This window comes from Lynx rufus, unplaced genomic scaffold (genome assembly GCF_022079265.1).
Source record: "Lynx rufus isolate CCGP_SWC_20201006 ecotype Redwood Valley unplaced genomic scaffold, mLynRuf1.p SCAF_8, whole genome shotgun sequence".
In the NCBI taxonomy this organism is placed as follows: Eukaryota; Metazoa; Chordata; class Mammalia; order Carnivora; family Felidae; genus Lynx; species Lynx rufus.
Window position 1 is genome coordinate 124,899,014 of NW_025814896.1, and position 70,412 is coordinate 124,969,425.

Genomic DNA, 70,412 nt, shown 5'->3' on the forward strand with positions numbered 1-70,412 from the left:
GTTAAAGACAAATAGGGAGAATACATATCAGAAAAGGTTAGTATCTTTTATAATGCATTCTTACATATCAGTAAGAAAAAGACAAACAGCCCAATTTTTAAAAACTGTTTATCTATTTTGAGAGAGTGTGTGTGTGTGAGCAAGGGAGGGACAGAGAGAGGGAGAGAGAATCCCAAGCAGGCTCCACACTGTCAGTGCAGAGCCTGGCATGGGGCTCGATCCCACAACCCCGAGATCATGACCCGAGCCAAAATAAAGGGTGGGGATGCTTAACTGTCTGAGCCACCTAGGTGCCCCCAAGAGCCAAATTTTTAACATACACAGAGGAAATAAACAGGAGCATTAGGAAGAAACATTCTGAAACCAACAAACTGGTGGAAACATGTTTAACCTCGCTAAGAATCAAATAAATGCACTTCTAAAACAAGAAATCTCACTGGTGGCTCAGTTGGTTGAGCGAACGACTTCGGCTCAGGTCACGATCTCACGGTCCGTGAGTTTGAGCCCCGCGTCAGGCTCTGTGCTGACAGCTCAGAGCCTGGAGCTTGTTTCAGATTCTGTGTCTCCCTCTCTCTGACCCTCCCCCGTTCATGCTCTGTCTCTCTCTGTCTCAAAAATAAATAAATGTTAAAAAAAATTAAGAAAAAAAAAGAAAGAAAATGAATCCAGGGCTGGCGTGACTTTGGGAGGAGCAATCATCCCCCTGAGGAACGTCTGGTGGCAATTACCAAAGGCACTGAGAGGTTTGTGTCCCTGTGGGTGCACCCGAGTTCTCCAGACTTCGGAAGTCCCTTTACTTTACCATCCAGACACCCCAGGAGGAGCCTCACGACAGAACAGGCTCAAGGCTGCCGCTGAGTGCCATCACGCCACAGGGACCTTCCCCACCTGGCTGGACGCCCACCCATCTCTCCCTGAGCTCAGAAGTTGCCAGCAGACAACTCCCAAATGTCGATCACTCTTTGACTCGAAAAGATGAAGCTCTTGGTCTAACTGCTCTTCTCCCAATATCCTGAGACCCTCCCTTATTCAAGAAAGTACACAGAGACTCACCAAAATGTTTTCTGACACACTAACTCTTATCTCCCAAGCTGCCTCCTGGTGTATCTGGCTGAAACCGCTAACTAGCATTCAAGAGATCCCAGCCCCCCATCTCCCACGTGGACCCCCAGCACCTTCCCATTACATAGCCATAGCTTAAGGACTGGGCAAGTCAGCGACACTACATCGGCACACGGCAACTTCCTAAGTAAGGATTTCAAACGATGGCTTGGGAGGTAATTTAACATGGAAGGATATTCACAGCGTGGTAAATGAAAAAGCAAGTTACAAAACAGGACCTCCAGCATGGTTTTGTGTTGTCTAAAAGGTGTACGTAGATAGAGAACAAAACGCCAAGAGGGCAATGGTTGTTATGCCTGGTATAGAATGAATGAATTTGATTTTATTTTCTATTTGTGCTAGCCATGTTTTCTGTACCTTTTCTGCAAAGACGAATGATATCTGTGTAACCGTTCTAGGAAGTCACCTGCTTGCCTCCTCTGTTTCAGAATCAAGCTTCTGGAGCAGGGTGCCACACCCACCATCCTACCTTCTCAGCCCATCCCATCTGCCCACCCTGACTCTGGCCTCACTTCCTAGAAAGGCACTGTGCATCAACACCCCAGTCCCCATCCTGAAATACTCTTCCTTTGTTCATCCTGGGCGTCCACTCACTTCTCTGGGATAAATGTCAACTCTTCGGCATGGCACAAGGCCCCCCAAACCTCTTCTCGCCACCCCTCTGCATGCTCTCCTCCCCAGCCCTGAGCACACTGTGCTGTCTGGAGGCACCCTGGCTTTGCACCCCTGGCTAGGACACACTTTATGTCTTCTCTTCCTCCTCCTCTTCAAGCATCCCTACCATCCCTCCCATATTGAGCAGTTTTTATTTCAGGCCTTATGTAAGTACTTTACAACCATACCAACAAGGAACCCATTGCAGAAAACCTCACTTAGACTGGTCTAAGCGTCATGCAAAGAAAAGTCTTAATAAATCTCAAGAAAGAGTCTGGGGCTTGTATGAGAGTTCATAAGCCATCAGGTCCCCAGCCTCCCCCATCCTTAATGTGTAGGCCCCAAATTCAAGCTTGTGCCTCATAGTCACAAGATGGCTGCTGCCTCTCCAGCATTACATACCCTTTCCAGGCAGAAGACAGGGAAGAAACAAAGAGTTTTCTCCTAGAGAGGTAAACCGTCCACAGGGACTTCTGTATACATGGCCAGAATTGTCACACGCGTCCTTCTAACTGCAGGGGAGGCTGGAGCCATGAGTGTTTTACCTTTCCAGGCTCCATGGCAGTAAAATTTAGAGAGGAAGGGGTTGTGAATGGCTTTGGGTAGCTAATCTACAGTGCTTCCCATACACTTCCTCTCATTCCTGTCATATTTAATCTTAAGTCATTCCCAGCAGTACTTTGAATTAAAGGTTTCCATTACTCGCATTTCACCAATGAGAAAACCCAAGGCTTCAGAGATAACGTTTTCATGACCCAGGTCTGTCATGGCCTCCTCTTGGAAGAATTCCTTGTCTGCTCCAACGCCAGGCTGAGTTAGTTATGTGCCCTTCCCTGTGTATCTTGGGCCTGCATCATGTTGAGCTTTCCAAGTGTTCCTGAGTGATGTGTGAGTCCCACCAAGGAAGCCTGTGTCTCTTGCATCCTGGCAGGGTCACAGGCCCAGAGCTGTGCCTGGGAGTGCTTGCTGAATAACCAGGGCAGTGGTAGCCTTGCTCCACTTGGGACGCCTAGACCCCTAGAGTGCTATAGCATTGCTTTAGAGGACAGAGCCAAGTCAGATCCCCAGAGGACAGAGTCAAGTCAGACCCCCAGAGGACCTGCCCCACCGGGAACAAGGTCCGTGCATGGTGCGGCCAGAGCTCAGATCTGACTCCCTGTGAGCTGTGAACTGCACTGCCCCTGGGGCCCTGGGGTTGGGGAACGGCGGGGAGGGGAGACTGACGCCTGGAGCATTCCCCCAGGGCAGTGCAAAGGGAAATTATAAGATCCTCTGCAATGTGGTTTGCATTACTGCAGCTTCAGCCATGGAGGGGGCTCCTTGAGTCGGGCAGGAAGCAGAAAATATCAGATTTAGATCCCACATTCCGTGCATTGTATACAATTATCCACTGGAGCTACATAGGGGTGAGCAGGACCCACAGAGACAGAAAATGGGATTGCTCTCAGGGACGGGGTCGCTCTATCGTGGGGGACCAGTCATATTCTTGGCAGGCACCACGAGCGCCACGTCCCTGGTGGTGTGCATTTAGGAACCCTGGGCCAGGGCTGAGTTTCACTCGCTGCAAGGCATTGGTGACTGGCAAGCTGCCAGCTGCAGTGACAACGGGGGGGGGGGGCACAACCCCCACCTGTGCTTGGGAAGTAAGTGCTACCCGAGATCCTCCTGGGCTGTCTTCTCCACAGGCTTAATGCAGGCTCAGCCCCAGGCGGCTCCAGCAGCTTCCTATCCATGACCCCAACATCAGGGGCTGCACCCTGCCCCCCCGCAGGGCTGAGCATCCTGTCCACTGAGCAGCTTGAGCCTCCACAGGGCCCAGAATGGAGGCCCAGCTCAGGAGAGAGAGAGAGAGAGAGAGAGAGAGAGAGAGAAGAGAAGAGAAGAAAGGGAAGGAGGGAGAGAGAGAGAGAGAAAGAAAGGAAAAGAGAGAGGGAAGGAGGGAGGAAGAAAAAGGAAGGAAGGAAGGAAGGAAGGAAGGAAGGAAGGAAGGAAGGAAGGAAGGGGGAGAAAAGGAGGAAGGAAGGAGGGAAGAAGAAAGAAGGAAGGGGAAGGAAGGAAAAAGAGAGAAAGAAAAAGGGAGAGGGAGAAAGGGAGGGAGGGAGGGAGGAAGGAAGGAAGGAAGGAAAAGAGAGCAAGAGAGAAAGAAAAAGAGAGAGGGAGAAAGGGAGGGAAGAAGGAAGGAGGGAAGAAGAAGGAAGGAAGGGGAAGGAAGGAAAAGAGCGAGAGAGAAAGAAAAAGAGAGGGAGAAAGTGAGGGAGGAAGGAAGGAGGGAAGAAAAAGGAAGGAAGGAAGGAAGGAAGAGGGAGAAAAGGAGGAAGGAAGGAGGGAAGAAGAAAGAAGTAAGGGGAAGGAAGGAAAAAGAGAGAAAGAAAGAAAAAGGGAGAGGGAGAAAGGGAGGAAGGAAGGAAGGAAAAGAGAGCAAGAGAGAAAGAAAAAGAGAGAGGGAGAGGGAGAAAGGGAGGGAGGAAGGAAGGAGGGAGGAAGAAGGAAGGAAGGGTAAATGAATGAATGCATGAAAAGGCCATGAGAGAAAGCAGAGAGTAGGTTTGTGATGGATTCTGACTGCTGGCAGAAACCAAGCAGTATCCTGTTTTTTTCGTTTCTCACCATTAGAGCAGCACAAAACACATTGACTAATGTCACTATCTGCCCACCCTGACCTAAGAGCTTTACAGCTGTCTACAGAACTTGTTGATAGGAGTACTGGATGGTGGGGGTGGGGAAGGGAAGCTGGTTCTTTGGGAAAATGCAGTCAAACAGAAGCCTCCTCTCCTCTTCCCAGAGGGTGGGAAGCATTGTGGGAGGGGGGTGTCATTAGGAAGGGAGGGTACCTGGAGAGGGGGGTCTGCACACAGAAGGGAGGGAGAGTTTTAACAGCTCTACGAGGGGAAAACTTTAGGGTGACAATGACTGGCTCCTTGACCAAACTTTAGGCTCCTCGGATCGTTCTTTTCCAATCAGCCTTGCCCTTGACCCCACTCTCCCCCTTCAGTTTGGGGGATGGATGGCCAGTCTTAGCAAGAATCCTGTTAAGTCAGTTGACACACAATGCCCCCACCTGGGATATCTGATCACCTCCATATCTGATCAAGTTCTCCACCTCCACCTTTGATTGTCTTAGGCCTTGGCCTGCCTTCTGCAAGAATCCCCGTTTAGCAAGAAACCCCCTACCCTTGCTGTCTCCTCCAGTAATTTTCCATCCCTGACCCTCACGCAGACCCTTGGCACCCCCGCTTCATCCTTGCTGTGCTGAGCTGGGCTGGGCCTCATCCCCCTGTGTGATAGTCCAGAGCCTATTTGCAGGGGTCTCACCAAGTCTTCCATGGAGTGGGACTAGGTCAGAACAACACCTCTTTAGCAGGGGACAGGAAAGAGCTTTGAGAAGCTCTTGTTGAGAAGGCCCTGGAAGGCCTCGGAGTGGCTGCTGCTTCTTCAGATAACGCCCCACAAATGGGTCTAACTGATCTTGTTCACTGGGTTGTAAAGTTACCTCATTTGACCCTCTGAGCCATGGTCCCGGGGCCATGACCACTGGTTGCGTTGTTTCCCAACACTCTCCCCAAGGCAGAGGAGCCAGGTTATTTACCTTCTGAACCGGGACACTGGGCACTCCTAAGGGTGAAACGGGTGCCTTGGGGTTACCGACAGGCCTCCTCTGTTTTTCCTTGCGTGCCTTCTGGCCACTGGGTTGGCTCAGGATACTGGTTCGGGCACGGGGTGCGGGGGGTGTGGGGGGCACGGCGGGGGGGGGGGGACAGGGGGCGTAGCCCAGGTGGACCCAGGCCTCCCGCGGTCAGTGCTCAGTCAGCACCCAAAGTTCCAGAAAGGCTGGAAATTCTCGGCGGCCGCAGGCCGAGTTTGGTGGCCACCAGGGGGCGGGCCGGGGCCGGGGCCGGAGCCGGGGCGGGCCGAGCGCGCGGGGCGGGGACGCGGCGACGCCGGCGCCAGCTGGTCCCGTGACCGTGCGCCCCGCCTGGAACCGCCGCGGTCATGCAGTCCCCGGCGGTGCTCGTCACCTCCAGGTGAGCCAGACCCCCGTGCGCGGCGCCGCGTCTCGGGCAGCGTGGACTCCGGGTGCGCGCGAACGAGCCCGATGCGCCCAGTTGGAGGAGCAGGCGGAGGCGGCCGACCCCGTGGGCCCGCGGCCCGGCCTTCCCTGCGGCCCTGCAGGTTCTCTGGGGTGGACCGCCCCACCGTCCTGCAGGAGCGGTGGGCGCATTGAGTATCCCCGTTTTACAGATGGGGAAAACTGAGGCCCTTGAAAGGGTGACGAACTGGCCCAAGACCCAGTGGAAGGCCGGGATTGGCTAGTCCCGCAGGCGGGCAGAGAGGGGGTCTCCTCTGCCCTTCTCTGCCGACGTGCGTTCATTTTCTTTTTCGCCTGAAAATCTAGTTTATACCTCCTTTCAGTGCTCACTCTGTGCCGGGCCCGGTGCGCGGCCCTGGGGATGCGGGTGAATTAGAAAAGGCCGGCCCTGCAGGGGAGACGGAATGAACACGGACCTGCGGCGGGTGGCGGGTGGGGGGGGGGGGGGGCGGTGCGAAGCGGGACCAAGCCGGGACGGGGAGCGATGGTGTGGGGAGTAGGTGCAGGTTGCCATAGGAACACGGCGCAAGGGCTGAACCCAGACTGCTCCGGAGTGCGCGTCCCGTCCCGCAGGGAGAGTAGGAGTGAACCAGGTGGAGGGGAGAGACGAGGTGGCAGCTGCTCACGAGGTAGCTCGGGAGAAGAGCAAGTGACGGCAAAGGCCCCAGAGGCAGAAGGTGCAGTGTGGGCCCACCCTGACCCAGACCGGGAGGACCCAGGGCAAGGTGGATCCTGGAAAGCCTGGGGTGCACACGCTTTTACTCTTCCGCAGAGTGACTGACTCACTGATACACCGCTCTTGTTCCCCCTACACAAAATCTTGCTCGAAGACGACAGTTTATTGCCTAAATGAATGTATTGCCTAGCCCAGCTGTTATTTTTCCCCGCTGTAACCTGAACTTCCCTGTGGCTTGAGGTCTAGAAAATGTAATTCTGTAAGCAAACCCTGATGCCAGAACCTGCTTGGTGTCCTCTGCATGATGCAGTGAAGTGACAGGTTGTGTCTTCGTTGGCAGCAGAGGTTTACCTGGTCCTACATAAGTCACCTGTCCCTGAGCCTGCTTTATTTTCTGCAAAAAGGAGGTTTGAGATTGGCAGGTATGAGTAGGGCCAGCAACGGACGCCCGCTCAGCCACACGCAGATGGAGTGTGACTTTGGTGCTGGGTGCTTGGGAAGGGGGTAGGTAGGTGGCTTCCCTCCCTGCCCCAGCCCGGACGGGGCTTGCTCATGGTCTCACGTGCTGGTGATGACGGCCAGTCGGGTAGTACTCACTCCGTCCTGGTGGCAGGTGCTGGCAAACCCGAGGGACTGTCCACAGGGTAATTCCAAAGGCTTGAGACCAGCCATCAGGCAGGCTCTTCACGGTTGGGCCCCAACTCAGCTCTCCAGCGCAGCCCGCCACCGCTAGGGTTAGCACCTGCATTCACCCACCAGCTACTTATTGCATAGCTACTCTTTGCCAAGTACTGGTTCAGATTCTAGGGTACAGCAGTCAGTCACCCAAATGAAGCCCATCTCATGGAGCTTTAGTGGGGACAGCTGGACAGGAGGTAAATGGATGATGTGTCAGGGATGATAAATGGTATGAAGGAAAATAAAACGGTAGGGGGAAAAGAGGAGCAGTGAGTGCTGGTTTATTGGTGTGCCATTTTGTCCAGGAGTGTTGTTCTGATAGAGTGGCAGTTGGGCAGATCCTGACAAGCTCTGTGAGGGAGAGAGCCATGATGCTATCTTGAGCAAGACTGTACCAAGCAGAGAGGACAGCAGAGCCAACGTCCTGGGGCAGAGGGTGCTTGGGCACTAGCGAGCAGGCCAGCATGGCTGGAGTGGAGTGGGCCTGGGGGAGTGTTGGGTGAGGCGGTAAGGCACTGTGGGCTTGAGAGCAAGGGGACAGTGTGCTCAGGGGAGAGAGAGCCGGAGGAGGGGGAGGGAGAAGGAGAAGGCAGGGGGAGGGGGAAGACTTACATGAGCCTGTCTTGAGTAGGTGATGGCCTCAGGTAGGAGCCGGCCAGTTTGTCCCCAGTGGGACGCAGGCCAGTTGTGAGGGGGAGGCTTGGGGATTTCTGCGATTGCTGCCCTTCTCAGTGAACCAAGAAGCAGGGGTGTCAGGCGAGAACAGGTACTGGGGGTTTACTGGGGGTTTGTTGAGAGAGGCGGCTTAGACGCCATATCTTGCTGCTCAGCGGGTCTCAGGAGCAGCTGAGAAGCATCAGCATCACCTGGGAGCTGGCTGGAAACGCAGACTCTCGGGTCCCACCCCAGACCTGATGTGCATACTGGCAGCTTCCCCAGGCGACTTAGATGCACTTGTGGTTTGAAAAGCTTGGTCTAAAGCATAGGTGGGCAGACTGTACCCGTGAGCCAAATCATGCCCACCTCTTGCCTTTGTAATAAAGTTTATGTATTGTCTGGCTGCTGCTGTCACGCCACATGACAGAGTTGAGTAGTTGTGACAGAGACCATATGTCCTGCAAAGCCTAAAATGTTTACTACCTGGCCCTTTATGGCAAAAGTTTGCCTGCCGTCTAGGGTGGGTGGGAGAGGGAGTGAGTCAGGCTCAGGGCATCAGAGTTACCCGGAGGAGTTGTCAACACGAAGATTATTGGTATCCCCCTCCCACCGGGGTTTCTGATTCAGTGGCCTAATTTTCCAGGTGACACCAATGTGGCAGGAACCACACTTTGAGAAGCCTAAGTCTAGACCAAGGGAGGGGTGCCAGGCCTAGGCTGTGGCTTGCAGGTTGTGGCGGTGAATTTCAGGTGGGACCAGGCGGCACCTCTGTGTGTTTATCCCAGTCCCGTGCAGCTGCTGGGCACCAGGACAAAGGAGGCAGAGAACTGGAGACTTCGGGATGGGGCAGGGGAACGGAGGCCAGAAACCGTGCTTCACCAGGACCTCCCAGCTGAGGAGGTGTGACAGGAACAGGAGCATCAGTGGAAGGCAGTGGGACCGTGGACTACAAGTCCCGATGTGGTCAAAGAACTGGGAGGTGTGCGGTACTAAGAGGGAGAGAGTGAGCCCCGCTGGCGATAGAAGGTGCCTCTCAGCAGAGAGGCCAGGGTTCCTTCACGCCTTCTTTCCTCCGCCAAGAGGCCCCCCTCCTCTGCACTCCCACCTATGCTCTGTAGCATAATGATCCCAATTCCTGCCGCCCTCCACTGGGCTCTGGGGCAACTGCCTGGGAGGACACCCCTCTGACCTGCTGAGACCTGGGCAGCCGACTCCCTTTATCGTGCCTGGTTCCCTCCCGGGGAAATGGTTGTGTCCCTTTGTAGAGCTGCCAGAGCGGGAGTGACTTAGGTAAGGTCCTTAGAGCCTGCAGAGCCTGCAGCAGTGCGGGCTGCCCCCAGGCTCATGTTTAGTCCGCTCTGCGCTCCCGCGCTAGTAACTGGAGCACCGTGGACACCGTGTTCAAAGCCGGGAACAGCACGGCCTCTACTCAGCATCAGGCCAAGCGCACTCGTGTGATTACTGGCAAAGGGAAAAAGGTTGATATGTTAGGTGTGTTTTCCATCTCACAGGGTTACGTTTGGGCTCGCCTGGGCCTTCCTAATTGATTTGCGCTCATTACTGTGTGCCTTGTGTCACATGAAAATGTGTGTGTGCAGGGGTGTGTGGTCAGTGCATGTATGCTCTTCATATGCACTTGTCCTCTCTGGTGGGTGACAGACGGCATTACCATGGTGACAGTGTCGTGTGCTAGCATGGAGGTGGAAGGAGTCCTGGGGGAGAGTGTCTTTGACTCTCTTTCGGACATTAGGCAGAGAGGGAGAGGGCCTTGCCCTGGTACAGTGTTAGCCCAGAAGCGCCCTCCTCAGAGCATCCCTTTGCTCGTGTTCTGGAAGTCCTGCCCAGCACATAATAGGTCTCAACGTTGATGAGGAGGGGTCCTGTCGTAGGTGTTTGCATGATGTGTATTTGCCTGCATGGGTCTGCATCAGACCCTTACGGAGGATGAGGACATCCTTACCGTTTTTTCTCACTTCAGAGAAAATGTCTCGTGACTTGTTGGCCCCCCATACAATTCAGTATGTTTGTGTAGCGTTTACAGATTCTGCAAGATGTTTGGCCAAGCACCCTCTCACAACCTTGTACAGCGGTCTTCTCAGTGCCTTGTGCCCTGCACTCAGCGCCCTCTCCAACCTCCCCCTGCTAGACAGGTTCTGTAGTAGCCAGGTTGCCCCCCACCTCCCCCCAGGTAGCTGAAGTGATGTGTCTCTGCCCAAGTTCCTGGCAGTAGTCATTCTTGCACTGTGTGCAGATAGCCAGGCACTTTCCTTGGTGGGAATACTGCCCCCGCGTGCATCCCCTCCATCCTTCAGGGGCACATGAACTGAGTGTGTTAACACACTTCCCACTGGTGATTTTCCACGAGCTGCATCTCCTCTGCTCCCACTCGTTTTCCTGCTGGGGACAGCCCCTTGTCCGGGAGCAGCCCAAGGGCAGGGCCCAGGCCTGGGGCTCACCAGCCAGGCCCCGTGAGACGCGGTGTGTGGTGGGGCAGTGACCGCTGAGGACAGCCAGCAGAGGAACCTCGTACCCCAGGCCTGCAGGGCCACCGCGAGGTCCTGTCTGCATTTCACTCGAGAAGCCTGCTGACTTGAACCTGAGCTTCCTTTGCCTTCTTTCCCTTTGGCAGGCGAGTTCAGAATGTCCACACAGGCCTCGACCTGACCGTGCCCCAGCACCAGGAGGTGCGGGGCAAGATGATGTCAGGCCACGTGGAGTACCAGATCCTGGTGGTAACCCGGCTGGCTGCGTTCAAGTCGGCTAAGCACAGGCCCGAGGATGTCGTCCAGTTCTTGGTGAGCTGAGGGCTCTGCCAGGGTGCTCCTGAGGGGGCCCGGGGGCCAGGTGCACAGGTGTGAGCAGCATCAGGGAGCGGGCGCTTCTCTAGCCAGAGCGTGCTGGGTGGTAAGGGCACAAGAGCGATTCAGGTGCTTATGGTCGGAGGGGAGACAGACTGGTAAAGAGACAGGTGCAGGCCATGACAGGAGCGCACGGGGCTGTAGGTGTGCAGAGGAGCAGCACCTGGCCCACCCTTGGGAAATGTTCTGGAGGATTTCTGGAGGTGAGGAGCGAGCCCATAGACCTATACAGGAGAAGGGAATCCCAGGCAGAGGGCGGGGCGTAAGCAAAGGCACGGAGGTTGGACACAGGGTGTTGTGTGTGGGGAACTGTGCGCAGTTCAGTGTCATCCAGGATGAAGTAGAAGATGAGGGTGACGACGGGCAGGATCCAGGTCACGGAGGGCGTGTAGGGAGCCTGACTTGTCTTGCAGCCAAGGAGGACTTTGAAGTAGGGGAGTGACTCGCTGGCCCATCTGGTGGGGAGTGGAGTTGGATTGGAAGGAACCGGGCAGGAGGCAGGGGGCCCAGTCACGAGTCCAGTGATGCCCCAGGGGAGTGCTGGAGGCAGGCCAGCAGGAGTTGGTGGGAGAGGGAGGGAGAGAGTCGTAAAATACAGTATTTCCAAAGTAACATGCATATCATTTGCTGGCTGACTGTTTGCACCAACTGTAGAGCACCGGCGGAGGGGCGGGTCTAAGGGGGATGTGTGGAGTCTGAAGTGTCCCACAGACACATGAGGCTGCAGTGAGGGACTGGGCAAAGGGAAGGGTTTAGGAGGAAGCCCCAGACACACAGGCAGCTCAGGGACAGTCACGGAGAAGGAGGAGCCTCTGAGGCCAAGGGAAGAGAAGGGGGCATCGTGGAGTCGCAGGAGCTAAGGGAAGAGAGAGCTTTTAATTAAAGGTAAAATGAGCCAGAGTCCTGTGGTACAGACAGGATCAACAGCTACAGGTTTGCACATATTTAGTTCTGAATCTCCTGGCAGCCAGGACAGAAAGGAAAACCATGAATTACCTAGCTCTGGTGACCTATCAGAAGAGACATCACCTTCTAAGAGAGAAAAATGTATGGCACGGTCTTTACGGGATATTTAACACATGGGAAGCATCGAAAAGAGCACGATGTCTTTCATTTGCTCCTTAAATTGACCTTTTTTTAAAAGTTTATTTATTTATTTTGAGAGAGAGAGCAAGAACAGGGAAGGGGTAGAGAGGGAGGGAGAGAGAATCCCAAGCAGGCCCTGCACTGTCAACGCAGAGCCCGTTGCGGAGCTCAAACTCACAAACCGTGAGATCATGACCTGAGCCGAAACCAAGAGTCGGACGCTTAACCGACTGAGCCAGCCAGGCGCCCACTTAAATCGATGACGTTTAGGGAGAATCCAGGTCTAATCTCGGGTGCTGGATCTGGTTCTGCTTGGCTGGGGTTTTGCAACTCCTGATCATCTGACTTGACCCACCATGGAGCCGAACACACTCACGTTTTCAGGGCTGGGAGCAGAAGAGAATATCTGAGGTGCGTGTCTTTGGGCATAAGAGAGAAGCAACATCCGGGGAGCCCTGGAGGAGCATCCCGGCAGGTCTGAGTCCTGCACAGAGGGCCACCCTTACGTGCGAGGCCGTGGTGGAGACATCTTTACGCCCCCGTGCATCACCCCGGTGCCAGTCTTTTGTGGCCAGTGAGAACTGCAAAGGGTGTTAAGTGCGTGTATGGATGGCCATGCGTGCAGGGACTTCTCACACATTTTGAACCACCTGCGAGGGCGGAGGAGAATGCATTTACCCCCCATGAAATCTCTGAAGTTTCATGATTTAGCTTAAAAAAAAGGAGGGGGGAGCATTTTGCATTCTATTCCCGAAAAGGATACATGTCTCAATAAAAACATGAATTTAACTGCTCATCAGAAAGTAAAACAGCCCCCAAAAAGGGACACTGGGTGTGCTTGCTGTTTAGCAGCGCCCACGTGTGCTGGCGGTACGAGCACACATGCCTCCCCCGGAGAGGCTCAGGGTAGCAGTACTGTGCACCCTGCCCGTGGGGGCCCCAGGTGAACAGCAGCTCGCATCTCTGCACCCATGGCCTCTCCCCGAGCCTCTTCTCCCAGCTGTTCAGGAAGCTGCTTGAGAAGCCCTTGCTTTGGAACACTGATGAATGTGGGTCCTGGTTGGGCGGGGAGGTTACCCCTGACTTAAAACTTCCTGGCCTCTCACGCTATCAGTGCTCAGGAAACCTGAAGCTTCCAGGACCCCATTCCACTCCTGCTGGGTCCAAGGGCCAGACCCGCGTGGGGCTGTCAGGCCAGCAGAGGGCGCTCAATCCTCAGGGTCACAGCTTCCCTGATTGGGCCGAGTCACTGTTCTCAGGACCCAGGGGTTAGAACCTACATCTCTTTCCTGAAAGGATCCTCTTACTTTTTTCCTTGAGGGCTGTTTTCAGGACAGCTCCAGAGCCAGATCCAGCTCTGGAGCCAGCTCCAGATCCAGTTGACAACTGCAGGCTGCAGCCGCCTGGCCCAGGGAACTCCCCATTAGCGGGGGGAAGGTGGAGAAGGGGGCTGGGGGACTAAATTCCTCCAGTGCTCCAGCCACCTGCCGGCATGTGAAACCCTCACAGGCTGGGGGTTCTGGTGACAGGTGTAGTTAGCCAGGGCCGTGAGCTCCAACACAGCTGTGCACCGGGATCGCCAGGTCTCATGTCAGCACCTCCAGACACCCCCAGCGTCCTCAGCCACACCAGCATTCAGTGCTGTGCCGCAGGTTTGGCCCTGGCCCGGGAGCAGAGGTGGGTCTATCTCTGTTTTTATGCTCAGTGCTCTGTCAGAGGAGCTGGGGAGCCAGGCCCAGCATACAGAGTCCAAGACAAGGGAGGATGCTGGGCGATTGGTGGGTGGGTGTGTGGTCAGAGCAGGTGACTCTTTGAGCACCCACGCTGGGTTGCACAGACTGCGGCAATGCCTCCGACCCACTGTGCCACGGCTGCTCCCTCCGTGCAGGGCCTGAGCCTTGTGGGGCAGAGATCATGCAGAGGTGGCCTCATAGAATGTGAACTCAGCTGGGAACTGAGTGTCAGGGTGACTCTGGTGGCCTGGGACCACCTGCCGACCTGCTCCCCCGAGGTCCCAGTGTGCATTGGGGTTCTGGCTGACAGCAGGGCTGAGAAACAACCTTGTAATATCCGGCTCTTCTCCACTGGAGCCCTGTAGGGATGGTTCCAGCTAGAAGGCTGCTGCTTGCACGCGGGAATATGATCCAGAGATCTGTGCTGAGAAAAGGTGACTCATGTGGTTGTTGGAAGATGACCTAACAGCTGGCCAAACCATGAGGTCACCCCACTAGTCGGCTGAAGGCCCAGAATGGAGGCAGCCGGCCTCCTTGGTCACCTGTGGGCCGGGCCAGGGTCCCTGTGCCAAATGTCTCTACCTGGACCTGTGACAGTGCCTGGAATCCACCATGGCTGTATCTTCTCTCTGGCTACTCAGACTTTCATAATTGAGCCTAGTACTGATTAGGGGTGTTGAGAATGGAGCTGAGGAAGGATGATGGGTGGAGGGTCAGAGGTGCCCCAAGGCACCTGTCCTGGGGACAGCCTCTCCAAACAGCCCGGCCTCTGGGCTGTCTGGTTGGGGCAAGGGGGAGAGTACTCAGGAAACCACATGCCCCTCTCATTCCAGGTCTCCAAAAAGTACAGCGAGATCGAGGAGTTCTACCAGAAACTGAGCAGTCATTACCCTGCGGCCAGCCTTCCCCCACTCCCCAGGAAGGTCCTGTTCGTTGGGGAGTCTGACATCCGGGAAAGGAGAGTCCTGTTCAATGAGATTCTGCGCTGTGTCTCAAAGGACGCCGAGTTGGCAGGAAGCCCAGAGCTGCTAGAATTCTTAGGTACCTGAGGCTCTGTCCCAAACCCCTGAGGTCTCCCCTGTTCCAGAACTAGGCCTCACTCCCCTGGCTGGGCCAGTATGGGTCCACAGCTACTGCCTGCAGTCAGGAAGCTTCAGCCAGGCTGTTGAGGCAGGTGGGCCTTACCCGCTGCCCGGCCGTGGTGGTGGGCAGGGAGAGGCTGGCACCTGGTCTTTGAGGACTGACTGCCTGGGTGCCCGATGGGGCTCATACAGGGTGTTCTCTGTAGTCGGACTCCACCAGAGGCCCATGCCCCTGGCGCCATGCCCCTCCTGGCATCCCCAGAGCTCCACTCCGCCCCCAACACACGCACCCCATTTTGCCTCCTGCCAGCCAGGCCTGGGGACCTGGTCCCTGGGGACATCTCCCTCAGCTTGCCCCCCACAGATGTGTTTTGGGTATGGCTACAGGTGGAGGCTCAGCCCACACTGGCCCAGTGGCAGGGACTTCAAACCCTTGTAGTGTGTGTCCTCAGCCACCTCCTTCCCCTTCGAGTTTCCTTAGCTGTCAGATGGGACAACGCCTGGCAGCCAGGTGGCAAGAGAATCCAGTGAGCTCACACGTGTGAAGCATGTAGAACAGAGCCTGCTGTGCAGGAAGTGCTGTACAAGGGTGGCTGACGTTTTCCTTCCCACTTGGTACACCCGGGCGCCATCCAGGCTTGCCGTCCAAGGCAGATGAAGTGCCTGTGCACCCCTGGGTGGGGAGAGGTCCCATCAGGAGGTGCTGGACTCTCCCCCTGACTTTCTCCCCTCTTTGGACCATTCTGTTTAACTCTTCCTAATGACCGTGGTCTCTAAGCTTCACAAGACAGATGGGAGGTTTTCAGAAGACAATTAACAAATAGCAAATACACCCAAAAAAAAAAAAAAAAATTTAAGGGGTGAGGAATAAAAGCAAAACCAAGGAATGCACAGAAGGCTGGGACTGGGTAAGGCTGCAGAGCAGGTTTCTCCTCTCCTTTTCCATCCCCCCTACATGGGCTTGTGGGCCCCGGGTTGTTTGCTATGAGATCACAACCTGTTTGCCTCCCAATGGTCTGTGTTGACTGTGAGATGGGGACTCCAGCTGATCCATAATTGGGGGGAACTCCCGATCTCCTGGCCCCCTCTGTTATGGAGAAGCAGGATAAGGTGGTCTGACTTTCCTAGCCTTTCTGTGCCTCAGTTTCTTCATCTGTAAAGTGCAGGTGCAAACAGGATCTCTCGCATGAGATTTTTACAATATTTAAATAAATCCATACTTGAAAAATGCCTTTTAAAAAAAAATTTTTCTTAATGTTTATTTGTTGTTTTTTAGAGAGAGAGACAGAGCATGAGCAAGAGATGGGTAGAGAGAGAGGGAGACACAAAATCCAAAGCAGGCTCCCGGCTCTGAGCTGTTAGCACAGAGCCCGACGCGGGGCTCAAATCCACGAACTGTGAGATCATGACGTGAGCCTAAGTCAGAGGCTTAACCAACTGAGCCACCCAGGCGCCCCTACCTGTAAAATGCTTTTTACATGATGCCTGTTACATGAAATTGAAGGTTCATGACATTTTGAATGGTATTTTCACGTTTGTCCTAATAAATCAATAGCAAAGCATAACATAAGGCAGTGTATCATTACTGCTTAGTTTTACTTATTACAGTAACACATATTACTCTTGTATACGTATTCATACCCTACGTGCCATGCGTTCTGTAAGTTCGTTACTTAAGAATGATATTTTTTAAGAAGGAACTGCTTTCAAAGATCTACCACTCAGTGGCTGTTTAGGTATAGATGAACAAGTGGTCTAAACTCATTTCTCAATCCATCTGTAGGGAAGGACTAGCTCTTATATTCCCAATCTGTCACAGACAGATATTTTCACAAATAACAAAAATCCCATGCTTGGATGTCGTGACAGTGTCAAGCTGCTATGGAAGTTTCCGGATGCTTGCTCTCCCTTTCCTTGTTACCACATCATGGACATCCGTCAGTGGATGCTTTGAGAAGCGCTGATGTAAGCCAGTTTGTAATGGAACCGTTAACAGTTTGTGCTAAATCTTCCGCAAGCTCACTGTGCACTCCTTGGGCTCATAGTCTAAGTGCCCAGACCCTCGGAGCAGATCTTCACTGGATTACGGAGCTCCCTGATACGCCCCGCAAATGCACGCTGGCTGGCTTGTCCGGCCCTTAGCCCGGGCGTGCAGGTTCGGCCGCTGCTGTGATGCCAGCCTGTTCCTCGGCTCCTCCCTGTAACCACTCCACTCTAGGCTTCGCTGGGGAGCTTCACCCCCGACAGGCTGCAGCAGGGGCTCAGAGCCCAGGCTGCCCCTTATCCACTCAGACCCACAACCCTGGTCCCAGGGTGCTGTAGGAAGCCCCCAGCTCAGGTCCTGGCACAGGAGCTTGGGTGTGATGCGATGCCTCTTCATTCCCTGCCATGGGTGTCAGGTGCCCTCTTCTGTCTCCTTCCACAGGCACCAGATCCCCGGGGGCTGCGGACCTCACCAGCAGAGATGTCTCTGTCCTAAAGGCACACAACCAGGCCCGGGACGACGGGGAGGCTTTTGACTTCTTCAAGCAGCAGGACCAAACGGAGGATGAGGGTCTACCCATCCCAGGCCTGCAGGGTCAGGATGCAGGGAAATCCTCTGAGGAGGAAGAGGAAGAGGCACTGGACCCTCTGGGCATCATGCGGTAGGTCTCCCCATCCTAGATGGGCCCTCCTTCTGGCTTGTTCCTGGTGATGGCTCTTCTCATCCTCTGTCCCGAGAGTCTGAGAAAACCTGTCTCTCTGGATCATCACCCCATGTACCTGGGGTGCTCAGGGAACTGGCTCTCTACTCACTCTCGACATGCCTATTCTTAGAGCTAGGCTCAGGCATTGCCTTCTCCCTGGCCCCAAGGCGGGCCCCTGATCTCCAGCTCCGCACTGAGTCTTGGGAGTCCCGACCCCTGACACCCCACCTCAGCAGCCCAAGAGCCCCCAGGTCTCCACCCAGGTCACCACTGATAGCCTGTGACTTGTGGCGTGTGATTGGAGCGCCCTGGGCTGCATTTCGTTGTTCTTAAAGCAGGGGTGTTTACCTTGGCCCTGCCTCCCCCAAGGCGGTTGTAAGGCCTGTGAGTTACATGGGTGGAGGAGACTGATAACCCTCAGGGTGCTGACTGTGTGATGAAGAAGGTAGAGTGAGCCCTGGGGTCCCCTAGCCAGTCAGCTGTGTCCCCTTTACGTGCACATACATGCACACAGGTGCATACACACGTACGCTGGCTGGAGAAGAAGAGGTAAGCCAGCTGCGGTCTTGGTGGTCCCTTAGTGTCCTGATTCTGTCATCTGATTCCTTCTCCTTTCCTGGCCCTCTGACTGCCTTAGCCAGTCACTGAGCTGCTCCCAATCCCCCACTGCAGGACCATCCTGTGCTGGGAGTAGGGGACCACAGGCAGGATGAGCCCAGAGAGACATCTGTTCCCAAGGCCTGTCTGATGGGCACAGGCTGAGGTGTGTGGGAAGGGCCTCCCAAGCAGACAGACTCAGCCACTCGAGGGCCCTCACCGCTGCTTGGCCCAAACCTGCGAGAAGCAAGGTGGGAACTCCTAGGTGTTTCTGAGCACCTACCACACACGGGGCTTTGTACTTTGCACTTCACATACTGTGCCTCATTGATGCCCTGCCTGCAAGCAGATGCTGTAAAATGGGACGTTTTACAGATTAAAGAAACAGAAGCCCGCAGAGGCCGAGTGCCATGCACAAGGCCAGACAGCTGGTAAATAATGGTACTGGGATTCAAATCCAGTTCAGGGCCCCGGACTGTGGTGTGGACTAGGCTGCTTGGGCTTGAATCCTGGCTCTGCCACTTGCCAGCGTGTATCCCTGGCAGTTTACCCTTGTCAGTTTCCTGCAGTGAAAATAGAGCACTGCCAGCACCTCTCTTTAGGGCTCTTGTGGCGACCGCCCTTCTCATGGTGCCAGCTTGCTGCCCCAACACCTCCGCAGAGCCAGCCGCAGACCCGCAGCGACACTCCCTCTGCCCTGGTGAGAGATTGAAGTTCAGCCAACAGACGAGGGAGGCCCGTCTCGCAGGTCCTGTTCCAGAAATTAGGGAGGGGCAAGTTCCACTTAAATGACATGAAAATCACAGTCCAGAAAACTCTGCCCGCCATCCGCCAGCTTTCCTCTCCTGGAGGGGATGTGAGGCTGGGCACACACAAGAGGGGTGGCTGCAGGGCCCCCGTGAGACCAGCCTACAGGGGACAAGGGTTCACTCTTGGGAAAGATCTGGTGCTCTGGGAGACACGGCACCAGAGCCGGAAGTCGGGCAGCGCCTTGGTGCCCAGCAGTCAGGTCCCCCTGGCCCTCCATGGCCACCTTGACCTGGGTGAGGGATCAGCGGCCCTGTGGAAGAGGCAGTGAGGTTATTTGGGGAACAGTTTGTAATAGGCACTCCTTATCAGCCTTGCACAACCTGCAGGCCCTTCTTGGGCTTTATTTTGGTAAAGATAAGGCTTTGTTTGAACTCATGCTCTCTGTTGTTCTGAGTAACCACACGTAAAGCCAAACGGAGAAGGACTTCAGTGGTTTGTGCCAGCCTTTGGCTGAAGGTCATGCTTAGCAAAGCGGCTCCTTTTTTGGGTAGGAAAATGCTCTTTGGGGTTGGCAAGGGCCGCCCTGAATTTTCTACTTATTTCAGTAGCAGATTGTCGGGAGATGTGTCAGCCATCTGGGACCACCCCCGCCCCCCCCGCCCCCAGCACTGTCCCCAGCTCTGCACTCGGGGGTGGCAGGGGTGGGGGGTTGCTGATTTCTGAATCCTGGGAAAGCTTAGCATCTGAAAGGGATCCCAGAGGTCTAATAAGACCTCCTGCTAATTTTTCCTTTAATGACTGGTGTGACATTGGTCAGTTCTGTTGGTCCCATCAGGAAAAGTAAAAACTAACATTTTTTGAGAGCTTGGTAAATGCCAAGAACTGATTCCCATTCTCGTGAATAGATACTTCTATTTCTGTTGTTGTTTTTTTTTTTAAGGTCATGACACACCACCTTGCTCTCAGGACCTGTGTGGGTCTGGTTTGGGAAATGGTACTCTAGGAAGCCAGTAGAGGCATCAGGCTCTGTGTGTGTGTGTGTGTGTGTGTGTGTGTGTGTGTGTGTGTGTGTGTGTAAGCTGAAGTTTGGAGACAAGTAGCTCATCCAAATTCATGCAACCACAAAAGGCAGAGTCAGGACTCAGTGCCCTCCCCTTGCATGCACTGTCCCTCGGTTCCAGTCATTCTGCAGTCTGGGAGGTGGGCAGGGCCTGGGATTATCCACAGATGGGAAAACTGAGGAGAGTTGAGCAGGCACTTGGCTGAGCCTCATACACATGTGGCAGAGCCCCACCTTGAACTCAGGCTTCCCCCTTGGCCTCTGCGAGGGCACCCAGGTGGGCCTGTTGACTTTTGCACAGTGCTGTCCCCCCCTGCCCTCTAGTGGGGAGCATTCTGGTTTTTGCAGGAGACTTACGCTTTGCATGTACATCCCCCACCCTGCCCTCAGTTCCTCTGCAGATGCGGCACCCGCTGTCCCAGATGTGCACCAACCCCCACCCCCAGTGCCCATCTGGGCCTGGCTTTCCAGAGCAGCCACGTTTCCAGGTGACAGGCGTGAGTCCTTCCTGCCTTGGACCCGGTGGGGCGCTGTCGCTCCACCACAGGGCTGCCGGAAGGGGGGGAGGTCGTCAGCACAAAGCCCCGTGCAGGGACTGCCCGGGCTTTTCTTTGTCTCTTAAACCTGATTTTGATTAGGGAGAAGACGACTTGCTACACCAGTAGAAAGTGCTTAAAGATAGAAAGAGCTTTCACTCAGCCCATCACAACTCTGCCGCTCTCCTGCTGCTCACAGGGTTTTGGGCATTTGTGTCCCCGCGTGACCCACATCACTACATGCACAGCACACATGCCTTTTATGCTGTGCTTTTCACGGTGGATTCTCTCACAGTCGCTTTCCATGTCCTGCGTCATTTTCATGTTTAACTCTATTGTAGAGACTTCACACATTTGCAAAAGGTGGAGTTCTACTGTAATAGTTCTGCCTTCCGCTGGAAACACTCTGTTAAAACCATTTTTAATTGTAACTTGAATAATACAGATTAGTACAGAAAAATTGAAAACACAGCAAAAAGGCCTTTTGCCATGGAGGTATAGCTTTTGGATATACATTTTTAATACCAGAATGGGGTGATGTTGTGTGCACCGCTCTATAATTTGCTCTTTTTTTTTTTGTTTTTTCAGCATATGTACTGGGTCTTTCCAGATCAGCAAATAGGTTTCTACATTCTTAATCCTGTGCTAGTCTGTTGGGTCAATGCCCTGCACATGGCTTTGCCAGGCCTGCCTGAGGCACTGTGGTGGTTTCCGTACGTTTTTGCTGTTACAGGCAGTGAGGAAGTTTATCACGTGTGGAGTTTTTCCTCCCAGATAACTGCCCCAGAGCAAGGCCCTGGAAGCTTCTGCCCAGGGGCCTCAGTTGTGCTCCTCGGTTATGTAGAATTCTTTAGGGACTTAATCCCTCTCTGTTGGGAAGGCGTTTTTGCTTTTCTAAACCCTGCTCATCTGAGAGGTCCTCTGCCTCTCACCTCTTCCTCCAGTGCCCAGTGAGCCCCACTACAGCCCCAGGTCCCTGAGGACCCTCAGCTCCCCAAGGGACAGGCTGGTTCCTGCATGAACATGCCTTCTCTTAAGGCCAGGCTTCCCACTCTCTGCTCACAGGAGGGGGAGCCAGCCCCCACTGCACTGGGCGTGGCCTCAAGTGGGGAAGCTGGACGGTTTTTTTTGGAGTGAATTACATATTTTGTCATAATTATTTATACAAATTTTGCCTTATCTTCATAGAAGAGTCATACGTGTCTTAGTATAAAAATGTTTTACTCCTTGTATTTGGATAAAGTCACTCCTCTGGGATGACTCTGTGGTTTTGAAAACCTCCTAGTGCACTGCCTGGTATCCCCAGATTTGCTCTAGTTGGGGATTTACTTATTTGTGCCCCAGCTTTATTGAGACCTAATCGGCACATAACATTGTATGAGCCTAAGATGTGCAACGTGATGATTTAATACACATATAAATTACAAAATAAACCACAATAAGGTTAGCAGAGTCCTCCATCTGAGAAACTAGTTCTGAGATTTGGAAGTGAGATGTCCTCCAAGGTGGGCTGTGGAGGGGCTATGCAGATGGCCCCAGCCGTACCTGGTGAGGTACCTCAGAAGCTGCTTCTCCTCGGCCACCTCACTCACGGGCCTGGGATCCCTTTAATGTTCTGGCCCCTGCCTAGGACAGCAGGCCCCGCTGGGAGTCTCTCCCTGGAGCTTGTGAGAAGCGCCCTCAGACCTGGGCTTTAAGGAGCCCTTTAGGTGATTCACAGGGAAGTTCACATTTGAGAAGCCCCAGAAACCAAAGTTGATGACAGTCTTGGATATGGTGGGAAGGAAACGACGCAGGAGCAGCAGGCCTTCTGGCCACAGCTCTGCCATCTGCTGGGGCTTCCAGAAGGGTGAGTTCAGGGGTCCATCCTGCTGCCCTCAGTCCCCCGCCCTTTCCAGCTCTGAGGCTTTCTCTCCTGTCACCCGCCACCTGCCAGAGGGCAGTTGTTCCTGGTCACAGTAGGGCCTTGTCCTGTACCTCAGCAGACAGCACTCAGCCGCGGCCTGGCCCAGAACCAAAATCAATGAGGAGCATGGTGACAGCCACCCCCAGCTGCACCCTGGAGCCGTCCCACTGATCGATTGCAGCACGTCCCCCGTGAGAGCAGCACTGCGTCCATTTCCCCATCCGCGTTGGTGCGCGGTCTGGGCTGAGTGCACCATGTGACAGTGCTTCCCTTTTTTCCTTCAGTAGCAAAAATTTCAGTTCAAGAGAAGTCTCCTACAGAGCCTCGATATATATAAAACAGAGTGAGGTAGGGTTGGCCTGGTTGGGACAGGACTAGAGGGAGACTGGATCTCTGCCCCCTTAGCCTCAGGACTAGAGGGAGACTGGATCTCTGCCCCCTTAGCCTCAGCTCACCTCGCACGTGGCCCTGAGTGGCTCTGCAGAAGGTCCGGGCCTCTTAGAGCATGGTTTGAAAGCCACTGGGAAAGCTGGATGTGCGGATACCCCAGAGCAGAATCAGAAGCAGACGGTGCCAGGTTCAAAGCCCAGAGATGCCCCTTTACCAGCTGGAGGGCACTGGGCAGTTTCTGTTTTTATAAATTAAAGACAAAGTCCCAGTGACAGGAAGAATAAAATGAGAAGTACAAGAAATTACCCTGGTACAATGTTATCAGTATTTCAGATTTGCTTTGTGCTGGTTTGTGTAAGCCGAACTAAAGGCAGCCTTTCCACTTCCTGTTGTGTTACGCAAACATCAGCACTTACCTCAATGCCAGGTCACCTGGTACAGCCTGTCAGACTTGCTGCAGCCAGGTTAGAGGGATGCCTCCCGCAGCCTTGGTCTTGAGCCAGGGGCTTGATTGGCTGTCCTTGATGGAATTGAATGGTTGCTTGACTCCCTGGGGATGGAACCTTGAGAGCTCATGCCTGTCATTCCCCTGCCTCAGGCTGCCTGGAACTCTTGTGGCAGCCCCCAAGTAAGAGCATTAAAACGACAGAGCCTTTGGGGCGCCCCGGTGGCTCAGTTGCTTAAGTGTTTGACTCTTGGTTTTGGCTCAGATCATGATCTCATGGTTCGTGGGTTCGAGCCACACGTCAGGCTTCATGCTGACAGTCCGGAGCCTGCTGTCCGGAACCTGCTTGGTATTCTCTCTCTCTCCTTCTCTCTGCCCCTCCCCTACTTGCTTTGTCTCTCAAAATAAATAAAACCTTAAAAAAAAACAAAAACAAAAAAACCAGAGCCTTTAAACTGTGAGGGACTTGAAGGCAAATCCACTGTTTACTCGTGGATATTACTGAGGAGCCAAGACCACACAGCCACGTACCTTCCTGGTGGGAGCTCCAGCCCCCTGACCACTGGCCCAGGAATTCACCCATTACCCCCAGCCTGAGACTGAGTCCGTGCCAGGGTGCCAGCCTCACGACCCTTGTCCACGCGTTCTCCATGTTGGGTGTTAGGGGTGATGGAGTTGCTCAGTTGCAGGAACTGCCAGGTCCCACTGGTCATGTCAACATTTGGGGTGTCGTCGGGGATGTGGGAATAAACCAAGGCTTCCCAGGTGAGACCAGGCAAGGGCCTTGATTCAGAACTGGCCATAGCAAAGGAGGGGTCCACCACCAGGACCTGCATTTAGCAGAGGCTCAAAGGCACGCTGGGAGTAGGAGCGATTCTTGGTGGGAAAGGAGAAGGCACAGGTGTGCCCCGACTGGAGGCTGTTGGCAGGGGAGGCTGCTAACTGGAAAAGGGGCATCCTGCATGCTGGGCGGGTGGTTGGGGGTTTGGTCTCCTGGGCTGGTCTGCTGCAGGTGGTGGGACAAAGTTCTGTCTTCCGTATGCTCTGCTGGCTGCCCATTTGTATATTCAGTCTTGCAGGGCCGTTTTGGGTGTGGCCAGAGCTGGGTCCTTGCTTTCCACTGGGTGCAGCCAGTGGTGTGGGTGCCATGGCGGGTGAGGGACAGTGTTTGGCCCCAGTGCATAAAGGAGGAATGTCCTCACGCACAAGCCCAGAAGGGAGGGGGAGTCACTGAAGTCCTGGTCCGCCAGGTGGGGCCAGTGGCCTGGACAGTCAGGCTATGGCTGTTGAGAAACAGATCCTTGAGGGTGACTCTGGGGTTACAGCAAATGATTGGTGTTTACCAGGCAGGCCCTGTTTACTTTTTAGGGCCCAGAATGAAGTCTTTTGGGCCGAAACATGACGTGACCCTGGACAGTAGTATCAAGTGCACCTGTGATCACAGGCTTCTGCTGCACGTGGGTTCCACACGCAGCTTCCAGAGCATTCCTCGTTCCCATTTAACAGACAAGGAAACAGATGAGGGAAGTGAAATGACTGGCCTGAGGCCGAACATGGGTTCCCTTGCATCCCCCCACCCCCTCCAGTGCTCCTCCCCGGGAACAGAAAGGCCAGAATCTTCCCCAGACCTTTTAGGCTGTGGCCCCAACTTCCCGCCAGACTCTCCTCCTTCACCTTAGCATTTTCACAGGGCTGTTCTCTGCCTGGAGCACAGCTTTCCCGACTCTGCTCATTCCCCATCCAGTGCTTCCCTGAAGCTCCTGTCTGGGGGACACCTGTCCGGTTCGTGGGGTGATAGCCTCTCCTCGGTGACCTGCACTGCCCTGATGATCGGGCCACTGTGGAAGCCCCGAGACCTGGTGCTGCTGCAAATAGCATTGTCCCGGAATAAGCTTCGCAAAAGTGTATTTATTGGCATTCAGAATTTTCTCTGAATGCAGTAGAAATTGAATTTAAAATTAAAAAATGAAAAATGCTTTATTTGAAAGCAGGAAAATTATATGACTGGAGAGGAGATTAATTTCCTTACTTGGTTAAGTGTCACCCTGGCTTTGAAGGTAAGGTAAGTCACGTTGTCTATGAGTTTTGGCTTCAGAAGGGCCTTCTGTTTTAGTCCAGGAGATGCTCCTGTAACTCAAGTGATGCAGATCCTGGGCAGCTGGTGCCCATTGGTGGTCTGCCCGGGGGGGGGGGGTGGGGGCAGGTGCATCCGGGAACATGGACACGGGCCCCCTTAGTGGCCAGAGGGGAGGCTACTGTCATGCGTCTGTCACTGTCACCAGAACTGCCTGAGCCACGTGAGCAGGGCCGTCAGCCTCAGCGTCTGCTACCTCCGTCTCACGTTTGCACCACGTCCGCCCGCAGAGTGCGGCCTGGTCTGGACATCTGTCTTCCATCAGGCATGCAGTGCAGGAGAGTTGATGTCTGTCCACGCACACGCCTGCATGCTACAGGAATGTGCTTCCCCATGCCTGCACCCATCCAGGGAGCCTGCCTCCCATCTCCTGCCACCCATGCTGCCCCAGAGCCTGCACAAGTTCAGGTGACCTCCTTTGTGCCCGCCAGGAAGGCAGGAGCAGGTCTGTCTATGGCACACCTCTCTGCTCAGGGCCCAGTTGCCCCATTGCCCCATCCCTGGTGACAGGAGACTAAACTGGTGAAAGGACAGGCGGGGCATCCTTTACCGTGTGGGTGCAGAGGCAGGGCTGGCGGGTGCAGCACAGTGGGGAGGTGCATCCCGCAGACAGCCGGGTGGACACAGGAGGAGCAGGGGCAGAGCAGGGATGGTGGGGGGCGGGGGCCATGGCCTGTGTGTGCAGCTTGAGTCCGCGTCCACGCGATCTGTGAGCGAAGGAAGAAACCCGGCTTGGAGACTCACCTCACACATGACATTCCTGACCCTGTCCCAGAAGCCAGAAATCTGGTATCATTCTGGATACGCCCCTTCTGCCCACTGATCACCTCACAGTCCACATTTTCTAGGAGCGCTTTTGCCTTCTGACATTCTCCCTGACCCTGTCTCCTCGTCACACTGCGGCACTCCCCCAGGCCAAGACTGATCGTTTTCGTGGATCACGAGCCAAGCTGCCGTGGGGACCTGGTTCATAGTCATGCCTGAGTCATGCCCCTGGCAGACCCCCCACAGCTGGAGGCCTCATTCCCTCTGCCTGGGTCCACATCTCCATCGCCTTGCCTCGCCTCCTCTGGGAACCCCCTGAGCTGGGTGGGCTCCTTCCTCTGTGCTCTGCGTGTTCTGGAACTGTTGCTCTGTGTGGTCGTGATTGGTTTATATATCTCCGATTTTTAGCTGTGAGCTTCTGGGGACCGTGGCAGGTCTAACTGCCCTGCCCAGGATCTTGCACAAGGGAGGTGTCTAGCCAGTGCTGGGTCACAGAGGGCACTCGGAGTGAATGCCTGAGCTGCTTACAGGGTGGCTGAGGGCAGATGAGACCAGCTGACCTGCCTGCCAGCTCTGGAAGAGTGAAGCTTATATTCTCTGTCTCAGACAGAGGTGGTGCTGGGAACCACCTCTCTTCACTCTTTCCACTCCTCCTGGGGGAGTAGGCAGAAATAAGTCTGAATAAGAGCTATACTGTCACCAGTGTGTCCATCCATCTATTCATTTGTCCTCTTTCCCCTTCCTTCCTTCCTTCCTTCCTTCCTTCCTTCCATCCATCCATCCATCTATCCATCCCTCCATCCATCCTTCCATTCTCAGCCAATATTATTGAGTGTCTGCTCTGGACCGGGCACATTGTGGGTCCCAGAGACTAAAGTTTGGGAGCCAGTGAGGGCAGGCCCCTGGGGCTTTCAGCTGTCAAAGCTCCATATTTCCTCCTTATTCACTGTCTCCCCTGGAGACAGTTGGGGAGAGCTGGGGAGACAGACCGATGGCCTGTGTGGAATAACGGGGTGGAATACAGATGGTCCCCAGCTGAACAGTCGTATGTGTCACAGATTCAGTTAATTTCAGTTCAAGGCAACAAAAGATCGGAAATGTCTTCAGGAAGAAAAGACAAGAATATTCATCCAATCTGAGAGGAAAACGAACATAGCAGGAAAGTCAGGCCTAGTTTGTGCTCTCAGAACCAGAAGTAGGTGTAAGGAGGGAAATTGTTGAAATCTGCAGGGCTTCTCCAGACGTAATCAGTCACGATTGTTCTCTCACACTTGCTTTGTTCTTCAGACAGTCCCCTTCTTTCCACGTTCCCTCTGGTTTCTGGTCCACGGGAGGCCTCTTTCCCCTGTGCCGCTGGGGGCTTGTGTGCTGGAGGAGGATTCGGGCTTGCTTTCCTAAGGAACTGTTTCAGGGCCTGCTAGTTTCTGAGCAGGGCGGACCTGCGGGCAGTGCCGCAGGTGGCAAGGCCTCAGCCCTGCCCTCCCTGGTCAGGTGCGGATGGGGCACAGGATCTAGGAGCAGGGCCAGCTCAGGGGTGGCTGTCAGGTGATTGAGGGAAGCAGTGGGGCAGAGCCCACAGGCCCCAGGCTCCACAAAACCTCCAACACAGCTTCCTGGGCTGGCCCCAGGGTTCTGACTCAGCAGGTCTCAGCTAGAGCTGTCTCTGGCTGGCCTGCCACGAGGGGCATGGCCTGTCTTTGGTACCCACTTCCCAGGGGTCATTAAAGCTGAACTGGCCCTTCAAGGTGTGTGCCATGGCACGCCTGAAGTTTTCTGGGAAGTATTTGCTGTGAGGAGGGAAGAGGCCAGGCCCCTTTCACCTTGCCCAGCACCACAAGCAGAGCCTGGGGTGGCGCCAGAGCAGAGACGAGTACCAGGTGGCCTGTGACATGAGCCTGTCTGGATGTGCCCAGGATGGAGAGAGAGCAGGGACTGGGGCACGTGGGGCACAGCCCTGCTGCTGAGTCTCTGCTCTCCATCTTGTCCTTGACCTGTGCCACTTTCTCCCAAAGAGCAGTAGGACCGAGCCCCTTATCCTCACCCTATCCCGAATCTCCTTCCTGCTCCTGGGACACCTTGAGGGGCCGAGAGCACAAGACCATGAGGGGGCCTTGGCACTGAGCGTGTAGGTGTGCTCCGTCCTGGGTGTGGGAGCCTCCAGCAGGTGCGTTTGCAGCTTTCATAGCTTCTCCCATCTCAGCTGGAGCCTGAGATTCTACCAGAAGTCCACATCCAGAGCGTGTGGATGGTCGCCTCTGAGCACCCTGCCCTCCAACCCAGCAGATTGTGTGTGTGTGGAGGAAACGAGGGAGCATTTACCAAGGCTGCTTTCTGCTGTTCCCCGGGTCCAGGCCCTGAGGTCTGTGTCCAGCCCCCTTTCCAAGGGGCTGTGCAGTGACTCCGAGCCTGGCCCCTGGGAGCATTATGGGCATTGACCCCCGCAGCCTCCAGAAGGAGAGCAGCCTCTCTGACCTGTGACCATGCATACAGGCCTGAGTCCTGGGTAGCCCTTCAGGGCTGGGAGTTGTCTGGCAGTCTGCTGGCTCACTCACTCACCTGCTCCTCCCACACATCCTGACGTCAGTGGTTCCTGGGGCACAGGGCTCAGCCACTTCCAGTAGCAGGGTCTCACGTCTCCACTGTCAGGGCACTGGAAAGCTCCTTCTTGACACAAGCTCAAACTCACCCAGCCTCTGACCAGGCCACCTGCTGGCCATTGGGGCTCTCATGAGAAGTCCTAACCTAGAGCTGTGTCTGATTCCCTAGCTCCAAGAAGCCCAAGAAACGCCCAGAAGTAGCCATGAAGCCCAAACCCTCACCCCGACTCACCATCTTTGATGAGGAGGTGGACCCTGAGGAGGGGCTCTTTGGCCCAGCTCCGAAGCTCTCCTCCCCCAAGGGCCCCGCAGAGGACATGCCCCTCAAGGACCGTAAGTAGAGCCTCTGGGTGTTCCCATTCCTCTTGGTGACCCAGCCAGCCTCTGTCAATGGCTTTGGACCTACCACACGGGAGCATGATGGAAATCTCCTCGTTGTCCTGTTTCAACATGGTACAGACTCAGCTTATGGAGATTTTCTGCTGGAGAAATCTAGCCTTGCGCTTTGTGTCCCCATAGCCTGGAACATTCCAGGGCTGTATGTTTATTGTCCTCATCCTGTGGAAGAGGAGGGTGGTCATCTTTATCACTTGAGAAGTATGGGTTGTGATTGGTGCAAAAGCATCTTTGTCATTCCGGGGCCAGGTGTGGCCACCAGCTGGAAAGTAGACACAGCCACCCTAGCTGTGCTGTGACTCTGTACAATTTGGATTGTGATGAGAGATTTTGTGTTGCCTGCATAGACCCCACGGAAGGGTCCTGTGCAGAACTGGAAAGGGGAAAGCCGAGTGGCCTGGGAACTTCTGTATTTGTCCATAGGTCTGATCTTTCCTCATCACACCCAGCTTCTCATTCAGGGTGGAGAGTAGATGCTCCCCATTGATGCAGCCAGCACTTGGTGACCACCCTCTGGGGCCAGGCTCTGCTGAGCCTGAGAACACATGGATGAGAAAGACACAGTCCTGGCCTCAGGACTCCCACAGGAGACCGGACATCCCCTGACAATTGTAGGGCAGCCTCTGAGCACCTGTCCCTTGCTTCCTTCCTGCCCCCACCTGGGCCCATTCCTCTGGTTCTTCTGTGCTCTGCCTTGTCCCTTGCTCACTGTCTCCTGGCTGGGCCAGGCCATCTCCACCCTGTCCCCCTCTGGCAGCTGAGGATGGGCCAGGACTTCCTCTGACCACTCTGCTCCTGCCTTCCCCACAGCCCTGAAGTTGTTTGAAGATCCTGATCTCGGCGGCGCTGTCCCCCTGGGTGACCCCTTACTGCTGCCTGCCGCCCATATGAGTGGAGAGCCCATGCCCCACCCGGAGCTGTTCAGGTACCACCTGCCCCCAGCGGTGCTCTGCCTGCTCTGAGAGTACCTGGACGGAGCCAGGGACCCATCTCAGCATGGGAGCATCTCACCAGCTTCGGCCTCCAAGGAGGCAGTCTTGGCTCATCAGAGGCAGGAGTCTATGAATGGGTGCCGGCCAGGGGTCAGTGGCAGGGATTGGGGTAGGGGGTGGGGGTGGTCAGCAGCCCAGGGCAGCTCAGCAAGTTCCAGAAAGGACTTCATGAATGCAAGTCTTTTTCTTTTCCTTTTCACACTCATACTTTAAAAGTTTATGTGAAGAATAATCAAATTAGGTAGTCGCAAGAGCAAGTGTAGCTGGCATAAATAGGTTTGGGAACAAGTCAAACGGACTCTTGGTAGCTCGCAGCTCTCCCAGAGGGAGGGAGCACAGATGTGCTGGACAGTGGCCGGACCCGGCAGGGTCCCATCAGCAGGTCTCCAAAGAAAGAGCGAGGCTTAGTCTGTTCCATGGGGGGCTCCTTCTTCCAGAGTGTGTGCCAGGCGTCAGTGTGTTGGACTTTGCACACTGCCTCAGTCAGTCCTCCATCCTCCGACATAGGTGCTCTTATCTCCATTTTAGAGAATAGAGTGTGGGAAAGGTGACTGGCCCAAGGCCACAGCTCCCCAAGGACAGAGCCAGGATCGGAATCCAGCACACCGCCCATGCCCTGTCCTCCCCGTTCCTTCCAAGGACTCTCTAAATACTTGGAGGAGAGGCTGGGAGATCTGCCTCCCGCCCTGGGCCAGCAGCTCTCCCTGGACTTCCGAGCATGCCTGGTATTGTGCGTCTCTGTTGGGTCACCTGTGCCCCCCAGAACGCAGCTGTGCTCGGCGATTTACAGGAAGCCGAGCCGTTTCTTTCCAAGAACGGTTACGTGGAGCCGGGGCATGTGGTTCTGGAAGGCTGTCATCTGCACCCTCGTTAGCAGTCTCGGGCTGTTAGCCCCGTGAATGCCCACCAAACCTGAGTCACAGCGAAGGCCTCTTGTCTGTACATCTCCCCATGGCCCCTGGCATCTGTTCACTGTCATCCTGTGTCCTTACCCCTGACAACCCCGACAGGCTGGGAGAAGCTGGGGTCGTTACATCTTCAGAGGAGAAACTGAGGCACAGGGAAGCAGAGCACTAGAGTCAGCCCCAGGGAGGGGGGCAGGGCCCTGCTGCCCTGCTGAGTGTGCCTGTATGTTTATTGTCCTCATCCTGTGGAAGAGGAGGGTGGTCATCTTTATCACTTGAGAAGTATGGGTTGTGATTGGTGCAAAAGCATCTTTTGTGCTGAGTGTGCCCTGCCCAGGGATGGCTCTGCCATCTCCAGGACCCCGCGTGACCCAGGGAGGCCATTGCAGTGTGACTTTCCTGGCACAGCCTATTCTAAATCCATGACACCAGCACTTCCCGACCCATGTTCTTCAGAACTCCGTGCTCCCTTCAGAGGGGTTCTGTGGCCAGACAGCTGGGCAGTACCGGTGTTAAGCAGGACTCTGTGGGCATGAGTGGGAAATACCATGTAGCATTTCACATGCTTGTTGGTCCCTGGGACTTTTTCCTCTGTGGCGTCCCTTGGCGTCCCACAGAGCACTCTGGGAGCCACTGCTTTAGAGAACGTGAGTCCTGCAGCCCTGCCTTCACTCTGCCAGACGTCTGGTGACAGAGAACTGACTTTTTGAGAGCGGGAGCCATGTTTTCTTCTGCTTTGTGCTGGCTCCGTGACTATCCAGGCAGTGATCGGGGTTCCTGATAGCAAACTTCTTAAACCTCATTCATTCACTGATGGCGTCACCCATCCGTTCATTCTGTCACGGCCGTCAGCTAGCACGAAGTGGCACGGAGTGGCGTGCCCGGCAGGATGCGGATAAGCCCCCAGTTCCCTCTTGCTGTGCAGCCACGCCAGTGGGAGGCTTCCAGGTGTGGTCTTTAACCAAGGCCTGTCCTCTGCAGGGGCCTGGGGAGGAGAGGTGGGACTGGGGTCTTCAGAACTCCCCACAGCCTCTCCGTGGTTGACCTTGCACTAGCAGGGCCTGGAAGAGAAGAAAGCTGAACCGTGCCTTAGTGGAACCTATTTCTAGCCGTGACTCAGGGAGCCCACGAGGAAAGGGGTGCCCCTGCAGCCACCTGTCGTCCGAGTGTGACTGCCACCTCAGAGAAGCTTCTGATCAGTTCCGAGGGTATGGATAATTCAGTCCCTCTGAGCTTTTCCTGGGCTCCAGCCTCCTGTGGAAGATGCAGGGAGAACCGGCCTCTGCCCCAGGAGGGTGCTGCCTGCAGGGAGCCGGGGCACGTGTGAGCTGAGGTTGTCAGGAGCTGCCTGCCTTGGGTTACACTTCTTGGCATCACCTCAAACCCGGGACAGCTGCCTCTCTTTGAAGGCCTGGCTTGGGCTGGTCCCTCTGGGTCTGGGCTGGGAGGATACCTTTTGCTCAACTTGTCTGCCATCCACAGAAGCTCTGAATTCTCCCTTCGGGGTGTGTCCCCCATCATGGGAGGCTGACCCAGGAAGCAGGCAGGGTGACCCAGAGCTCCTTTGGCAGCTGGTACTTGGCAGGCAGCCCCTCCAGGGGACGGTTGTGCCGGGCGCTCCACGCTCAGACAGGCCTCTTCGTAGCCCTGCTGATGTCTGAGCTGGATCCCGTTTACAGATGGGGAGACTGAGGACCAGGGAAGTGGAGGTGATGGAGCGGACCTGAGGCCCCTGATGAAGGAGTAGCAGGAGCAGGATGGGACTGTGCTGTGGGCGCAGTGCTGTGCTTCTGGGTACACAGTGGCTCTGCAGCCCTGCTGGGTGATGCCACCATCACCATCCTACAGATGAGGACACCGAAACGTGGAGAAGCCAAGTGGCCTATGCAAGCCCCCCACCCCAACCTGGGCCTTCTGCCTCCTGCACCTGTGCCCTCCCTCCCTGACCCCGGCCTGGCCGAATGAGGCCTGTTGAGATATCCTGAGACACTTGGCCCAGGTGTGGGCCGCACCTGTCTGGATATTTCTGCTAGTCGGTGGCTGAAGAAGCATGTAAAGGGCCAGGAACCCTCATTTAGGAATTCAAACATCGGCCCTTGGATTTCAATGGGAATTTTCCATGTAACTCCGTGAAAGCCCCCAGGACAGTGTTACCAGACCCTCCCCCCCCCTCCCCAAACCTGGGTCTCCTGCTGTGGTTCCAGATCAGACCAAACAGTGCACAACTTCCCCCAGAGGGCAGGCTAGAGGCTGCTGTGCCCCTGGGAACGGGAGGAGAGCATGCTGTCCTCCCTCTGCCCGGCCGAGAGTGTGAAAGCACTGGTCAGGGCATTCTTCCTTAGCATCTTGTGGAAGCGAGAGCGTCCCTGAAATGACCTCATCCAGCCCCTCACCAATTGGGAAATGAGGCCCAGGGAGGGGAGGAGACCTGTCGGTCACTTACCTTGCAGTTCTTCTTGCTTTGGGTCTTCTCTGAATCACTGTGTCCCAGATGGGACTGTCATCTGTCAAGGGACAGAAAAGTGGACAGCAAGTGTCCTGGAGCCTGACCCAGGGAGAATTCCGAGGGGACACAGGTGTGTGGAGGTTATCACAGAGTCCCAAGGGAAAAGAGGACTCCCTGAGGAGGCAAGAGGGGTCTGGGTCAGGTCCTTAGAGGCAAAAGGTCCAGCAAGTGTCACCTGAAGGGCCTTGGGGGCCTGTGGCCTCAGCGTAAGGAGGGATCCTCCACCCTGGAGAAACCCCAACCTGGGAGGGCTTCATTGCATTGGTGCCCCAGGAGGGCAGACACACCCAAGAGACCCACCCATCCCCAGGCCAAGTCTTGTTCCTTCACAAGCTGGCCATGGGCCCCAAGCAAAGCCCTTTATCTCTGTACTTCAGCTTTCATATCTGGAAAATGGGGCTAATACCTGCTACCAAACAGTGTCTTGTGATTATTCAGTGAGTTAACGAATGTGGAAATGCCTGGCCGCAGTAGGTATTCAGCACAATGTTGATTGGATGGGTGGGTGGGTAGTGATGGATTGAATGGGTCTTGCATTATGCATCTGGTCTCCAGAAAGTGAGTCCCTCCACCAGGAGCTGGCAGCAGGAGCTCCCTCAGGCAAAGAGGGCAGAACCAGGTTGTGGCGCGCTTTTCTTAACTGCCATCTGGTACCTGGGGCTGGTCCTGTGTGACCATCACACTGCTGTGGGCTTTAATCCCACCCAGCGATGGCTGTCACCTCCCGGGCCATGGTGGCTCTAACTCAGTAGGCTGTCTGGCACCCGTGTCGCCCTCAGTGGGCACCATGGATGGGCAGCCCCACCCCACAGTGGTCAGAGCCCCTTATTTATTCTTTCTCTGGCTGAACTTGGCCTAGATAAGGGCTCAGCTTCTGAAGTCTGACGCCTTGGTTCTGACTCAGGCACTGTCACACGCTGTCATCTCAGGCGGGTAGCTTGGCCTCCTGGGGCTTGAACATCCACATCTGCTGGGTGGAGATCAGCCGTGCCCCTAAAGGGTTTGGGGATAAAACAAGATAATATGTCCAAAGTGCCTGGCACAGAGCAGGCGCTCTGTATCTGGCAGCTGTTGCTATTATTTCTTGAGAGGTTGAAGGACAAGCCACCTACAGGGCCATCGTCTAGAGGGGGACCACCTGAAAAGGAGGCCCAGAGGCCGCCAAGGGGCTGGCTCTGCTCCGGCTGTGTTGTGCGGCTGCAGGGAAGGAGAAGCCTCCCCTCAGTCCTCCCTGGGGGCAGGGTGGGGGAAGGCCAGGTTGGGGCGGGGCCTGGGCACAGTTCCCAGGGGTGCCTTGGGCCTTGCTCCCTTTGCGGGAGATTCTATTCAGGGCTTCCCCCTCTGGTTCCTTAGAGTTGAAGAAGACTTGGACCAGATTCTGAACCTGGGGGCCGAGCCCAAGCCCCAGCCTAAGCCCAGACCACCAGTGGCAGCTAAGCCAGCGCTACCCAGAAAGCCAGCTGTGCCCCCCAAAGCGGGCCTGCCTGAGGCTGTGGCGGAGCAGCGAAAGCAGCAGCAGCAGATTCAAGCCATGGACGAGATGGACATCTTGCAGTATATCCGGGACCATGATGCACCTGGCCAGGCCACCCCCAGCCTCTTCTGACCCTCCCACCCTGTGCTGGCCCTGGGCTGGCAGAGCCTCTCCCCTGCAGGGATGTGGTGAGGTGGGCACATGCCCTGCTGGGGTGGGACCTCTATTCCCAAGGGAGGGGGGTGGCCGCCCAGGTCACAGGACCCCTATACTACTACCTTGTTCCTTTTTTGTTTTGTCTGGAGTGTCAGAGAACCCTGTGGGGCACAGAGAGAGAGGTCACCATAGGAATTGGAGCCCAAATTGTCTCAGCCATGTGGCTGTGGAGGGAGAGCTAACCAGCTCAGCCCCCAGGATGAAGGGAGACCAGAGGGACTCCAGGAAACTCTATCCACTGCATAGGAGGGAGGGTCTGCCCAGCCTGGGGGGAGGGGGTGGAGTCCCTGGGATGTATGGCTCCTGGGGACCTGTAGGCTCTGAGAAGGTCCCCAGGGGATGGGTGCTGAGTGGGTGCCGGGAAGAGCTCTTGGTTGGGCAGGGTGTCCCCAACCCTGGGCTGGCTCTGGTCACCAGGTGCTAATAAGCAGCATGGAAACTTCCCATGTTTCCAACTTGAGGGAGACCTGAAGCCCAGCCCTGCCTCTCAAGCCTGACAAGCCGCTGGTCTCCCTCCCTCCTCCTTTCCCAGGGAAGGCCTAGCCACACATTGGCCTTTTTGGGCCTCTGCCCCCATGGCCAGTATCCAGCTTTGCAGCTCTGAGCAGAATGGTCATAGCATCCTCTAGCACTCTGCCTGGGCCTGCAGATGGGGTGTTCTACTCCCAGTGGGCCTCGGCAGGACGCTCTTGGCTGCCACTTCGAGCACTCTGTCCAGTGGCACATGCGGCCAGGCCTCCCCTGTCCCCCAGATCTGGACATGCTCACTGGCCTTTCAGCAGTCGGGGCCGCCTTTCCAGGGAGAAGGAGCCCTGTGCCGGAGCAGGGCCAGTGCCTTAGACTTCTCCTGGATGCCCCACACCCCGGCACGCGGGTCTGCGCATGGCACAGCGCTCAGGAAATTCTCAGTGAATGATCTTTAATAGAGCAAAGAATCTCTTTTTTGATATATTCTTTGTGTCCAGAACTAGTTTTTAACGAAACACAGTTTTTAATGAAACACAACCACTGTTGTCCCTTGGCTTTTCCTGCTTGACAGAGACATTGGAAGGGGGTTTGGGGCTAGGCCCCCAAACGCTTTCCTGATCAGGGCCAACAGCCAGCCCTGAGGGAGGCCCCCTGGCCAAGCTGGATCCTTGCCGCCTTCAGAGTCTCTAGAACCCTGCTTCTGTGCTGTGCCTGGTCCTGCAGGGCGGTGGGGGGGGGGGGGGAGGGAGGGAGCACTCCCTCTGCCCTGTGCTGTGTCTCATGTACCCTGGCACCCTCGTCAGCTGTCCAGTCTGAGAAGACTGCCCTTCTCCAGCCTGGGCCAGAGCTACAGGAAATCGGCACTTGTGAGGCCTGAGAGCTGAATGCCTTCTCCTCTGGCCTCACCTGGCCTACAAGGCCGCTCTCCCCAGGGCCCGGCACTGGCCCCAGTGGCTGCACTTCCCTTTCACTGCCAGACCTCCACGTCCCCACCCCAGAAGGCCTCGGAAGGAGTGAGTGCCGATGTGAGGGCTGCCTCTCTGTTCCCTCTCCTGTGCCAGCTCCCCACTCACCACCTCCCACCAGCTGTGGCATAGGGGCAGAGGGCTCAGCTGGCAGGTGCCTGGAGCCCTTGGGGGCTGACCCGCTGGAAAGGGTCACAGATGGAACCTGCCATTGTGGTATGGGTGGTGTGGGTTCATCCACTGTGTCTGGTGCTGCCTAGACACTTCTGAAGATGTGCATGTCCCCCGTAATGATGCTCACCATGGGTCTGTGAACTACTGGTGAATTGATGACACCCAGTAATCCAATAAAGTTCATGTCAGTGACTCATTCCAACTGGTGTCTTTTTCTGTGCCTGGGCTGAGGGGGAACAATGTGGGGGAGGGCATCTATTAACAGTGAGCTCAAGGGAAGCTGTCCTTGAAGGACCCTGGGGTCTGCCACAGCTCCACTTAGCCCTCCAGGCTGCTGCCTGGTAGGGCGAGTTGAGGCCAGAGGGAAGATTCCACTGTGTAAACTGAGCCAGAGGGACTAGAAGCCCAGGCCCTGTAGGGGTCATTGAGTCAGTCACTGGCCAGCCAGGACTCTTGAAACAGTTTGGAAAGAAGACCCTTCCCTTCTCCAGACTTACTATCTCCTCAGAGTGGGGACTGGCCCAGGCTTGGACTGGTCTTAGGCCCTTTACTCTCTGATATCACACAGCCCTACCAAACAAACCCCTCCATCCATACACAAGCCTGTCCTGGCCCCCACACTCCTGCCTGAGCTCAGATTCTGAAGTGCTGCTTTGTGCCTGGGCCCCAGAGGTCCTGGGCAGCTGCCTCTGTGACACTGACAGTGGCTGGAGAACTAGATATGGGTCCCCAGGAGCCAGGGAGGCCCCAAGCAGGGACAGCCTGTGGGCCAGCATTGGCCTCCCCACACTGCTTGGTTTTGGATCTCATAGCCAAGCTTGAATTGGGGTCTTGGCTCCCAGGAATAAACAGTTGGGCTCTTCTGAGAAGGAGCCCACAGCCAAGAGCCCGTAGCCGAGAGCTCACGTACAGAGAAAACCGAGAAGTCGAGTTTGGGGCAGCAGCCTTTGTTAGGAAGCCCCTGTGAGCCCTGCGGACAGGATGTGCCATCTGTGGCAGGGGCCCCGCTCCCTTCCTGCATTGTTCCTCTCAGGAAGCCAGGAGCTCAGTTCTTCTGGAAAGTCCCCATTCTAGCTCCTGTCCCAGCCAGGCCATGCAATGGGGCTGACTGGAAAGTGCCCACCTTCTGAGCTCTGGTGTCCCGTGATCATGTCCCTGCGACTGTCTAGAACTCACCTGGCCTCCACGTGCACGGTGGGGGGCTGCCTGCAGCTCAAGTCCTCATACTGGATGCATCAAGACAGCACAAGTCCAGCCTCTCTTCGGGGCCCTCTGGCCTTAATGCCCAGCTGCCATCGTGAATGGCACTTGATACACTGTGTGGAGATTAAACACCCAGTGTTAGGCTTTGGTTTGTCTCTGCCCCTGGAATCTGCAGGGAGGCCTCGTGTGGAAAACCATGTTCATTCGATTCTCCGGCTCCCCAAGTGTCCAGCTGAGCAAATCCTGGGGAAAAGAGAAGGGCAGTGGAGCTGCTCTCCCTGGCAAGGCGGCCCCGGCCAGGCAGCAGGCGCCTCCCAGTGCTGCTGGGTCTTTGCTGTCCAGAGCGGGCACAGTCAACACTCAGAGGCTTTTTGAATGGCTGACCTTTCAGTGGCCAGTTTTGGATGCAAACTCTGACCACTCCAAACCATTCCCTGTCAATCCCCTGAGGGCTCGGGGTGGGGATAACTGATGAAGGAACCTTAGAGAAATCAGCCATCCGGCTCTGGGCATGGAAGGGTCTAGGTTTCAGTCTAGCTCAGCTGTGTGACACCCTCCCACCCCGTAGCCCACAGTGCCGAGTGAAGGGGCCAGGTAGACTGACTTCCTCTTCGTGCTGAAGGAGATTCCATAGGCTGGTCAGACTCTAGCTCATCGCAGAGGGACCCCTGCCCAGGACGAGCTGGACGCTAATGGGAAATGGCAGGCTGTTGGATGGGTGGTCAGGAGGCACCGGCACCCTCAGCCCAGTGCCCAGTGCGCAGCGCCCAGCGCCCAACCTGGGCACTGAGCACAGATGGCAGGTGCTGTGCTCCATACAACATGGTGAATGAAACAGCACGGTGAGAATAACCTGGAGTTCCAGTGTAATCCCTCTCGTGGCTGACCTCGGGCTCTTGTTTTCCATGGCTCGGCCACCAAAGACAGCTGAAGGATTTCATTTCTCAGCCGGCATTCAGGATAAAACCACAGCTTCTGGAGCGGGGCTTATGGGCTGAGCCCCTGGCCTCAGTAAGCGGAATCCCTATTGACAACTTTCAGAGGCGCTGATGTCTCTCTGACAACTCAGCAAATAGCAGCCTCTAAATTGGTTTTTTAGTAAAGCTGAGTTAGCTCCCTCCAGCCCAACTGGCCAATCAGGCCATCAATCAGTGAGAAGGAGAGGGAGGCCAGGGCTAAGCAGGAGGCACAGCCTGGTGCTCAGGGGACACAGGGAGCGAGAGACCCCACGAACATTGCCTGAGCACCTCCGGGGTACAGTACCTTTCCCAGGCACGACGGAGGACGCAAAGATGGAAAAACATGAGCTGGTAAAGCTGGATCTGCCACGAGCCATGCTGAGCCCTGACTCTCGGTTCTGTTCTTTGGGCCGCCTGCCCAAACAGCAGATGCAGCTGAAAGAGGCCCTTGCTCATCCTGTGCAGGCTCCTCCCCGTCTCCTGTCCTCTCTGACACCTGCCAGCCCAGAGCATTGGTGTAACCTGAGCCGGGCTCTCAACCTGAGCCCAGCTCTCCCGGCTGCTGTAAGAAAGTATCACAAATTGAGCGGCTCTGAACAACAGGACCTTACTCTTTCCCAGTTCTGGAGGCCGGAAATCCGAAATCAAGATGTTGACAGGGCCACACTCTCTCCGAAGTCTCTAGGGGAGAATGCTTCCCTGCTTCTTCCAGATTCTGGTGGTTGCTGGCACTCCTTGCAGTCCCTGGCTTGTCGCTGCATCCCTCCCAACTCTGTCTTCATGTGGCCATCTCTTCTGTGTCTTCTCTGTGTCTGTGTCTTATAAGGACACCAGTCACTGGATTAGGACCCAGTATAGAAAACCCAGTATGATCTCATGTTACCTTAATTACATCTGCAAAGACCTGGTTTCCAAATAAGGGGTGGTTCATGGCTTCCAGGTGGACGTGAATTTGGGGAGGATGCTGCTCTGCCCAGTACAGTCACTAAGGGACTGGGACCTTCAAAGCAGGCTGATTTACTCGATAGCAGAGGGATGATTTCTGCATCTTTGGGGCCTGGCAGAGACCTTCTCTGAGGGCCTGTTGGGTGCCATTTGATACTTACCATGGAAGGTTTGGGAGACGCTGGAATCAACATGCCGCTAATCGTCCCAGCCTTTGTACATCGCTTGTAACCAGAGGTGGGAGCAGGACACACCGGGCATGTGACATGTGGAACTCTAGGTCCTTCCCCACGTGGCCAAGGTGTGGCCTGACCCTGCCCCACCCCCCACCCCCCCACCCGTGGACCATCGTGCCTCCCCTTCCCCGACGCAGTGGCAGGCCCGGAATGGTCTAAATTACTTCCTGTTCTAAGCCATTGGGTGTTGGAGGCAAGGTGAGGCAGGCAGCATCCCATCCTGTCTTGTCCCATCCTGTCCTGTCCAAGCCACGGCCTCTGTGCCATCCTGTGGCCTCTGTGGGTATTTCAGCAGTACCCTGTCACCTCCTCCCTGTCTGTGTCAGGGAGGGAGCAGGGAGGGAACAGTCCTTGTTGGACACTCTCCGCGTGCCAGGGGCAGAGTACTCTCATTGGCAGCTGCCACCTGAAACGCCCAAACTTCCTGATCAAAAGTTGCATGTCGTTTTTAAATAGGGAAACTTCAAAACTTACTAAAAGATGACTCTCTGGAGCAAGCTGTGGCACAAAATGGAGAGTCAGCGGTGCTCAGAGCGGTTCTGGGGAACAGCGGGCTGCGTCCCCTTCCTAGAGGGTCGCCTGGAGGGGCCACGGCACTTCCTGCTCAGCACCCTGGCTCTGGACGCCCAGACGCTCTCCCCGGCAGCTGGCTGCCGGGCTGCCCTCCTGCCGTCACCCCTTCGTCTTCTCACTGGGCCTCTGAGGAAGCTGGAAAGGGCTCTGACAAAGCTGACGGTGGGTGGGGGCGGGGGGGACCTTCCTCCAGAGTGTGAGAGCTGCTGGCCGCCTCCCTGGGTGCCCGGGGGGCTTTCTTCAGTTGGTTTTCTTCCTTTGTGAGACCTCTCTCAACTTCCCCACGTGTGCGTTTCTGCTTTTCCTTTTGGTTTAATAGCCACTTTGCTGATTTCCCCCAGCAAGTGCTGTGGGTCCCAGAAGGTGATTCTTTCAGAGTAGATGGCAGAACAGCTGACTTCTTGTCCTCCTGATGGTCCCCCCCCACCCCCACCCATGGTCTCTCCGACCATCAGGAGCAGCGGACAGGCTCTGCCTGAGCCACTGGTGGCCCGGGGGCCTCATTTTACTGCCTGGTGGTCTGGGATTCTCATCAGGCTCGTTGGGTTTTATGGGTGGCCCTGGGATTGGAACCCCGACCTCGCAGACTGTAAAATCCACCAGCATGGGAATGGAAAATTCTGCAGCACCTTGGTGAAAGTTTGGCAGGTTTTTCAAAGTTGACCATGAATTTACCACAATGATCTAACAATTCTACTTCCATGCATATGCCCAAAGGGAAAGGGAAATCTATGGCCCCACAAAGACTTGTATACACCAGCAGCTTGATTCATCACAGTCAAACAGTGGAAACAACCAACAAGCCCATGAGCTGGCCAATGGACAAGCAAAACGTGTGTGTCTGCGTGGGGTAGACACGCAATGGAGTATTACCCAGGGGTAAAAAACAAAGTGCTGACACCTGTTACAATGTGACTCAATCTCAAAAACATCAGGCTGAGTGAAAGTTGCCAGGGTCAAAAAGACACAGAGTGGGCAGTCGGTTAAGCGTCCAGCTTCGGCTCAGGTCATGATCTCAAGGTTTGTGGGTTCGAGCCCCGCATGGGACTCTGTGCTGACACCTCAGAGCCTGGAGCCTGCTTCGGATCCTGTGTCTCCCCCTCTCTGCCCTTGCCTTGCTTGTACTCTCTCTCTCAAAAATAAATAAACATTAAAAAAAATTTTTTTTAAAGATCACAGAGTGTATGATTCTATTTCTATGAAATTTCCAGAAGAGACAAATCCTCAGAGACAGAAAGTAGATTAGTATTTGCCTCAGGCTGGAGGTCAAAACAAACAGTGACTGCAAACGGACACAAAGGATCTTTTGGGGGGGTGATGGAAATGTTTTAAAATTGGTTTGTTGTAATGATTGCACAGGTCTATAAATCCACTGAAATTATTTTATTGCACACATAAAAAGGATGAATTTTAAATTAAATTATACCTCAATAAAACGGTTTTAGAAATTAATGACTGGCACATGAAACAAGCAAACCACCCCACGGGCAGCAGAGTGCAGTGGCTGAAAGTGTGGGTCAGCTCTTTGCTCTCCTGCCTGCTGGCTGTGTGGCTCTGGGCCAGTTACCTACTCTCTCTGGGCCTTGGTTTCCTCACCTGTAAAGTGGGGATAATAATCGCACCTGCTTCATTAGGGTAGTTATAAGAAGATGAGTTACTGTTTGTAAAGTTCTTTGGTCCATGTCTGATGCCTAGTACACATTCTATGTGAATCTTTAAAATTCTGAGCACTGTTACTCAGTTGTTTATTGCAGAACAAGCAATTCTGGGGTTCAAGTGCTCCTTCTCTTCCTCTGAGAGTGAGAGCCAGACCTTTGGAGAAGGGGGAGCCATGGGGCTTGCTGTATGAAGGTGGCTGTAGGTGAGAGGCTGTGTCGTTTTATGCCAGCCTCTGGGCTTATCTGAGCCGCAGTCTGCCCCTCTGCCACGTGGGCAGCCCGCTCTGCCACGTCTCGTGGGGTGGGGGTCATGGGAGACGGTCCATGTGGCACATGTGTCGTCTGAGATCCACAAAGGGGCCTGGTGGATGGGGGTTTGGGGATGTGACCCGGGTCCTAGATCTGGATGAGCCATGGAGGGCGACCATAGGGAGGATAGATAGAACATGCTGGAAATGAGCCTCCAGAGAAGACGTCATTCTGATGAGGATTACTAATAACACCTGCAGGGCTGTGGCAGCAGGGAGCTCATCCCAGTGCACCCCGCACCCCAGACCAAGTACAGCTTTCCCAGCACCATGGAGACAAGGAAATAAACACATTGCTTCCCCCTCCTGGCCCCTGACCTTTTGTTCAGAGCAACTGGCGAGGCGGGGCTGGGAAGGGAAAGTCCGGGGGGAGAAAGGTTTCTGGCAGTTCTGGTGGCTTGTGGCCCGCCTGGCCTGTGAGGGGGCCTGGAGGTGATGCCCTTTCCTCTTGATGCCTTGAGCCTCCCCCAACCTCCTCATTTCCCTGCTTGCTCTGGGCAGGACTGGGGGTGGGGTTCCTGCATTCTCCTTTGGAAAGAAGCCACAACCACAAAGATATACGCAAATGTTCATAGCGCCATTATTCATAACAGACCCAACCAAAGGAAAGAACCCAAGCATCCATGAGCTGGTTAACAGACAAACCAACAAGTACATCCATACAGTGCGATACTGCTCAGCAAAGAAAAGGAAAACACTAATAGATACGATGACATGGTGAATGTCTCAGAAACAGGCTAGGTGAAAAAAAATGAGACCCCCACAACTGCATACTGTGTGGTTCCATTTATATGAAATTCTAGAAAAGGCAACACTATAGTAACAGAAAACAGATCAGTGGTCGCCTGGGGCTGGGGCTGGGGCTGGGCAAAGGGGCATGAGGAAACTTTCTGAGGTGGCAGAAATATTCTACAATTTGAGCATGACTATAAACAAAACTCATTAAACTTCGCACTTAAAATAGGGGAATTTTTACTGTATGTAAATTATACTTCCATAAAGCTGTTGAAAGAGGAACCATAGTACAAAACTAAACAGAGTCTTACCATTTAATCCAGCAATCATGTTCCTTGGGATTTACCCAAATGAGTTAACAATTTATATCCACACCAAAACCTGCACACCAATGTTTATAGCAGCTTTATTCTTATTTTCCAAAACTTGGAAATAACCAAGATGTCCTTCAAGAGGCAAATAGATAAACAGTGATCTATCTAGACAATGGAATATTATTCAGCACTAAAAAGAAATGAACTATCGGGCCACCTGAGTGGCTCAGTCAGTTAAGCATCTGACTTCAGCTCAGGTCATGATCTCACAAGTTTGTGGGTTCGAGCCCCGCGTCGGGCTCTGTGCGGACAGCTCAGAGCCTGGAGCCTGCTTCTGATCCTGTGTCTCCCTCTCTCTCCGCCCCTTCCCTGCTCACACTATGTCTGTCTCTCACTCTCAAAAAAGAAAAAGAAAAAGAAATTAAAAAAAAAAGAGAAATGAACTATTAAGGTATGAAAAGACACGGAGGAACCTGAAACGCACATGAAAGAAGTCAATCAAAAAAGACCACGTGCTGTATGATCCCAACTATATGCCATGCTGCAAAAGGCAAAATTGTGGAGACAGCAAAAGGATCCATGATTACCAGGGACTGAGGGGGCAGAGGGATGAATGGGTAGAGCACAAGGAATGTTTAGGGCAGCGAGACTACTCTGTATGATACTATAATGATGGATACTTGTCACTATATGTCCAAACGCATAGGATGTACAACACCAAGAGTGAGCCCTAATGTAAACCATGGGCTTTGATGATGTGATGTATCTGTGCAGGTTCATCATTTATAACAAATGCACCACTCTGGTGGGGGATGTTAATAATGGGAGAGGTGTGTGCAGGCAGGGGGGTATATGGGAACTCTCTATAGTTTTGCTCCTCTCTTAGTTTTGCTGTGAACTAAAAATTGCTCTAAAATATAAAGTCTATTTTTTTTAAAAAAGAAGAACCACAAGTTGAGGCTCCTGACCCAGAAGATGTCTCCTACTCCTGCCACCCCAGACCATGCCCCACCTTCAATGACGTCATCTATAGCCGCCAGGGAGCCCTGGGTTCCAGCTGAAGGTCACAAACGTTTGGTTGATGGTGGGAGGGGTTCCTGGTCCGGCAGATGGGCAAATCTCAGGGAAGGAGCTGGAAGCCTCCTGTGAAGGGAGAGACCCACCCCAGAGTTCCCTGGGGGATATGAGGGGTCAAAATCCCGTCAGCCTGGAAGCACTGACTGGCCTTGGTTCCCTGAAAGCTTATCTCTCTTCTGTATGATTTCCATCTTTCCTTCCTCTTCCCTGTAGTTGTCCTGGACAGGCAGATGGAGAGGATTTATTGCAAGATGGTGCAGTGCCTTTCAGAGGTGGGTAAGATCCCCTGAGCAAATCCATGGAGCTGCACAGCCAGGTCTTCCTACTTCTCATGGGATGAGGCTGGGGGACCCCATTACCAGGAAACCATGCCAGGGACTCTCCCAAAGGCCTCATCGAGCTCCAGCGGCTTGGGCTCCATTGACCTTCAAGAAAATGAGCCTTCCTTGGGGGAGACTCAGGGGTCCACCTGGACCCCAGAAGTGGGCTTTGGAGTCTCAGTCCTGCCGAAGGCCTCCACCAGCTCTCCCTCTGGGTCAGAGAGTGCATGGACCTTTGCTTGCTGGAAGATCAAGGAAGTCCTGTCATGTGGTTCTCAAGGGGCAGAGAGCCAAAGACTGCTCACGAGGCCCTGTGAGAGCAGCAGGTCAGGGTGCTGGTAGGGGTCAGGGCCAGGCCTCTGCCTCCCAGGAGAGTCTCATCCTGCTTCAGGCATTGGTCAGAGAGTTGTTTTTTTTTTTGTCCCATGGTCACCTAAAGGTGGACACCCTACACAGCTACATACAAGGAGGTTTACACAGGTCACCTCACTTTCCCTAATGTCAGCCTGAGGTGCTATTATTGCTAATTAGTGAGAGGGAGCTCCTGCTGCGGCCCCTGCCTGTTCCTGAGGTAATTTTTCTCTTGGCATTGGTTTCTTTGGGCTCAGCTCGAGGAACATGCCCTTAGCCTGAGGCTGAATGGTCCCAAGTTTAGAGAGAGGAGAGGAAGGAGCTCAGAGCCCCAATCCAAGAACTGGGTCCCTAGGCTCACGCTGAAATCAGGACAGACCTACCATAAAAATGACAAAGCACCTGGGCAAGCTCTCCAAAGCACCTGGGCAAACCCCCAGGCCCACCCCTCCCCCTCCTCAAGGGGTGTAAGTGTGCCCTTGTCCCCACCTGTCACTCACCTGTGAAAAGTCCTGGGCCTGCTCTCTGGAGGGGCTTAGCTCGTCATAATTATTTTGGTTCTTCTACGAACATGAATTTGCTCATGTTTTTCTAACTCTTTTCAAGTTGATTTTGATCATGTATATTTTTCTAGAAAATCGTCCAGATGTCAGATACATATCATGTTATTTTATTAGTTTAAAATTTGTCTTCATATTGGTGGTTAATAGTGCAATTTTCTTTTTAGGGTTTTTTTTTAATTCTCCTTTCTTAATTGGTTATATTTGTAAGAAATTTATTCTATGCATCTTTAAAAAGAACCAGTTTTGGTTTTAAAGATCTGTTTGACTTAATTTTCATCGTGTGTGTGTGTGTGTGTGTGTGTGTGTGTGTGTATGTGTGTGTGAGTGTGTGTGTGTGTGTGTGTGTGAGCAGGGGAGTGGGGAGAGGGGCAGAGAGAGAGAGAGAGAGAGAGAATCCCAAATAGGCTCCAGGCTCAGTGCAGAGCCTGACATGGGGCTCGATCCCACCACAACCCTGGGATCAATGACCTGAGCCAAAATCAAGGGTCTGATGCCCAACTGACCAGGCTCCCCTACTTCTTTTCCATCTAATTCATTAATTTCCACTTTAACTGTGTCCATTTCTTTTTTTAAGTTCTTTTTTTTTTTAGAATTATATTTTTAATTTACTTTCCCTTTTTCATTGTTACTTTTAAAAACACAGAAGGCCACAGAATTTTCTCTGGCACAGTTTGGGTCACCTCCCACAGACTTCAAAATGTTCTCATTTTCATTAATTTTTTGGAAGTCTAAATTCATAGTTTCTATTTCCTGTTTAAAAGTGAAGAGCTCTTCTAAATACTGATACTGCTGACATGTTTGTGCTTTTGCTTCCAACGTTTTATCACTATTATTATTATTATTATCCCTCTGTGATTCATTTCTAGTCTTATTGCGTTATGGTCTGAGAATGGGAATCTGTAGGATTTCTCTTTCTGTAATTTAAAAGTTTTTCTTTATAGCCTAGCACATACCCAAATTTTATAAATATTCAATAGATGTTTTAAAATATGCATTCTGCTTGTAGGATATACATAATTTTTAAATTATTAATTTAGGTTTCTCAGAATTCTATATTCTTATTTACTGTGTCCACTTGACCCAGCATACCACTGTCATGATGGTTTTGTGCAATTCTCCTGGGAGTTGTTTGGTGCCAGCCTTGGCAGAGGATCCCCAGCAGACTCTGGCAGTCTCAGAGGGGTGCTGAGGGCCCCTGGGAGGATATGACCTCACACTAGCCAAAGGAACGCGTGGTTCTGGATGCATCTGGCTTCTGTTTCTGGACTTATGCTCCAAGCCCACCTTTTTTGTGGCTCAAGCCATTGTCTTCACAGAGGTGCCTAGCCTCAGGGGCATGGGCATCACTGTGGGCACTTACAAGATTCCCCTCCAGCTAAGAGGGAAGGGAGCAAAAGTTCCTGCCCACAAACAGAGGTTCCCATGCCAAGTCAGCAGGCTCCAGCTGCCACAGATCCAGGCACCCAGAACTCCCATATCTCATGGATGGCCACCAGGTCTCTCTGGGCACCTGCCAATCAGACCAGCAAGAATTGGTGATTTGTTTTTCCTCTGGCCCAGCAGGCCCAAACATAGTTCTTTGCAGCAAGCCTGACCCCTCAGGGTCCTGAAAAACAGGTGTTTTTTTCCAAACCTCCATGTTTATGAGGTTTGTCCCTGTCCCCTTCATGTTCAGAACTGAGGGAGAGGGCCAGGGAGATGCTACCTGACTAGTGGGGGCCACACGACTGAGGCACAGGGAACTCCTCCAAAAACTTAGTATGAAGGACAGGGAACTCAACAGAGAGGCAGAGGGCAGAGGTGGGGACTGGAGGATACGGCAAAGGCTGGAGAGTGGTTTTCCTTGGGGCAGCAGAGCCAGCAAGGATAGGGAGCCAGACACCCTGGAGAGAGTGGGGAGATAAGCCAACAAGAATCAAGAGCATTTCCCTGAGATCAGGAGCAAGACAGGGCACCTGCTTTTACTACTTCTATTCGGACTTGTATTGGAAGTTGTAGCCAGAGCAATTAGACAAGAAAAAGAAATAAAAGGCATCCATGCTGGAAAAAAAGCAGTAAAACTGTCTATTTGTAGATGACATGATCTTACATGTAAGAAATCCTCAAGAATTCACACACACACACACAAAAACTATTACAACTAATAGATGAATTCAGCAAAGTTGAAGGATACAAGATTAACACATAAAATCAATTTTATTTCTATACACTGTCTAAAAAAGGGAATTAAAAATAATTCCATAAATAATGCCATCAAAAACAATTAAATACCTAGGAATGAACTAAACCAAGGAAGTGATAGACTTGTACACTGCAAATTATAAAACATTGCTGAAAGAGACAAAAAAAAAAAGAGGAAAATAATAAATGGAAAAAATCCCATATTTATGTACCAGAAGATTTACCATTATTAAGATGGCAATATTTCCCAAATTGATCAACTGATTCAGTACAATTCTTATCAAAATCTCAATGGTCTTTTTTACAGAAATGAAAACACTAACCATAAAATTCACATCAAATTGCAAGGAACCCTGAAAAGCTAAAACAATTTTGCAAAAGAAAACAACATTGGAGGACTCACACTTCTTGATTTAAAAACTTTCTACAAAGCTACAGTTATCAAAATAGTGTGGTGATAATGCAAGGATAGACATATATAGATCAATAGAATGGACTGAGAAACCAGAAATAAACAAATACATCTATGGTCAATTGATTTTGACATAGGTGCCAGGAGCATTCAATGCAGAAAGAATAGTCTCTTCAACAAATGGTGTCAAAGGGGTTATACATATGCAAATGAATGCAATTGGCCCTACCTCACATCATGTACCCAAATCATCTCAAAAGGGATCAAAGACCTAAATAAATATAGAAGCTAAATATATAAAACCCTTAGAAAAAAAACATAGGGGTAGATTTTCATGACCTTGTATTTGGCAACGCATTCTTAGATGTGCCCCCAAAAGCACAAGTAGCAAAAGAAAAAAATAAATTGAATTTCATCAAAACTGAAGGCATTTGTGCTGCAAAGGACGCCATCAAGAGAGTGGAACGTCAACTCAGAAAATGGGAGAAAGTATTTGCAAACCATGTATCCAATAACGGGCTAGTACCCAGAATGCATAACGAGCTCTTACAACTCAACAATAAAATAAAACAAATAATTTAAATTGGTTTTTTTAATGTTTATTTTTGGGAGAGGGAGAGAGAGAGACAGAGACAAAGACAGACTGTGAGCAGGGGCAGGGGAGAGCCAGAGAGAGAGGGAGATACAGAACTCGAAGTGGGCTCTGGGCTCTGAGCTGTCAGCACAGAGCCCGATGCGGGGCTTGAACTCACAAACTGTGAGATCATGACCTGAGCCGAAGTTGGACACTTAACCAACTGAGCCACCCAGGGGCCCCAAAACAAATAATTTAAATATGGCCAGAGAACTTTACCAGGTGTTTCTCCAGAGAAGATATGCAAATGGCCAACTGGAACATGAAAATATGCTCAACACCAGTAGTCATCAGGAAAATGCAAATCTGTACCACTATGAGCTACCACTTCACACTCACTGGGATGGCTTTAATTTTTTAAAAAACCAAAAAAATAGCAAGTGTTTGTAAAGATATGGAGAAATTGGAACTCTCACACTGCTGCTGAGAATGTAAAATGGTACAGCTGCTGAGGAAAAAAAAATTGGTGTTTCCTCCAAAAGTTAAAAAATTATCATACGATCCAGCAATTCCACTTGTAGGTATATGCCCCAAAGAATTCAAAACAGGTGTTCACACAAAACTTGCACAAGAATATCGTGGTAACACCATTCATAAAATAGCTCACAGACAGAAACAAGTGAATGTCCATCAACTGATGAATGAATGAACAAAACGTGGTATATCCACTCAGCGGAATATCATTCAGCCAGAAAGTATCCCCATGTGAAGTCCTGATCTGCGCTCCAACATGGATGAACCTTGAAAACATTAAGCCAAGCAAAAGAAACCAAACATGATGCCGTTTATATGAAATGTCCAGAATAGGAAATTCATAGAGACAGAAAGCAGATTAGTGGTTGCCAGGGGCTGGGGGCTGGGGAAAAGGGGAGTGGCTAGCTATGGGCTTTCGTTTCGGGGTGATGAAATCTTCAGAGGTAGATAGTCGCAATGAGCATACAACATTGTAAGTGTACTAAATCATTGGGTTGTATACTTTAAAATGGTTAAAATGGTCAATTTTACATTTAGTGTATTTTACCACACACACAAAGAGGTACCTAGAGCATGCTGGGAAACAAGCCCAGCAAGGAAGCCAGCCTTGCCTGCCAGGCCAGGAGGCCACAGAGTCACTAGATAATGGGGAACAGGGTGGTGGCGGGGAAAATCTGGGGGGCCGTGGAGGATGGAAGGCGCGAGGCAGGTGGAGGAAGGGGGCAGCGTGTTTCTACAGCTGATGTTGAAATCCTGCCCAGAGAGTCTGCTGGAGTGCAGGCCTCCCAGGCTTGAGAAGCTCGTGTGTGTTTGCATGTTTCCTGGGAATGATATGGGCTGGGGCTTGTCTTTCTTGGCCGCTTCTAAACCAAAGACAAGCTCTCCTCTGGTTTGGCAGGAAACTTGTGAAGTTATTGCCAGACATCTGTTTCATTTTTCTTGGCAACAAAAGGCATCCTGAGAGATCGTCTCAAGCTTAGAACTGGGGATGTCTATAATGCTTTCCCCTCTCTCCCATGGGAGTTTAAACCGAGGCTCCCAAGTTGAGAGAGGGCCAGACCTGGGCTGGGAGAATGGAGCAGCTGGGGGAAGAAGTGAGTGAGGTGGGGAGGGAGGAAGATGGGAGGGTAGCAGCACAACCAGAGGAGGCCGAAGCAAACTCTGGAAATCCTGAGTCTGGAGCAGAGTCCTCTTGCAGCTGGGGCAGTGGAGAACCCTCTCCCCTGTGACCTCCTTGACTTCGGAAATGGAGAAACTGGGGGACCATTCCAGGAGAAAGAGCATGGGCTTTGGCATCAGACAGGCAGGGTTTGAATCGGAGCTTGCTTACTCTCTGAGTGACCTTGGGCAAGTCTCTGTACTCCGGTCTGTAGAAGAGGAAATAACATCTATCTCATACGTTTGATGGGATTAAGTACAGGAATGCACTGGAACTGTAAGCCAAGTGTAGCACATAGAGGAGGTCACTGAATACATCTGAATCCTCCAGAGAACTGAGCTGGGGAGGCCACTGTGGCTGGGCCTGCCCATCTCTGTGCCTCAGTCTCCCCATCTGGAACCCCAGGGGACTTCCCACTGACTTTCTGTAATTTTATGACTCAGAACTCTAGGCCCAACCAGGCTCTTCCATGGTTCGTGGGTTTGAGCCCTGCATTGGGCTGGGCGCTGACAGTGTAGAGCCTGCTTGAGAGTCTCTCTCTCTCCCTCCCTCCCTCTCTCTCTGCCCCTCCCTCTAAATAAATAAACAAGAAAACTTAAAAAAAAAAAATGTAGGGCAGCTTATATAGGGCCTGAGAGACACAGGGTGTAGACTGAAAAGCTCTTCATTCCTCAGCGAAGGGTCAAGCGATTGAACGACCACTGAAGGGCAGACAGCCATACCTCAGACCATCCCAGTCCCACCCTGGACCAGGCTTCCTGGGAAACAGGGATGGATGGAAAAGGTGGCCTCAGCCACACACCTGCCTTCCAGCACCTTCTCTGAGTTTTTCAGACGCATAAAGTCTGATGGATTGTTATTTAAATATTTAAATATAACAAGGCCAGTGACAGTCAATTCCCATAAGGAGAATCTGTGAGTTCCAATCATTTGGGGGGGGGGGGTGGGCGGTGCTTTGGAGGGCCCTCTGGAGAGCAGCTTGCTCTGTCCCTACTGAGTGCTAGCACTCTTAGTTCCTGCATCAAATAACACTGTCTCCCTTTTAGGGAGGTGAAGTTCCTTATGGGAGAAGGTTACCCAGCTGGGAAGTGGCTGAGCTGGAGTTGAAACCCACCTCTGCTGCTATGTAGACCTGGCTTGCCAAGTATACCGAGCAGGCCAAGCATGGCGACTTCCCAGGTTTTTTTAAACAAGCTTTGTTGAGATATAATTCCCATACTACACAATTCTCGCCCTTAAAATGTACAATTCAGTGGTTCTTATTATATTCACAGAGCTACACAACCACTGCCACAATCAATTTCAGAACATTTTCATCACCATATATATATATATATATATATATATATTCATCATCTAAGAAAGCCCACTTTCTTCAGCTCTCATGTACCAATCTCCCCAACACCCCCTAACTTTAAGCAATCAATCTACTTTCTGTCTTCTCTATATTTGCCCATTCTGGACATTTCATGTAAGTGAAATGATCAAAGATATGGCTTCTTGTTACTTGCTACTTACCTAGCACAACATTTTCAAGATCTTTTCATGTTGTAGCATGTATCAGTATTTCATCCATTTATTAGTTGGATTCTATTAGTTGAATCTACCTTTTGACTATTATGAATAACATTTCTATGAATATTCACATACAAGTTTTTGTGTAGACATGTTTTCATTTTTCCTGGGTATATACCTACAGTAGAATTGCCGAATTATACGATGATCCCATGTTATCTTTTTGAGGAACTACCAGACTGTGAAGTAAATGCAACACTTTACATTCCCAGCAGTGCTGGATGAAGGCTCGGATTTTTCTACATCCTCCCCAATACTTGTTAATATCTGTCTTTTCATTATAGCTGTCCTCATGAATATGAAGTGATATCTCATTGTGATTTTGATTTGCATTTCCCTGATGACTGATGATACAGAGCATCTTTTCATGTGCTTATTAGCCATTCGTATATTCTCTTTGGAGAAATGTCTATTCAGATTCCTTCCCCATTTTTTAATTGGATTGTTAGACTTTTAAAATTGAGTTGTAAGAGTTCTTTATATACTCTAGATATGAGTCCCTTATCAGAATTTGCAAATATTTTCCCCATTTTTGTGGGCTACCTTTTCACTTTCTTGCTAGTGTCCTTTGAAGCACAAAAGTTTTAAATTTTCATGAAGTCCCATTTATTTACTTTTTCTTTGGTAGTTTATGCTTTTGGTGTCATAGACTTCCTTATTTTTAAAAGCAGTATTTAACATAGTGAAATCTGCCCATACCCAAATAGCAAAAGCTATTGATCTTTTTTTGTTTTTTTTTTCAAGCTGAGACTTCTAAAGGATTTTTTTAATACTATACTTTGATCCAAAAATCATTTGATGCTACTTATGGAAATTCAAATAATAGGAAGGATACTATAAATAAAGAATTCTAGGCAAGACAAAAGTTGCATCTGACAGAGAGAGAAGGGTAAAGTCAGTGTGCAGAATTACATACACGGGGCTTCCTGGTGGCCAAAGCAAAGAGGAAAATGCAATTATTTATAAGATATACAGGCCAATGGCATAAAAATATATCTAGAGCTTAGGGGATGCCTCGCTTTTCCTGGCACAGAGGCCAGAAAGAAACTTCTCCTATGACCCCTCTTAAAGGGAGAATGTGTTTGGGCTCATCAGCTAGAAGAGAACACACACATAAACGTCCCAATAATTATCTTTTCACAGCCAAATTTCCTTCCCTTCGTGTTTCTCCACACATGAAACCATCCTTGTGGTAATCTTTTTAAAACACCAACGTAAACACCTCACTTCCCTTCTTGAAATTCTTCAATAGCTTCCAACTGCTCTCGGGATAAAGTCCAAACTCTTTAAGGTGACTTACATGATGCTGCGTGATTTAACCCCAGCCTCCGGGAGCCATTCCTTTCGAACACCTCTCACTCTGCACCTCAGCTTGTCAGAGCCTCCCCTTCGAGGCCCCACTCAGCTCTCTGTGTTCCCTTAGTTCACTCACACTTTTGACAAAGTGCAGTATCTACGTTTTTTCCTAAGATGATAGTAGACTTGAAGCACTGAATTAGAGAGAGAGCAGGAAAAGAGTTGCTACGGGCAGGATGTTCATTCTGACGTTTATCAGCAGTGGGTGAGACAGACTGAAAAATTACAAAAAGCAAGTCTAGATACTTAATAAGTAGGGTTATCTGAGACCATTCACTGCAGATACAAATACCTCTGCTTATCCAATAGTCCTAAAGATCAGCCTATTACATAATATGGTAGAATTCAGACCCCTCGCAGTGATAAAGCTAATGATAAATTCTTTTTTTTTAATGTTTATTTTTGAGACAGAGAGAGAGAGAGCAGGGGAGGGGCAGAGAGAGAGAGAGAGGGACACATAGAATCCAGACCAGGCTCCAGGCTCCGAGCTGTCAGCACAGAGCCCATGCAGGGCTTGAACTCAGGAACCACAAGACCATGACCAGAGCCGAAGTTGGACGCCCAACCGACGGAGCCACCCAGGCACCCCCGATGAATTCTTTCCATTGCACTCTGTTGTAAGAAGGCATGAGGATACGCAGGATTCTTTAGAATAATGTTTCTTATATACTTTCAGTATATACTTATATACTGGTTAATGCAAAATTTTTTTTTAAATCTTTTCTTCAATTACTAAAATATTACATTATAAATATTAGAATATAAATATTCTTTATAAGAAAACGTGACCCTCCGAATCAGTGCCCTCCCATGCATTTTATTAACTGCAGTTTATTCACAGAGGGAAAGAATGACAGTCTTCTAATTCTCTATACCAAACTTTAAGAAAGGTTTTTAGAAATGCAAGAGAAATAAATATATTTTCATTACAAAAAATGCAGATAAACCAAAAGAAAAAAATTACACAATCCCACTTTCCAAAGATAATCACTGGTACATTCTAAAATATTTTCTTCTATATCTTTACTGTGTATATGTATATATATGATTTTTTGAAAGAAAAATGGCATCTTGTCAACAGATTTTGTAACCTTGTTTCTATGTATCGTGAGGACTTTAATGTAATAATGTCATCAACATCGTTGTGTGAATGAGGCTAAGTTGTGCTGTGCTTTGGCTTTACCCTGCTTTGTGTGACCACCCGTTGGACATTTGGACATGTCTCATTTTCCTCCTCCTCATCCTCCTCCTCTGGGCTCAGGGTGACTTTGAGGCTGATGCTGGAACCATTCTCTTCGGTGGACTGGGCTCTCTGTGACTTGAAAACATGATGCATCTCCTGGTAGGGCCACTGCGACTTGTAATAATGGTGCTTTGTGGTGTAATGAGAACAGGGCTCTATTAATCCCTCTTTGACCTCAGCCAACCTCGCTCTCAGTGGAAGCAGGATTCTTAGGCCGCTGGGACCCTATTGAGCTGTTGTCATAGTGATTGGTGCCGGGGGCAGGGTCACTGGGGCAATGTCCCTAACCAGACCATCTCTGTCTTAATGACACACACAGGTCATGGCTGTTCAGTCCCAAACTCGGAGAGGAACATGACTAAACCTGTTACTATGCCACTGTTTGTCCTGACTGTCCTGAGGGAGGGCGCTTTCTGAGGCCTGGCATACTCTCCCCAGGGACACAGCTCAGCTCACCTGCCCAAAGAGTCCCAGGCATGCTCCACTGTCATGCACTGCCCTGGGACCACATCCAAGTCTCTGAGGATGTGCGTCTCAGAGGACACTGCATCTGAAGTGAACCGTCACCACTGCAAGAAGGCCCCCCCACACACACACACACAGTGAAGCCCTTTGCTGCCTCATACACACAGTGAAGCTTCCTGATGTCAGGGAAGGACCTCGGAGAATATTGGGTCCACCTCCCCATTGTACAGATGGAGAAACTGAGGCTCAAGGAGACAGATCCAATTCCAAACCATTCAGCAAGTCAGGAGCACTGTCTGAACAAGTCAGCCCCTACTCCCCGCCACCCCATCTCTGAAAGGGAACATGTTTGGAGTCAATTGTAAGACAACTGATATTTTTACAGTAAATTCTTTAAGTCTGGCCTTTAAAAAAGTCTTTATCATTATTATTATTATTTTTACCCAAGTAGTCCGTGAATACATTTTCCTTGGGGACAAAAAAAAAAAAAAAAAAAAGAACATTGCAGAGAAGGCTCAAAGTCCTTTGGCCTCTGTCTGCAAGCCCAGTAGTGTCCCCTGAGACAGATTCCCAGTTTGGAAAGTATCCGAATCTGATTTTAAGTACTCACAACTCATTTGCTTGACCTGGGTGTCCAGGATGATTGGGGTGATGCAGGCTCAAGTCCCCAACTGGGCATGAATCCAGGTGGCTGGCTGTGGCTGGGAGCCTTGCCCACGTGAGGAGCACTTCCCTGGCCCCGGGGGGAGGGGGGGAGTGTGGGACGTGCCGGCACTGCTCTGTCCTCGAGCAGCCCCGGGCTGTGACAGCCCCTCCATCTTCTTGCCCCAGTTCCTGTTTTGGAACCCCCACAGCCCAGGTCCTGGCCTGGACCGGATGCCAGGAGCCTGAACAGAAAAATAGGACTTTTCCGGCAGAGTTTAGTAATCTCTCCAATAGGCCACAGGCCCCGGGGGACAGTGCTCACCCAGGCTTCGGGTGCCTGTGCCCCTCCGGCACTTCCACACCCCCTCAACCTCGTGCCAGCCACTCCCCACCCCCACCCTACCCTCCCAGCGGCTGCCCTCTCCCTCCCATACTCCAGGGAGAAGCTTAGCTCACCAGCCCAGGAACCCTTGGAGAAGGAGGAGGGAGGTTTAAAAGAAGAGTTTAAAGAGCACGATAACATAGGGGCACCTGGGCTGCTCAGTTGAGTTTTCAGCTCTTGATTTTGGCTCAGGTCATGATCTCCCGGTGCCCCTCTCGGTCATGGGATGGAGCCCCGAGTAGGGGCGTGGAGCCTGCTTGGGATTGTCTCTCTCTCTCCATATGCCCCTCTCCCGCAGGTGCTCACTCTCTCTCTCTCTCTCAAAATCAACACATAAACATTTAATGAATAAAAAGAGCACAACAATATATCTGAAGAAGTCAGTCTTATGTGAGCAAACTTCTGACATTGAAGGCAACACACAGGGAGGAAAGAGACTTTCCAGGCACCCCTACCTCGCAATGATGTAACAACAGCAGTTTATGGCTGGGAACAGAAAGCGGCTCTTCTTCCCCGGAATTTCTCTTAGTCTCGATCTTTTGAGAACCTCCTAGAATTTCAGTCCACACTATTTGGATTTCTAAATGCATAGAAATCGTATCTAGTAGTTTTTAGGTGTTTTTTTCAATCAGTGAAAGTTATTTTTTTTTCTCGGGTAAAAAATCTTACTCAGAACTTTAACATGTCTGACATAAAAAAAAAAAAAAAAAAAAAGCATTGCGTTTTCTCCAGGCAAAGTAGTTTGCTTGGCAAAAGTACTCTAACATCTGTGGAATCCCTAAGGTTCCTACAGCCCAGTTTTGATCACTTCTCACCCAAATCTGCTTCCTTGTCTTACAGCCAAGAAAACTGAGGCAGAAGGCTCAGGGGTTTGCAGAAGCCCCCAGTAAGGCAGCGGCAGGCTGCGCTGGGACGTCTGGAAATCTGGCCGGGGCTCGAAAACTGCCACAAGACCTTCCTTAGCCTGACTGTGAACTTGGACCAAATCAGAGCTTACATGGACACTTGGCTAGACTGAGGCTGCTGGGGGAGGGGAAGGGGACAGGATCATGCTGCCAGGGTTACCCTGGCCCAGGAAGTGATCTTTTACTCCAGAGTCCTGGAGCAGATGCCTGTTTCCTGCTGGGCAGGGGGGGCAATGGCCAGAGCTAAGCTGGAGGTCCTCATACTGCTCAAAGCTTGCAAATCCCGTGCTTCAAGTCCACACCATAAACATGGAGGGAGCCCACTTCACATGGAGTTTAGCGATGATGCAGGCTCAGCCCCCTTGTGTGGCCATGAGGGGTGGCCCTGAGCTGGACCTCCAAATCCCACCTAGAGTCCAGTGAGCTGAGGCCCTTGGGGCTACCTCGGGTCAGCACCGAGCAATCACCTGTATGAGGCAGATGGGGCCTAGGGGCCCAGCCCAGAAAATGCAGAGGTGAAAAAACACCAGGCTCTGAAGGAGCTCAGACACTTGTGGGGACAAACAGGGAAACAGGCACTTCAAACACAGGAGAAGGAAGACTTTGACGTTGGGGTGGGGAGATGCAGTATGGAGAGAGGACGAAAGGGCCACTCTGTCTATGTATGTGGGTGTCTGGTAGTCGGAGATCAAGGTAAGTCTCTTTGGGGAAGTGGTATCCTGGCCGGGCTCTTGAAGGATGACCAGGAGTTTTCCAGGAGAAAAATGGGAGGGAAGAGGGAAGAAAGGGAGAGAGATCAGTGTTCCAGGATGACAAAGCAGAGGGTGAAAAAACACACGAGGGCCTGGACAGAAACCGGGAGTACCTGGTGTGGCCACAGGTGGGGCTGCAGAGGTGCTGGGTGGACAGAGGAGAGAGTTAAGAGCCTTAAACATTTGGGTCACATCCTGTGGGTCAGTAGTTTTCAAACTACTGGTGGCCCAAAAAGTGTTTCAGGGCCCCCCAAAAAGCAGGTAGGGGGTAAGCTCTGGGTCATGTCTTCCTCCATTTTATATTCTGGGGCACCACACAGGAAAACCTTTGATTAAGTTCCCAGAGATTTAAAACACACACACACACACACACACACACACACACACACTAAAAAATTCCAGCCATAAGGGGTGCTAGAGCTCTTGTGGGTTAGCATAAAACACTGCCTCCTGACTACTGCCTCTTCTGGGCCACTCAGAGAACTCGGGGCCCTGAAAAGGTCTCCCCACCCAGCTGAGTGCTGGGGGGCAGGCACTGAGGGACCACTTGCCCAGCTTCCCTGCCTGGCAGGGTCCCATGGGGATAGCTCCGGCCCCAGGCTTCCTTGGCTTTGAAGTTATTGTGTGTGTTGTCTCATTTGCATTGATGTCACAGAAGAGGCGGGAACCAAAATATAGAACTAGGAAAGAAAACAGCTGTGCTGGGAAAGGCAGCAGCACAGAGCAGGCCGCAGTCCCTCTGGGGGAAGTCAGTCGTCCAGACAGGGGCTGTGGTTGCCATCTTTGCTACCCTGCAAGGCCCAGCAAGGCCCAGCTCAGACCCTCCCTCCTCCATGAAGCCTTCCTGGTGCCATGACTCCCTCTTACTGGGTCTACCTGCCTCATTTAGAGCACGAAGAATTACAATGATGAAGCTAATGGTTCGGCATGATATGGAAGCCCAGAGCTACCACCGGTCCACAGGGCACCTTTGTGCCAATTAGAGAAAGGTGCCGCATCCTCCAGGTGGGCACAGCTCTGCCCCAGGGCGTGCGGCCCCCACTCACACACTCGGCCGTCGCCTTTCTGTCAGGCACAGCTGATGCCGGCCCCACCTGAAAAGTCGACAGCAAGTGTGACTCCTCCCCCACAGATGGGAAACTGAGACTCTAATCATGTTGGGGCACCTCCTTCCAAGGCATTCATGCCTATCCAGCCGCTCTGGCTATGAAAGTCTTCCCAGCATTCTCAGAAGGGATGTGATGGCTCCGTGTCTGTCCCGAGGACAGCTGTGGAGGACACTTGGCCGGGCCCAGGCAGGGCCATGGCCTTCTTGATCCAAGCCCCGGGCCAGAAGCCAGCCTCTGCCACCAAGCGCCACAACTACCCCAGAGTCAAAGTGCAGTGCGGGACTCTCGGCTCACTGTCCTGCGGCCTCCACCCCGGCCCCCCCACCCAGAGCAGCCTCTGCACTGGCTCTTGGAGGATTCCCCGGCCAGCAGTTCACACTGGCTGCCTCACAGTCACCAACTAAATTCAGCAAGGACTTCTGGGGCTACCGTAGGCATCTACAGACTCGTGTAGACCTGTAGCCTGAAGCACCCTCACGTATCATCTCATTGAGCCTTCACACACCTTGGCACTCACTCTCCTCCCCGTCCCCGTCACAGACATCGCTCATTGACCACTGTGCTGCTTTCCTGGTAACCCTGAACCTCAGAATCCTTCTCAACTCAGTGCTCCAAGCAGCCACAACAGAGCTATTTGAGTTAATATATAAGAAGCAGCCTATTTCAGCTCTCCCTCGTGTGTTCCAGTGTCTGGACTTAGAGATGAGGAAACAGAAGACCAGCAACAGGAAGGAACGTGTGTGTGTCCCACAGCTGTGACGAGAAAGCCAGTGTCCTGTCTACCTCCGGGCCAGGGCTCTCTCTTGGGGACCATAATCTACCTCTACTGAAATGGAGATTCTGGTGGTGTGGGATTTTCAACCAAACGTAGGGGTGTTGCAGGGCCCCCAGGCCTGTCTACATGCCTTCCTTCAATGCCCGCCCTGGAGGCCTTCATGCCAGGCTTTAGTGGACTGGGAGGACCAGCCCCCCAATGCACCCCACCCCCATGGCAGCTCTGGAGGTGGGCAGGGGCAGCAGGGCCTGCCTATTCTTCCCAAACTGGTTCCTGTGCACATATGGCTGAATGTGACCAGGGTAAGTGTGGGCCATGTGGGGGCAGGAGGGCCAGGAAAGATCCAGGGCCTGGGGCTGACTTGGTTATGGGCTCAGGGAGTGTCTGCTGAACCAGCAGTGACCCCCTTCTAGACTTAAACTTGACAAGGAGGATGCCCACAGCTTGACTTGTGGGGCCCTCAGAGTCCAGGTGTCCCAGGAGTTCAGGGAAGCCCCAGGTGGGGCTAAATGTCCATGAGAGCTTCTGGGAGCTCAGAACTCAGCCTGAGCAGAAGCTTGTTCGTTCATTCATTCATTCATTCATCCAAGGCCGACTAGCTCCAGACATCCAGCCATTGGGACATAGCAGTGAGCAGAACTTACGGAAACACCCCTACCCCCTAGCAGAGGGCAGACCACACACCAGATAAAGGAGGAAAATGCATGTATGTTCGGTGCTGATAAGTGCTGGCAAAAGACAAAGCAGGAGACAGAGCGGAAGTGCTTGGGAGAGTGTCGAGGTGCTTTAGACGAGGTATTGGCGGGGAGGCCCCCACTTCAGAAGAGTGACAATCTGAGGGGCGCCTGGGTGGCGCAGTCGGTTAAGCGTCCGACTTCAGCCAGGTCACGATCTCGCGGTCCGTGAGTTCGAACCCCGCGTCAGGCTCTGGGCTGATGGTTCAGAGCCTGGAGCCTGTTTCCGATTCTGTGTCTCCCTCTCTCTCTGCCCCTCCCCCGTTCATGCTCTGTCTCTCTCTGTCCCAAAAATAAATAAACGTTGAAAAAAAAATTTTTTTTAAATAAAAAAAAAAAAAATAAAGAAGAGTGACAACCTGAAGAACGCTGTCTCTGATGGGAGAACTGTGTGCATCTCTGGGAGAACGACCACGGTTTGGCCTTCCCGGGCAGCAGAACGAGTGCCTGCGGAGCCTGGGGAGTAAGCAAAACAGCAGGGGCCTGAGCGGGAGTGGGGTACATGAGCGGACCGTGGTAGGCTGAGGTATGGAGGCCATGAGGTAGGAGGTGCAGAGTTTGGATGGGGGACAGATCCCACAGGGTCTCATGGGCCAGCGTAGACTTGCAATGTGTAATGTAATCACCTGCCATGGGGTGAAATGTGATATGTCGCCATCCTAACCTCCTAACCTGTGCAGGTAGCCTTGTTTGGAAAAGGTTGTTTTTATAGATGTAATTGAGGATCGTGACATGAGATCATGCAGTGACAAGTGTCCTCACAAGAGACCCTGAGAAGATGGGCACGGAGAAGAGGAAAAGTCCATGTAAATATGGAGGCAGAGACTGGAGGGATGCCGCCACAAGGCAAGGGACTCCTGGGGCCACAGAAGGTGGAAGATGCAAGGTGGGATCCTCCCCTGGGGCCTCCGGACAGTGTGCAGCCTCAGGGCCAGGGCTATGCTGTCCTTGGATGCCTGTGGGAGCTGACGTTGAAATGCCTCCCCTTGGGCCTTCCAGCTGCTGTCGGATTTCATAGCCTCCCCGACACAGTGGTCTACAGCTGCTCAGAAATCTCAGACAAGATCCCACAGGCTCTGAAGGGCCACAGGGCAGTGGGCCATATGCGTGGCCAGTGCAGAAGTCTGACAACAAACACCTGGCATTAAATCCTTAAGCACCTTCTGATTCTCGGGGCTCCCAGGGTCTGAGCAGGTGAGGCTTTCTGGGGACTGGTGGCCATGCTCAAGTTTGAGGCTTTTTGTGACCTGGTGATGGGCACCTTCAAGCAAGACTTGGTCCTGTTTCTGTAAAGCAGGAGAAGGGGTCCAGAAGATGACAGAAGGTTTCTCTTCCCTTGGCAGCTCCCGTGGAGGATGGGGCTGGTAGCCTCACAGGGACATGGACACGTATGGAGATGTCCCTCTTCAGTGGCTGCAACAGCCTTTGATTTTACCCCTATAAACTATCAGTGCCTGGCTGGCTGGCTGGCTGCAGCCCTCCCTCTCTGCCCCCATGGAGACAACCCTTCCCCTGTGTCCCAGCCTTGAGCCTGGCTTTCCCCCTGAGGGCTCGCCTCTGCTTGAAGAGGTCATGCTGGCCAGTGGTCAGAACCTCTGCATTGGGAGTATCATGTAATACAGGAGAGAGCAGGGTGAGGGGCAGGGTGGGGACCCTGGGGGGCCATGTGGAAAAACACCAGCTCTGCATCCTGGTCCAGAAACTTCATCTCTCTGCACCTCAGTCTCCTCAAACGGAACGTGGAGACAATGTGCTGCTCTTCACAGAGTCCCACAAGGATCACCGAAGTCGGTAGAGGTGAAATGCCTAGCTCAGTCCCAGAGCCGTAGCCACACCTGATTGACTCTGAATCTAGAAATACAGCGTGGTCCAGTTACCCCAGTGAGCCCCATCCATCTGCCAGCTCTGTCAGGTGGGGAAGGGGTGGGATGAGGGGCCAATGAGTCAGACATAAGGACCTGGGAGAGGGAGATACAGAGAGGAGGGAGGGAGGGAGGCCCGCAGGCCCTCTGCGAAGACCCAAACTCATCGTTGCCTACAGAGAGCCCTTCCAGTGAAGGTGCTGCCCAACTTCAGTGAAGAGGAAATGGAGGGTGCCATTCACCTGCCACTGGTGTCTCCCTGAAGTTCTGGGAAGAAGGGAGGCCCTCAGCCAAGCTGGAATGGAGGAGGATACAGGGGATGAGGATTAGGCTCAAGCCTGGGGCCAAGGGACTCACACAGAGCCCAGAACCTAAGGTCTCAGCCACTCAGACAGGCCTCTACCTTAGCATGACCATCTGTCTACCTGGAGGGGAGTGGGGAGTCCAGCAGGGGCAGCCTAGGAACTGCTGAGACCTGGATGGCCTCTGATGTATTGGCCTCATTCATTCATTCATTCATTCAGATGTTGACTAAGTGCCAACTCTGTACCAGGCACCAGGGACACAGCAGTGAATTGAGAGCTGCTGGCACCCACCGGTCCAGTTGGAGCTTCTGGAGGTCAGCACCCACAGGAGCCTCAGTCACCTTTCTCTCCACATCTGGGGCAGGAGACCTTCACCACCCCCCTAATCCTCCTCCCCACCTGTGAGGGGAATGGATCCTAGAGCTGGCTGGTGCTCCAAAGTGCAGATGTCAGAGCCCCCCCATGTGGGTCTTTTACCAGGAAGTAAGTGATCCGATGGAAGGACTCGGTGAGCACATCGGTCCCCTTGTGCAGTGACCACATGGCTGGAGGGAGGGCCTTCCTGCTCAGGAAAGTCCATGCTGCCCCTTTTGCACAGCTGACAGGCCATAGCACTTAATGGCCAGTTCTCTGGCTACCCAAGGCTAGCGCATGAGGACAGAACTCCTCCCAGAGGTCCTCCTCCAGACCGATCATGGGAGCCCTTTCACTCACGGGACCCAAACATTTAGTTCTGGGCCCCTGTCCTCAGCAGTTAAGGGGTCAATGTGTGTGTGTGTGTGTGTGTGTGTGTGTGTGTGTGTGTGTTTGTGTGTGTGTGAAGGGAGTGGGTGATAATTCTGTACTAGGTACCTGGGACACAGTACCTAGGGCCAGCCACAGTATGTGGGCCCCAGAGAACTGAGAGTCACTGAGACCTACTGGTTTTTGTTTAGTGACAAACAAAATATATAGATAGGGTGCTCCTGGGTGGCTCAGTCGGTTAAGCCTCTGACTCTTGATTTTGGCTCAGGTCTTGATCTCATAGTCGTGGGAGGGTGAGGGTGAGCTCCATGGTGAGGGTGGAGCCTGCTTGGGATTCTCTCTCTCTGTACCTCCTCCCTCTCAGAAATAAATAAATAAACATTTAAAAAATACATACGTACACACATACATACAAAGTCCAAATTGGGGAGGTGACTGTGTGTAATTGTGGTGAATGTATTCAGATCCACAACAGGCTCTTGGCTTAGAAAGCAACCATTTCTTCTGGCCCTTCAGTGATCAGAGCCAGTCCTCCTGGACCCAGAGATGTTCTGCCCCATCTGCAGGGACATTTTAGCCTACAGGGCCTCTGCCTGACATCTGCACTAAGGCTGGGGGAGGATCAGCTCCTGCCCCAGCTCAGTGCCGAGCTGCACTATGGAGTTAAATGGAAACATCTGGGCCTTTGTAGCACAGAGGTCCAAGGCAGTGGAACATTAACCTGGAGAAGGCAATTGTGTCAGATGTGAGTCCTCAAGTGCCAAGCTCAGAGAGGTTCACACCCATGCTTAACCTCATGGTCAAGGCAACTCCCCAGTTCTGCTTCCTACCTGCCATGCCCTGCAGATAGAGCCCTGCTCCAGGCAGCTCTGGGCTGCTGTACCAGGCGGGGGTGGGGGCAGGGGACAAACCCGAGGGTTCTGCGGCATTGGGAACGTTCCGGCCTGCACGTTAGTCAGAGGAGCCGATGAGCTCACCAGCTCCACCAGGGTGAGAAGCCACCCCTTGCTGCTCCCGGGGCCAGGCCTGCGGTCAGGCAGTGCTTGTGTACCTCCAGGCACCCACACGTTCCAGGGAGGCTGTGCAGGGCTTGCTCAGCTCTGTCTTTCTCAAGTTCCCTCTGCCCCAGTGAACCCAGCCTCCCTGGAGAGACTGCAACACAGCAACTCAGCTACAGAGATGCAGGGGCATACCTGGTGGCCATCCCCACCCTTGTCACCATGGTGAGGAGGACAGTTACAATTCTGGGGCCCGCGGAAATGTCTCCTTCACAGAAGCAGGGGTCTGTCCCAGGGCAAGGACTCTAGTCCTTTCCGACCTTCCCAGGGACCCGGCCAGGGACCGCAGATGTCTGAGAAGTCCCATCCTGGGAGGGCACACCGCAGACAAAACATACTGAGGGTCTCGCATGCCTGCGTTTCACTTCCACAGGCCCTGGTTTTAGATGACTAATTAGCACTTCCCCCTTGGAGAACTCAACCCTGGCTTTCTGGTGGCAGGATTGCTGTGTGCTGCTTCTGGGCAGCAGTGTTGGCTGGCCTAAAGTCAATGGGAGGCAGGGCCCCCACGGGTTTGAATAGGCTCTGCTTTTTCTGTGGAGGAGGGCAGCTGGCGATGTGTTCCTGAGAACGCCCACTCAGAATCTTAGGATTTACATCGCTTAGAATTCTATCTTCTGAATCTCAAGGTCCTGGGGTGCTTAATCCTGAAACTTGATGCTTTTGGATCTGGAAGAGAGCTTTGAAATAATACAGCCCATCCTGCCACTTAGAAGTTGAACAGCCTCAGTGGCTGGATCTAACACCCTCCCCGCCCCCAGCAAGAACCTTGTCCCTCAGTGGATTTCCAGGGTCAACTGGCGCCAGCTCTGGTCTCCTGAGAGGCCCGCCAGTCACTTGTGGCAGTGCACACCCCCACCTCCAGGGGGTGTGCCAGGGCAGAGCAGGCATACTATTGCAGCGCATAGGGCCTGTCACCCTCGGAGAGGAGCTTCGGTCCTCCAAAAGCACTGCGAAACATTTCTGAACTGCCACTAAGGGACACTCTTCTCCAAACAGAGCTCGGGGCACTTTGAGGGAGTCATTAGTAGCCAACCACCTGACAAAGTAATTGTAAAGACCAGCTTTTCACACATGAAATAGCTGGGGACCCAACGGAAGACTAAGGATCTGTGTGGTCAGGCAGAAAGTGCTGAAGGGGTGCAGGGGTGGAGAAGGCCTGGGGCTTGCTGAAAGGGAAGGTTTCCAAGAAGAAGCTGGCTTTGGAGGGACCCATGGCTATTGAGTCCTGGGATCAGCCCCCTCCCTCAGATACCCACAGGGATCTATACAGATCCAGGTACATGTCTACACAGCCGTGCTTCGGTCCTCAAAACAGGCAGGCAAAGGATGAACTAACATCCAATGTTAGAGATGAACTAACGGAGGCCAGAGAAGCTCAGACCATGTGGTGACTTAGGGCAAAGACGGAGGCCGACCCAGTTCTCCTGACTCGTAGTGGTAGTGGCTTCCCACACAGTAGGTCCACTCAACCCCTAAGGATGCCCGAGTCCAGAGAGCTGACCCGGGAACTGGTTCTTGGTGCTGTCATCTGGACTCAGATTGTGGTTATATTGTGGGCCCACCAGCCCTTGGCCCACTGGCCCTGACACTCTCTGACCTGTCATTAGACAGTGACACCTAAATGTCCTGCTCTCTAGACCCTGTTGCCCTGGACCTTCCCTCAGGCTCCTTCCCCATTCCCAGCCTCACCTCCATCCTCTGGAACGTTAAATGGTCTCCTGACATGCCTACCATCCTTGGAGGGTGGAGGATGGTGCCAGTTTACATGCCCTGAAGATTGTGACTGAAGGGAAAGCATCATGACTTCCTCTCCCCGCCATGGATGTACCTGGTTGACGATCGACATGTTTCTATGTAACCAGGTCATCACATACGTATACACACTTTTTAAAATTGGGATCACACAGGAGCACCTGGGTGGCTCAGTTGATTAGATGTCTGACTTCGGCTCAGGTCATGATCTCGTGGTTCATGGTTTCGAGCCCCACGTTGGGCTCTGTGCTGACAGCCCACAGCCTGGATCCTGCTTCAGATTCTGTGTCTCCCTCTCTCTGCCCCTCTCCTGATTGTGCCCTATCTCTCTCTCTCTCTCTCTCTCTCTCTCTCTCTCTCTCTCTCCCTCAAAAATAAATAAAAATATTTTTTAAAAATTTTTAATTGGGATTATACAATTGCTTTATGGTCTGCTTTGCTCAGTAATATTTTACGGTTCTTTTTGCTTTGCGTGAACATTCTTTAGAAACACCATTTTAAGGGGCTATGCAATCTATATAGCTGTATTGCAATACACAATATTTTGCACCTATTTTGGAGTACCTGGGCTTCTCTTTTTTTGCTGCTCAACAGTCCCTTTTTGGTCATCTTTGTCCATGATTTTTTGTTTGAATTTCTAATTATTTCCTCAGAGAAAATTCCAAGGCATTTATGTTTTTTAGTTAAATATCCTTGACATGCTCTGCCAAAGTTTCTAGAAGGGTTGTCCCTTACTTCTATGTCACCACCAGCTGAGGTCTGAGAGGGCCAGTGTCTGGGTCTGCACCAGCTTGTGGCAATAACAGTAAAGCGAATTTTATTATCTAAAAGGCAAATAATGTTAATTGCAAAATTATAACTTGCAGGCTTATCAATGAAACAAAAATACTCATAATTATTAAGCCATTTAAAATTTTGGGGGGTCAATTGTCTGCTTTTTTCACCTGTTTTTATAACACAGCTTTGATGGGTTTATTTAAAAATCATCTTACGAGCTCTCTCTACATTGCCGTTACGACATTTGTGGCATACGTGTTTTACTAGTGTGTTGTTTCTTTCTATTTTTGTTTTTGATGGTTTTTAACATACCACTGCTTTATAATTTGACATTGTCAAAGCCATTGGCTTATTCCTTTTGTGATATTATCCATTACTTAGAAAGTCCTTCCTGGGAAATAGCTTTTTAAATGGGTCAAGAGGTTGCCTCTTCCTCTCCTCGGTTCTCTATTTTTGGTAAATTTTGAACAAACATCCTTTTCCCAAATCCCCTTTTCCCTGGACCATCTGGAATGTGCTTGCTTTTACCTCCCCCTCCCCCGGGACCAGTGTGTTGGGGTGAGGAGAGGCTCTCCCAGTGTGATGATCTCTGGGTGGGGAAACTGGAGTGGGGAGGTTTGGGCTCCAGAAATGTCTTGTTCTCCACCTTCAAGGTGGATGTGCTCTGTTCTGAATGTCATTGGGTGTTTCCCATTTGAGAAATGAAAACGCTGTCCAAAAACCTTTTAAATGTGGTGGATCTACAAGTGAAGACCATCTGTGTATGGGCCTCAGATCAGCTCACAGGGCTTATTGCTGTGCTCTTGGGCAAGATGGTCCTGGCTTCCTGGTAGCTAAAATGCCTCAGGGGTCTTTGGGTCCATAATGTGGGTCAGCCATTTGTCTCTGCCATGGGCCCATTGGAACCTCATTCCCTTGGCAGCCCAAACAAAAACCCATTGCTGACCTTCCGTAGTGCATGCAACCCAAATGGCACACTGTGGAGAGTTTGCTTGGCTCAAAGGTGGGATCGCCATGTTCTGACCCCAGCTCTGCCTCCTCACGGCTGCACACCCTGGGGGAGTTTCCTTTCTGTGGAAGGAGGACCGTAACATCCTGCTTGCAGGGTTGGTGTGAGGATTAGATGCAACTCCTGGCACACAGTAGGCGGGATGATGCTCGTTCGTCTGATGACTATGATGCTTCTGCTGCCCATGAGCAAACCAGAGTTGTGCATGCTGTCTCTCAAAAAGGGAACAGCATGCCAAAGTGTGGGACTGGGAAGGGAGCCAAGGTAACTCCAGGACTTTAATTGTTATTTCTCTACTATTTGGAGATACTAGTCTCAGTCCTTCAAAGCATCAAAGGATTTTAGGAGAGGAAGTTTGGTGTTGTGGCTAAGCCAAGGGGCTTTGAAGTCCCTAATGGTTTCCGGATCTGCCACTTCTAACTGGATGACCTTGGCCAAGTTACTTCTTTTCTGTAAGCCTTAGTTTCTGCATCATAAAATGGGGCTATTAGCAGTGCCCCTCTTGTAGGGCATTGTAGGGGTTAAATAAAATAATATCTATAAAATTAGGGTGAAGATATACTTGTCTTCCAAACCAGGACACCTTTGAGAGGGAAAAGAGATGCTATTAATAACTGTCCAGCAACTCAGGACTGTCCCAGGCAAACCAGGGCACAGGGCCACACAGAGTAAAGGGCTTGGCACAGTGGCTGACTGAATCTGCCCTCTGAGATAGCAGCCGATTTACTGAGCTGTGTATGGGCTCTCTCCATTGCTGGGTGGCCCACGCTGGGGATAGAAAAGAACCATCTCAACAGAGAGCCCTGGATGAAACAGGGGCTAGGGGCTGCGATTCACAGCCATGACTCTGAAAGGGAGCCAGGAGCAGCCAGAGTCTCCCCAAGCCCTCTGGGAGGTTGTCCTTCCCGGAAGGAGGTAGTGAGGGACCAAGTCCCTTTCCCAGGGTCACTGGAAAGGAGACCTGCTTGGACGGGCCCCTCTCCGCTGTTTGTCTCATGGGCTCAAATTAAAGCCAACTCTGGACAAAGGAAAGGCTCTGATTTCTGATTGAATCTGGCCCTTTCCTTCTCTGGTCCTCTGGGCCCCAGACAGAACCACATCTCAGTAACTCCAGAGGTCGCAGCCTTGTCCCCCTCGTCTTTGTGAGGGCCCCTCATCTCTTGCCCCAAGCCAGCCGGACACAGAATAAACTACTGTGTGTGCAGCCCCGTCTCAGGCTCTCAGCTCTCCTCCCAGCGTTAGCATAAACACATTCCTGAAGCCAAGCCGGAACCAGAGTGACTCAGGCCTCAGGAATGTGCAATCTGATCCTCTCTCTTGGAGGACAAATTCCTCATCCTAAGGTGGGCAGCTAGCTGGCTGAGCCTGGAAGCAAGCCCTAGAGGGCCTCTGCTATGTCAGAGTGTCTGAGCTGTGAGTCGGGTCTGGTTGGACTCTGAAGGAATAAGCTCTCATTGTCGCAGCTGGACAGTGGCTCTCTTGGCTCTGCTCCCCCCCTTCAGACCCCCAGAGCCTTACAGTGTTGGGAGATGGTTGTGGGGTTGAGGGGATGCTCAGGGACCTCATTCCATGTTCAGGGCCAGTATTCAGATCGCCGGAGCAAGCATGCCGTATCCACAGGGGCAGGAGTCTGGAAGTAAAACCGTGGTGGGACGGGCACCCCAGGCCTCCCCAGGCCCATCCCCTGAGCAGTGGGAGAGGAGAGAAGCCTCCAGATCCAGAACGGAGAGAGCGGCCTTTGTCCTGCTGGCTGGGCCGGGCCAGGGAATCTCCACTCTGCCCTGCAGGACGCTGGCTATTTTTAAGTGGGAGGTTGTAGCTTCAGGCTACTCAAGCCCTGCCTGTCCCAGCCTAGGCCAGGGATTCTCTGGGGACACATCTCTGTGTCCTTGTTCAGTGCCACAAACAATTTTATAGGGAATCTTTTAAAATCACAAAATAAATCCTCCATTTGATGGCTCTGAGGGTGGACATTCGCTAGAGGAGCAAAACACTAGCTAAGCCTAAATCTGTGAGTCAGGTACCAAATACGCAGAGTCAGAAACCCCAAGTAATGGAGCACAAATTAGAAACACAGGACCTTTGGCCTAAAACAGACACCTGAGCAGCTTGGTGGGGGACCCAGTTCTGGGACTAAACAAGGTACATTGCTCACCGTCACCATATATGGAATAGTGCGCTGACCAGGTCCAAAGAGTGACCTGTCTTCCAGCCACCCTGAGACAAGTCAGGGAGACCTCAATCCCTATTGCATGGTCTGGTG

At 52.6% G+C, this 70,412-nt stretch overlaps 1 protein-coding gene across 1 annotated transcript; it reads left to right on the forward strand.

The window, feature by feature from the left end:
* The first annotated feature begins 5,766 nt into the window (after nt 1-5,766).
* HS1BP3 (HCLS1 binding protein 3) lies at nt 5,767-36,178 on the forward strand. The gene is made up of 8 exons (XM_047069229.1): nt 5,767-5,798; nt 5,947-5,985; nt 10,504-10,669; nt 14,385-14,592; nt 17,059-17,278; nt 28,670-28,833; nt 29,707-29,821; nt 34,653-36,178. Exons 1-8 carry the CDS (start codon nt 5,767-5,769, stop codon nt 34,903-34,905), a joined length of 1,197 nt encoding a protein of 398 aa, XP_046925185.1. The 3' UTR covers nt 34,906-36,178.
* The last annotated feature ends 34,234 nt before the right edge of the window (nt 36,179-70,412 follow it).

Coding starts and splice junctions, on each gene's coding strand:
- HS1BP3 (XM_047069229.1), top strand. CDS start 5,767: ATGCAGTCCCCGGCGGTGCTCGTCACCTCCAG. Junction 5,986..10,503: donor CCCACCGTCCTGCAGGAGCG/GTGGGCGCATTG, acceptor TCCCTTTGGCAG/GCGAGTTCAGAATGTCCACA. Junction 14,593..17,058: donor AGAGCTGCTAGAATTCTTAG/GTACCTGAGGCT, acceptor CTCCTTCCACAG/GCACCAGATCCCCGGGGGCT.